This window comes from Pleurodeles waltl, chromosome 4_1 (assembly GCF_031143425.1).
Source record: "Pleurodeles waltl isolate 20211129_DDA chromosome 4_1, aPleWal1.hap1.20221129, whole genome shotgun sequence".
NCBI classification, from domain to species: domain Eukaryota; kingdom Metazoa; phylum Chordata; class Amphibia; order Caudata; family Salamandridae; genus Pleurodeles; species Pleurodeles waltl.
The window spans coordinates 756,987,490-757,059,578 of record NC_090442.1 but is presented as its reverse complement, the minus strand read 5'-3'; positions in this window follow the sequence as shown (position 1 = coordinate 757,059,578).

Sequence of the window (72,089 nt, the reverse complement as noted above, 5' to 3'; positions counted from 1 at the left end):
TAGAGGGGGTGGCGGGAAGGGGGGAGCGATAGAGAAATAGATAGAGAAAGTAGATAGATAGAGAAATAGATAGATAGAGAAATAGATAGATAGAGAGATAGATAGATAGAGAAATAGGTAGATAGAGAGATAGGTAGATAGAGAGATGGGTAGATAGGAGGAGGTGGAGAGTGAGGGAGTTAGATAGGGAGATAGAGAGATAGGTAGATAGGAGGAGTGAGGGAGGTAGATAGCGAACGGGGTAGGTAGGGGTGATAGAGAGGGGGAGGCAAGTGAGGGAGGGGGATGAGGCAGGAGCAGGAGGGCAGGCGCGGGGAGAAGGCGGAGGAGGCAGAGGAGCCGAAGACAGAAGATAGAAGACAGAAGACAGAAGAACAGAAGACCGGAAGAACAGAAGAACAGAAGAACAGAAGACCGGAAGAACAGAGGAACAGGAGAACAGAAGACCGGAAGAACAGAAGAACAGGAGAACAGAAGACCGGAAGAACAGAAGAACAGAAGAACAGGAGTCTAGAAGATCACAGATGAAGATACGAAGAACAGAAGGCAGACGACAGGCAGAAGACCACAGAAGAAGATGAAGAAGAAGAGAGGCGAACAGGAGAGGCAGAGAAGCACCCAGAAGAAGAGAGCAGACGGGGAAAAGAAGAGTACAGAAGAAGATTACAGAGGAGGAGCGAGGAGGAAGAACAGAGAAGAAGAAAAGAAGAAAAGAAGAAAAGAAGAAAAGAAGAAAAGAAGCAGGAGCGAGGGTGAGTAGCGCGGGGCAGGGCGAGGGGCAGGGAGGTGGGGGGTACTTACTGTGAGGTGGGTCTCAGGAACTCAGGAACCTGGAGGAGCTGGAGGAGCTGCAGCGGCAGGGGGAGCGACCTACCCTTGGGTCAAGGGTCGCTACCACTGTCGCGCAGCGGCCGCCATATGAGGTAGGAGGGGGGGAGGGGTCAGCTGGGGTCGAATGGGAGCTGGGGGCGTGCAGGAGGTCGCGGCGGGAAAGCGCGAGGGAGGGGGGGACAGGTAGAGTGAGAAGAGCTGGGGGAGGGGGGTTTAAGGGTGGAGGGGGGTGAGTGTTAGGAGGTTTAGGAGATTAGGGAGAGGGATAGGAGTAGGGTTGTGAAGATAGGGGAGGGGGGGTTGTAGAGGTGGGTGAGGGTGAGAGGATAGGAAGATAGGTAATAGAGGGGGTGGCGGGAAGGGGGGAGAGATAGAGAAATAGGTAGAGAAAGTAGATAGAGAAATAGATAGATAGAGAAATAGATAGAGAGATAGAGAAATAGGTAGATAGAGAGATAGGTAGATAGAGAGATGGGTAGATAGGAGGAGATGGAGAGTGAGGGAGTTAGATAGGGAGATAGAGAGATAAGTAGATAGGAGGAGTGAGGGAGGTAGATAGCGAACGGGGTAGGTAGGGGTGATAGAGAGGGGGAGGCGAGTGAGGGAGGGGGATGAGGCAGGAGCAGGAGGGCAGGCGCGGGGAGAAGAAGCGGAGGAGGCAGAGGAGCCGAAGACAGAAGATAGAAGACAGAAGAACAGAAGACCGGAAGAACAGAAGGACAGAAGAACAGAAGACCGGAAGAACAGAAGAACAGGAGAACAGAAGACCGGAAGAACAGAAGAACAGAAGAACAGGAGTACAGAAGATCACAGATGAAGATACGAAGAACAGAAGGCAGAAGACAGGCAGAAGACCACAGAAGAAGATGAAGAAGAAGAGAGGCGAACAGGAGAGGCAGAGAAGCACCCAGAAGAAGAGAGCAGACGGGGAAAAGAAGAGTACAGAAGAAGATTACAGAGGAGGAGCGAGGAGGAAGAACAGAGAAGAAGAAAAGAAGAAAAGAAGCAGGAGCGAGGGTGAGTAGCGCGGGGCAGGGCGAGGGGCAGGGAGGTGGGGGGTACTTACTGTGAGGTGGGTCTCAGGGACTCAGGAACCTGGAGGAGCTGGAGGAGCTGCAGCGGCAGGGGGAGCGACCTACCCTTGGTGTGTACTTTGGTGTGTACTTTGATTTCCTGTAGCTCTACTAGTGCAAAGCTCAAGTGTAACTGACAAACTACTAACCCTGTAAGCATCGTCACTTTCTATTTAGCCTACATTAGATCTCAGCAAGTGATGAACTGTTTGACCTTCACAAAGGGTATGTAAGATGTGTGCCAGGGTTCTGGCAACATGACTGGCTTGACAAACTACTTTGATCTGCTTTTTAGACGTGCGTCTGCCCATTGTAGTACCAGTAAAATGTTATTCTTTCTACAGAACTGCCGGTGAAAGTCTGTATATCTTTGTCGCACATGTTTGTCCATCACTCTGCCACTTTTACTCGATAGACATCCTTTTCAGCCTGACTAAAATCAAACATAACGGATCGTAATATACTAATGGACTCGGGTATGGTATTCTGAACGTCCATTACTCTTCAACTGAGTTTACAAGTAGCCCTCTGTTGTTATTTTTGAAATATTAGCACTGATTTTGCTAAAGAACGAAATTAAACTGATGAATTCAGTTGATGAATTTGCAGTGTCTGGTATTTACGAATGACCAATTGTGCTAACTACTGCATCACTACTAGGAAGATGGAATTTTGAAATAGTGATTATTAAGAAAGTTTTAAAACAGGCCAGCTCAGCGCATAGTATTTTGCAATTCAGAACTAGGGAATTCTTAAAAATCACTGTTTATGATGTGTTAAATTGCAATTTCGTACATCAATTGCTGACCGGAATCAAATCCAGCTGTTGCACGTTTTAGTCCCTGGTATGTGAAATAACTGTGGGTTGTGAAATATCAGGAGAAAAGCTGCATGTTTTTTCTTGATTCCAGGGACTATTCTGTTCATGTTTACCACCGACTTTGAGCAGGTGGTAAATGTCAACAGGGTTGTGGGTCAGAGAGTACTGTGCAAGGGGACAGGAGGGAGTTTGAGGCAAGAGGAAGCAGTTCCCTCTCTGGGGACAACTTTGTCTTCACCCACGGTGATGCTGGAGGAGTAAGGCACGATGTGGGCTGAGCTTCTGCCACATCCCCTGCCCCTCTTCACCAGCACTATTTGGGTGTGGCCCTCACCCATTATTTCTGTGTTTAATGTTTCCAGATCCACTAACTTCAAGTTCAGAAATACCAGACCTCACAAAGTTGTTCGGAAAGGTATAGCCTTGGGATTTCTACACCAATCAACTTCTAATGTGTCAACATGTCAGCTTCAGAGCAATCAAAATGTTGACTAGTCCATGTTATATACACACACATATATATATATTGTGAGAAGCATAACTGTTCTTGTAAGTATCCTAGATGTGATTTCACTTTTCTGTAAAAGTTTGAGGCACGGGAGGACGCCTCATCTGATTTCGGAATAGAGTATTCATATCTCCATTATTTGTATAATGTCTATCCTGAAATAGTTAAAGGTGATCTGGTGCTGCCAGGCGAAGAGCTATATGTAGTGCAGCAGCTGAATGTCAGGTGCTTCTTCATGGCAGATTATATTATGGTACATACATTTTGATTTTTACCATGTATGGCTTTACAACGCGATGAAATGTACCTGTGAGATATAACTATCTTTGGCATCATGTCCCCCTAAAGTTTTGCCATAAAGTTTTGCTGACACTAGTACTCATAACTGGTGTATTTAATTAATCAGTATATGGAACAAAATGTTTCCAGGGTCTAGGAGATAAGTGCCCCTAGTGAATGTTAACACCTATTATCCCATCCCTATGTGAGCCTTGTGGCCCACAAGTTACAGTGCATGGTATTTGAAAGTGAGACATGTAACAAATTAACATTACCCTGTCCTTGCTGTGAAAAGGCTGTAAAACCTAATTTCACAGTGGCAGGCGTATCTATATTATGTAAAAAGCAAGAGTACATATGAAAATACTAATATTGTATCTCATAAATGAACATAGCTACAAAAATAATGAAACAACCATTTTTTTGTCATGAACTGGTGTCAAAGTAACATAATTTCGTGTAATGTTTTGTACAGTGCTGCCCTGATCACACAGAGGGGAAAAGAGATCCAAAGGGGAAGCCCTGCCGAAGGGAACAATTAAGTCAATGCTCAGTAAGAATAGGCACTCAAGAGGCAATTGGCATTCAGACTAATTTAACTCCCAGGATGGACTTGCAAGACATATATATTTCAACAATATCAATAAAGGGAATGTGAGGTAAAGAACTCAGGAGCTCCACACAATAAGACTGAAGCACAGTATGTTACAGAAACTGACTGCAAATACCCACATATAGGATGTATATACAAAGGTATGTTCTGTGGAGCTCATACTTATTGCGCTGTTATATAGGCAACTTAAAGACAGTGTTAACTGTGTACAAACAAAACACCTCCTAAGTTGTCAGCTAGGTGCCCACAAATCTTGAAAGTCAAACTGGAACATGGAAGGTGGTAATAGCAAGGGTGTAGAAATATAATACTCAGCCACAGCACGAAATACACTAGCAAGGAGGAGTGCTTAACAGGAAAGAAGAGAAAATAGGACACACTTGGCGAAAAACAAGTAATAAACCACACAAGGAAACTGGAAGCTTCAAACTAAAAACTGAAACTGAGGTAAATGGGAGAAAGGCAGGCACTGGGAAAAAGGTAAACACAGAATGAGAGAAAATTCGAGCTGGCAAAGAAATCAAGGAAGCACTGAAGGCAGTCCTAGTTCAAAGAACCAGGAAACAAGGTGTCAGGCAAATAGGAGCACTGCTACAATGACCACTGCTAGGCTGAAGGTAACAAGAGCTTAAAAGCGCTGAATGTACTCAAATGACTCAGATGTAAGTAGGCAAGCATCTGACAGCTACAGATGTGCTGAATTCCTTCACTCATCCTTGCACTGCAAGGGTGGAAATGAAGCAGTCAGCAGGCAATTATAGATAACTGAGTTTGCAGCAAGAGCAGACTGGCTTCTGAAAACCAGACCTCGATCTTGAATGGATGAGAATTTCAGGATAAAGTCCAAAAGGTTGGCCATCTTTATATGCATACAGTGTAAGGCCTGGGAAGCTTATTAGAACACTGGAAGGTCTGACAGGTATGCCCCTTGGTGGCAGGCAAGAGAGTGCAGTTATTGAATCTTGACCATTTTTAATCATTATTAAAAATTCATTTCAATGGTGAAGTTGGATTTAATAAATGTTAACAAACAAAATCTATTAGAATGTTTTTACCTCTCTGAGGTTCCTGCAGCTAATGTACATTGGCTCTAAAGCTTCTCCCAAACACTGATTGGCCCTAAATAGCATGAAAAAGGTGTGTATTGCTTCTCAGGGGCAAACAATAAGCTGACCTAAATGGGCAGAGATGAAACCTCTGACCTCCACAGGTTGGGGGCTGTGGGCATCCTTGTTGATAGTATACTGTCACATTCAGCTTGAGTGTAAAATCCTGCTTGACAGGTCTGCTGGGTTCATACATAAGTCTTGGGTCGCACATGAATGGGAGAGAACAGGATGCCAAGACAGTTCTTGTGTATCTATTGTTTTGGTTGGGAAAGGATCCTGTCATTGTCCTACCAGATGTTGGTCTCTGGGTTTGTTGTGGGTGCAGTACCTGCTCCAATCTGAATTTTACTGTTACATGAGAGGGAACAGTAGCATTACCATAGTATGTCCCCACAAACTCCCATACCTCAAAGCCCAAATTCAGTATGGCTAAAAGTTTTCACCATCCTGTAAATACCGTGTGATACTGTATTGTGGCATTTGTATGGTGTAAGGCAAACAGGAACTACTGAAAAAGTAGGTTGCGTAAACCTGGGAACTTTTACCTCATTGGTTTGACCAGCCAGGAGTTACCCCACCCACTAGATCATGCCATGGATTAATACGGCATCTCCAAACATCTACTTCTGAACACTTTCTGGACTTGTGGAAGATCAGAAGAGGACTGAACTAATGTCAGAGACATGAGAGGAGCTCTGGAGGTTCTGACCTGCTCCCTTGTGAACTTCAAGGGTCAGTTGGTCAAGGTGCAAGAGGCCTTTGCCTGCAAATACCCAGCTGACCAGTTGCAAATAGAACTGGACTGGACTATGCTATTGGCCTCTGCCTGACACCATGGGAGTCACTAAGTGCCTAGACTTAGGTGCTCAGGGGCCTTAGAAGAGTAGTCCTGTTATGAATTGAGACTTAAAAGACTAAGGGCCTCATTATGCGGTTGATGGTCCTGAGACCACCAAACTGGTGGTGGCAGTCTTATCGCCACAGTCCTGGCAGTCCAACTGCCATATTATGATTCTGGCACTTGGAACGCCTGGAGAAGGCCAGCTCTGCCTAGATCAGGGATCCTGATGCGTTGGTGACGGTGAAAGTCATCATCAACCACTGCGGTGCCGAGCTTGGCAGCCTTTTCTTGCCGGGTCCCCTTTGTTTCCAGAGGAAGTCTTGAAGTTGAGCTAAAAGAAAACATGGTTTATTTTCCTGTTCTGAATCGTGTTTCTTTTAATGATGAGATAATGTGAATCTCTCAGTGGTGCATAAAGTAGAGGAAAGCACCTATCCCCAATTTCAATTTTTTAACAAAATGGTACTCCTTGGGTTGCACCAATCCTTCTTGGTAGACTTCATGGACCAGAATGCTGTGTGTTGTGATGTTTCAACATGATTTGCTGGCATGCCTGCATGCTCTGTGTAAACCAGCATGCATGTTTCTCTTCAGTTTTGGCTTTTTGTTTTGGTCATAGCACAAACGACAATCAAGCATGTGCACTATGCACCCCTGTATCTCGGTACTGTAAAGTGCTTGCCAAAAAGGAGACTCAATGGTATAGAGGGATGCACCAAGCATGTCTTCTCTCGAAAGTGGGATTTCTGTCCTCTCACCTGATTTTAAGGTGCTGAGAGTGGTGGTAGCATGGATTGCTAGTAGAATGGCAGACATTTCTCCTGATACCTACAAAGGTGAGTTGCTTTCCAGACTGCTGTGTAAATTATCTGTTCAATTCAGTACAATCAGGACCAAGAGTGCATTCCTATATTCATGAGTGTAGTATTGATTCTCTCTTTCTTTTGTACCAGTGTTTTTGGTAGTCTTGAGAGAGAGCGACCCCACCCTCCTCCTGCTGTTCTTGCTCTTAACTGAAGAATAAATACTGTGGGCCGGATTTAGATGTTGGCGGTTGCACCACTAAGCCACGTCGGATGCAGGCTTAAAAGCAGGTGTGAATGTATCATAATCCTGGTGCCAGCATTCATTTGCCAAAGAATACTGGCACCATAATGAAAGTTGTGTACATGTGTACATGTGCGATATGTGTTGTGTACCAGTGTGCCCCCATCCGTTTCTAATCCATACGTGCTCTGGACATATGTATGTTACTGTGATTAAAACAAGTTACTGTGACATGTATATACTTCCAGTTGTCCCGACTTCCCATGCACTGCCCACCCAAAGTACATTGACAATGCAGCATCCCTACCTTTGAGTCTGTCGACGGGGGAGGAGGTATAAGGGAGACGTCGGGTTTTCTCCTTGGTTTGGTCCCAGCAGTTATGGCAGTTGTTGTCCAGTCATATTCAGTCAAAGATGGAAGGGGTGGAGAAAAGGTGAGTTTTCACTCCCTTTCACCTCCAATCCGCCAACTAACAAGTGGAGGTCAATCCGCACTTTTTCCTTGGCAGTCAGAGACATCTAAATCTGCATGGCAGTAAGGCTGGCTATGGTCCAGCCAGCATCCCCTTTTACCTTTCCCACCATCAATGTTGGATGTATGTCTTGGCAGAGATTGCGTCTTTCATCTGTGGGACCGCCAACATTTAAATACGGCAGCCGGACCGTTACTGCAAACATCTAAATCAGCTGGAGCCAATATACCAAATGATGGAAATCTCTTAAGCACTGGCGTTGTCCCTTGAAATTGTCTGCCTAGAGAAGAAATCAAGCTGTAGGGCTGTGAATGGGTAGTGGAGTGCTGGTGGTGCCACCTCAGCAGGAAACTACTCAGAGGAGTGCAGGTTTGACATGTAGGTGTGTGTGCAAGTGTGGAAGAACTGTGCCAATGAGTTTGTACCCCTCTTGGTAATGCACAAAAAAAGAACAGAGGTCTATAGTGGTAGGACCGCTCTCAGCATGATTGTCTGAGCTGCCAACATCATTGTGTCCACCATGGCTAGGGTGCTTAATCATGTACCTGCGAACATTGTTATGCCCCCGGTGTGGCTGTGCCTTTTCAACATGCAACTGCCCATGGTGCTGACAGTTTGATGGGCCTGATTCAATGTTTAAATAGCTTAATCTTTAAAAAGCTTTGTCATCAAAGTAGAGAGTGATGTACATTCTGACCTGCAAACTTGACCAATTGTTCAGAATAATGACTCCATTACTGGATTTTGCAAAGGCACCAAGCCTGGATATGAGGCCTGTGACCACCAGCAGAATCACCGGTGGAATCACAACTGCATGTGTTGCACACAGATAAAGCTGTAACTGCTCCCTTAGTTGAGCAAGGTGGACAAGAGAAGTGGAAAGAAGAACTTTCTGAGAACTTACCAGAGATAACCAGATGGTCACTAACCTAAGAGGAAAACAGCGTAAGTGCCTACATACTCATGTGAATCTTAAACCTCATATTCCCTATGCCTGCACTGTAGACTCCAGAGCCTGTATAGCATTTATTGTAGTGAGACCGTTATAGTGTAGCAGTTTTTTCCATGTTGTGTCTGTAACCATTAGGATCCTGCATAATACTGAGGTATTATAAGAACAAAGTAGTTATATTTTATTAAGATGATGTAATGCCTGAGCATTGTAATAGTTGGTAAACTTTTGAATGCATTGTTGATTTCAAACTCCTTAACACCACTCCACCTCTATGAGTAAGCTTTGAATTGCCTGCCCATGTCTACCAATTAGAGTAAAGCACTAACTGGGTATACTCACCTGCCAGGCCGCCCCCACCGGGAGCCCTTCAAAGGCCAGTGACTGCATGACTCCGTCATTTCCACAAGAGGGATGCAATTCTGCAACTGGACTGGCCAGGATGCTGTAACAACTGCTTGTTGAGAACACTAAATCCATGATATTTCCAGATTTTACAGCAGCGCTAGAGCAACAATGCACCATGATCATTGAAGCCAAAAAGAGAATGAAAGAAATTGTGGTCAAGCATGCCGTATTGTTCCCAGCTAAATGGAAAATAATAATCCACAAGAAATCATTGTTCTTTACGGAGCCATATGAGGTTTGCAATTGGATTGACTTTTCAAATGGGAAAGGTATGCCAGGCAGAAGGAGAGAGGGACAAAAAAGAAGCATGAGGCCTTCAAGAATACAATCCAATTGAAAGTGAGACCAAACCGTTATAACAATGCCCACACTACTAAGCAGAACTCAAGACTTACCAGACGGGAAAGAATTTGGGGCACATCATCATCAAACTCCTACACTGATTTATCATAGAAATCAGAGAATGATGCCAACACACATGAAGTGATACTGCACACTGCTGATAACTTGACTTAAGTGCATAGTGCCATTAGAAACACTTATGCCATGGACTAGGATTTCTGATCAGCATCTTAGCAGACACAGAAACAACAGGACAATGGTACAACTGGGGCCTCTGGTGAAGGGCTTGGGATGCAAGACTGGGCCACTGGCACCTGACAACCTGTCCTCACTCTAGAGCTTGCATAGAAGTAGAGAGACTTAAAGGGCTAGAGCCCAAAGACTTTTTGAGTTTGTACAGGGGGCGCTTGCTTAATGATCTGGTGATATGGAAATGTGGTTCTGTATATGATACCTCTTCATCAAGGTGACCCGAGCCATCCTACTGCGCCTATCAGACCAAATAAGTGAGGTGAGTATAGTATCCAGTTGTCTGAGCACTCTATTCACTCTATTCATAGTATGACTTTGTTCTCAGTTTCCAGCTCCAAACCACCTCTTGGACTAGGCCTTGACTGCTTGACATAGAGTCTCTGACCTGAGGGAGTCAAGCACTAAAATTGAGTACTTGGTCATTCTATTTGGTGCACACTGGTAATCCGGCCATAGGGTACCGGTGGTAAATACCAGTACCAGTAACAGTTACTGCTCAGTAACATATAACTACTGAGGATCTTCAAGGAAAGGCCTCATGTTCCTAATGGTGTCTTCCAAGAAGACTACAGAGATTAGTGCATTGCTGGCTTGGCTGGGAAATAGCCTGATTCATAGGGTGTTTCTTCAAATTGTATTTATAATATCGTTTTGTAAAAAAAAGAAAAAAAAAAAAAGGATAAAAAAAAGCCTCCAATGATGAAAGCCATGATAATATAGCATTACAGACAAATAAGTAATTATGAAGAAATTTCAGACAAAATCACTGTAGTAATGTAAAAACAGTGAAGTGCTAATTTTCTCAGATGTCTTCAGGCAAAAGAACTGGTTTGGGGTGGTTTCAATTTTCATTTGCCTCTCTACCCTGTTATGCAGATGCAGCATTTGTATGGGGGTGATGCTCCCACTGCCGGGTAGTCTCCAGCCCGGAGCACCCACAACAGAGGCACAAGAAGCTGTGAACTACCTGCACCGGGCTATTAACAGCCACAAAATGAGAAAAGAGACAACTGAGTGGTTTTGCCTTCACTCCACCATCCTCCAAGTGGAAGTGCTAGAGGAAGACTGGTCAGGAGCCCCACGCAGCAATTGGCACTAATTCAATTTCTATACAAACCTTGCCCTCACTTTACTGTCTAGGTATCCTCCTTCTCGTTCCTGCATCTCTACACTTCCACTGCCTGGGAAAATATCATCACCCCATGTTAGGTACAGGAATAGGTCAGCGTCTTTTTAAAATTGAATCCACAGGGTTCCATCACTCTACTTCACGTATATGTACAATGCATGTACCACACTGGCAACACACACAAACACCCACTACATATTCTTAGATGTGATTAGGTGACAAAACATGGTATATATCTAAATGCACATTGGGGAGATACTCTCAGCCAAAGCCAAATACCACATTTTTGTGAGTGAGTGAAAAAAAACATAATTACAGAATAGTGAAGGAAGATCTTTAAATGAGAGTTTTCCTTATTTTTTGTGTTAGCTCTCCTTGCGCAGCCTACAGGTTCTGTATCAAGATTGGGATACTCCAGACTATGCCTAAAAAGGCTGTCCTAGGTTTGGTACACAAAAGGCTAGGGCTCTTCCTGTTTAAATGATGTGTACACACAAGATCACAGGTTTAAGCTGATTGGCCCGAATATGGGGCATTATGTATAATTTTGTTTCTTTCTACAGCTTACATCCTCTGATTGCTTACTATCTCAAAATTTCTTCTTCGATAATGCTCCTGATGCCCTGCATGATACAGTTACCTTGACAGTGACCCACTTCTTGCCTTCCACCTTCTGCATGCTTCTCTTTCTGAGTATAGCCTCCTCTCAGTCTTATGCCTGTCTGCCTTAAGCCTTCTTATTGTAGTCATAGACCACAACCTCTCCTTTTTAAAACCGTATCCCTTTAATATTACATTGCCTAATCTCTGTCATCCTATCTAGCTCACCAGCCATTCACCTGAAACCACGTAGTCTCCAATTATCAAACCTAATTTATATCAATATTATCTATCACAAAGTAACTGGAATAAATGCATTCAGTTTTGTGGAGAGACATGACTAATCACACTAACCACTGTATTAACCACTAACCTTGGATTCTAGAGTAACCTGCTATAACAATAAAGCCTTTCAAAGCCTTGTCAAGGGTAATAAGTGCTATGTAAAAAGAATTACAGTCTACAATTAAACGGAGGGTGAATAGCCCACTTTGGATGGAAAATCCATCTCTAGACAAGAGCTGAACACTTCCTTTAATGACTTCGTAGCGGCTGTTCTTTAATACTGAAGACAATTGCTTTCTAGGTCATCTTGCATCTTCTCTAGTTTCAATTTTTATCTTCTGCTGAAAGGAGAAGAGTGGGTCCCATCTGGAGATCCAAACCTCTTCATACTGTGTCATGGATCAGAGGAGCAGAGCTAGGGGACTGCTTCCTCATCAGAACACTTTTAGGGGCAGATTTAAGAAAAGTGGTGCTGCACCTAGTACAGTGCCACTTTCCTTGCACCCTTTAGCGCCCCCCTACTGCCACCATGTGTGCACCGTATTTAAAATACGGTGCACCATGGTGCAGGGTAGGGGCAATAGCGTAATTTTTTTTTACTCTATTGATGTACTCTGCAGGAGTAACACCAAAATGTTGACGCTATTCCTGAAGAGAACATAGGGGCCCATTATAAATAAGGGAAGCCCCTGAGCTCTGAGCAGGTGTTAAAAGTGCCGAAAAAATGGCGCAAGGAAATTCTTAGATTTCCTTGCGCCATTTTTCGGTCCCCTTAACAGGGTTACACCGCCTTGCATATATTATGCCTGGCACAGGCATAATGTGGTGCAAGGCTTTACAAAGTGGCATAATCCATGCATTGTGTCACTTTGTAAATACGGCATGGGGAAAATGCCACTTTAGCGCCATAAATGATTCTATGGCAGCACTATGGTGGCACTTGGGGCTCTTCAATCTGCCTCTTAGCACTTTTGTTTTTTCAGTAATTGATTGCTCTATGAACTACTTAGGATACTACTGAGCAATTTTTTATCAAAATCATCTGCTTGGTCTAGGCTGCTATTGCTTCGTGGGCCTGTGCCTTTGTGCAAGCATGGTTATCTAAAAAATATATGCACAGGTTCTAAGCCCAGGCAAATTCAGCACTGAAACAAAATTGATAAGGGAAAATACAGGGGTAAGGTAGACTAGATGGCATCAAAGGCCAGCATATCACATCAAATATCAAAGAAGAAAAAATGCATCAAATGATTTGGGGCTGTATTCCAAGATGTGGGGAAATACTGGGAGGTCATTCTGCCTGGGTAAAAACTGATACTGCTGGGTGCTGTCTTTCCAAGGGCGATACCACCTCCCTATTGCGAGTTGTGCAAATCAGAATGTGAGTTAAAGCCTTAAAACCAAATGGTTTTCCTCATCAGAGCTGCAACAAATCAGAATCTTGTACTTTTCCCCACCATAAATTCCACCAGGATTAACCGAGACAAATATGTGCTGTTAGAAACTGATGTACCAGTAAGAAATTTGCACAAGGGTTTAAATGCACGATCAGGTGCAAAACCCTGCTGGTTCCCTCCTCAGCCTACAATATCAGCTCAGTTAAAATGCTGCTTGAAATGCTGCTTGCAAAGGCCCAAATATGAGACTTTGACAAAAGAAATCAATACTTAGCTTCCTCAGGAGTTTTCTCATCTAAATAACTAACGAGCACAATATGTAAAATTTGCCCAAGAACAAACCATGAGTAAATGCTGTTGAGAGATTTAAATGAATTGGCGTCAAGTTTAGGGTCACTTTTTTTTCCTTATCTCAACGTTCAAGATATAAAAAATATACATAGAAAGAAAACTTCCTGTCATTCACCAATTTTTTTTCCCCGCATGTGAATGTGCTTCTACACCTATCTCCCATCCGCCATGCAGCACAAACCAACAGTGCCCATTTAACGGCCATTGGGCCCTCCTTATGGATATTAATAGTTCAAAATTTCACAGGAGGCGTAATGGGCAGTGCACGCCTTTTGACTCCAGTAACATTACGGGTTTAACCTTTTGAACCATTCTGAATCCCTTCAAAATCCTCCTATGTGCTGTCAATGACTTTCGAAAATGACAAGTGGTAGACACTACAGAATGTAAACAGGGCTCCATCATTCCTGATTGTTTAACACCTGAGATCAGACCTTGTAAGGGCAATACAAGGGGTGCCAAAGGGTAATTGTGGGGTAGCAACTACGACCGCTGATGACCCGTAAATTACATTTGCTCCCCTGTGGTGGAATCAAACTGATGAAGACAGAACCATAGGAATGAAATTAATTGTGTGGCGATTACACGTCCTGTGACCTTTTGTGTTCAAATATCTAACTGGTGTTTTCCTCACAACAACCAATACATTAAGACGGAGTAGTGTGCTTCCTTCCCTGGGTTGTCTGAGTGCTTTAACTATTAATTAACTACCTCCCGGCGGTCATTTACACTTTCTTAAAGGTCCAGATGTCCCTTAGTAGGTACGTGAGTAATGGAGACAGCCATGTTGAAAAGGTACCGACCTAAACATGTCACTACACTTCTCCGAATGCCTTCACTTCAACCTTCCATAGCACGTAGCACATAGCACGTTTAACCAGTCACATCTCTTCAATTCCCTCCCAATGTGCCTTGAAGAAAAAAATAATTTTAAAATTCCAGCCCTCAATAAGAGAAGCCTCTGTAAGAAACGGGAAAACAAGAAAACAGAATGAGAAGTTTCTGGATATTGTTGCACTCATTCGTTTAATTAGGAGTTTTATAGTTCAGTGGTCATATAGTACTTGCACCTACTACAGAGTACTGGAATATACAGGATGAGTCCAATGAGGCTCATGTTGAGGCGAAGTAGAATCCAACCGAATGGCAGAAAAGTATCAAATGAATGCTTGCTTGATTAGTTCAGCCTCTAGACGTTTTTTTGAAGAGGAATTAATTTGGTTTCTCTATCTTGCTGGGGTTCAAGGCACTGCAGAGTTTGGGTCCCTCGGCGCCCAGTGACCTAGGGTGCAGGCTCATCAGACCAAGCTTTCTAGCAATAGCTTGCAAATAACACGAGGCCAGGCTTTGAAGAGACCTTGTATCTTTGTTCCAGTAGGACTTGTGAGTGGTGCCAAGGATTTTGAAATTAGTCCTTGATTTTGACTGCAGACTTTGCAATCTGTCATTTGGCGGCTTTTTTGGTACACCTGAACAGACAGCACTGCATCTCTCTAGATGACTCATTACAGGGCTCTTGTCACGTCCAAAAAGTGCCTGCTGTGCACTAATGGCATATCCCTAATGAGCATGAACATTTGATAGTTAAAGCGCGTGTCCTACTTCTCCCACCACTCCATCGCTCACTTTAGTGCAGTGGTCTTCAAACGTTTTAATGCCACGCCCCCCCAGTTGAAAAATAAAAATCTTTGGGCCCCCCCTCAGAATTTTTCACTATTATTTTAGAAAGATGGCAATGTTTATATATGTCTAAACCTATTTAAACATTGCAGTGAAGTACTGTTACCTTTTTAAACCTGCAATAACGTGCTTCTGCTTAAAACAAAGGCATGTTATCTATATAATATTTCTTTTGGCCAGCGTTTGGCGCCCCCCCTGGGAACACTTGAGGCACCCCTAGGGGGGCCCGCCCCCCCGTTTGAAGACCTCTGCTTTAGTGCAACAGCTGATGTCAAAATATGAGCATTGTTCTAGGTAATCACGTGCAACTCAAAAAACTTCACACGCAGGTCACCGTGTAATCTAATATTTGCTGCACCTGAGCACTCTCCTGAGGCATTACCCTCTACCCATCCACGAATGCCCCGGTTAATGACATAATATCGTGGTAAACAATATTGTTGCCAAAAAAAGTGTTTACCGTAGTATCGCGATCCTACACTTATAATGGTAACTACAAACCATATTTGAAGAAAAAAAGTTAAAACTAAAATCCGTCTAAAAATAGACACAAATATTGTTTTTTAATATAAATAGAGTTTAAAGTATTAATTGTTAAATATTTTAATATAAAAATGTAACATAACATTTTTTTTTTAAACTTTAAGAGATTATAAAAAAATGAAGAACATAAAAAAGAACAAAAATGGTCATGGTTAAAAGTATTGCAGATATGGTAAATGACTAAGAGGTAACGAAAGGCACATTGAACAGTGTTTTCTGGATGGGAGAACCAGAATAATGCATGATAGATAAAAGACATTACATAAGCCAACAGGGTGAGAAGGGTAAAGTTCCATGACCCACAGTTATATATTGATATCAGTAATGGGACAACCCAGCAAACCATGGCCCACATTTATACTTTTTAACGCAAGCCTGTGCCAGCACAGCTTTGCGTAAAAAAGTTTTACGCTGGCTACCGCCATTCCACTGCGCCAGATGGGCGTCATATTTAAGGAATGACGGTAGCCAGCGCTGCGGCCTGGTTAGCGTCAAAATAAATGACTCTAACCGGGCAGCGGAGGCGTAGGGAAGACTAGGGGTTGTTCATTAAAAAATGGTGCAAGCAGGTTAGAGTAAAAAAAAAAGACTCTAACCTGACTAGTGTCATTTTTTGACGCACAACCCCCATGAAAATGACTCCTGTCTTAGCAAAGACCGGAGTCATGCCCCCTGCCCAATGGCCATGCCCAGGGGACTTCTGTCCCCTGGGCATGGCCATTGGGCACAGTGGCATGTACGGGGGCCCAAGTTAGGCCCCCCTATGCAAACTAAAAAAAATAAATTACTTACCTCTACTTACCGTGGATGGGTCCCCCCATCCATGGGTGTCCTCCAGGGGTGGGCGAGGGTGGCAGGGGGTGTCTATGGCGGCAGGGAAGGGCACCTGTGGACTGCTTCCATGGGCGGAGACCATGGAAATGAGCCCACACGTCCCTTAACGCCTGCCCTGACTCAGGCGTTAGAAAATGGCGCAAATCGTCTGGGCGCCATTTTTTAAGGCCCACCTCCTCCTGTGCATCAAAATGAAGTGGGAGGATAAATAAGGCGCACATGCCTTAGAGTCATTATTTGCACAGGAAAGCCTACCTTGCGTGTCATTAGCGCAAGGTAGGTTTTCACATACAAAAAATGACTCAAACTCTATAACTTTGGCACTGGATGGGTAGTGCCAAAGTATAAATATGGAGTTAAGTTTGTGCCGAATTTGCATTAAAAAAAATGAGCGTATTAATAAGAGAGTAAACGGACTAGAAAAATAAGTGATCAAGACCCCGAGAGGTCGAATCTCATTTTGTTTTGTTTGCCTGGAATAAATTGTATTTTTAAACAACTAGAACCAGAGTGGCCCATTTGTTCAACCGCTATACGGTGAACTGGTGTTGCGATTGTAAGGCTGCGGTGTCTGCCTACGAGCCCCGACCACGAGGCATCCGCTTCCTGTCAAAACATATTTAGGTATATATATCAATATATATATATATATATATATACATATATATATATATATATATATTTATATCTATATATCCACAGCAAAAGGTCTAGAAGCGGAGCACTCAAACTGCTGGTGCAGGCGTTAGGGTATAGACCATTACCCCCAATAGATCTGAGAGAGCGTAGCTTATATAATCTATATTAACATGAAATGTTTATGAAATAGTGTGCAATAATGCTGCATAGAAACTGTATCAGTAGGTTTTGCTAGAACGTGTATCTGAAACGTTACCACGGGGAGTGGCCGCCAATGTATACCTGGACTGATGAAAATGACTAATGTTTATGAATTATTGTAGTTGAATAGTTTTATTCTAATTATTAATGAGTATGTTATTAAAGTTCTGCTAATAAACCTTGTAGGCCTTAAGTTAGCATGAGCCGAAGCTTAGCTGCCTGGCTCTCAAATTAAATGTATTTTTCCTAACGTGCAGTGTGCTGACTCGCAAAAGGACATGACCTCTTGTTTTCTTCAAACTAGAAGCTGAATGTAACCATAGTAGATTCGTTCTCATGAAATTCATATTGCTCGTAGAAAAGTATCAGCTAAAATGCAACAGTGTAGATTAATGTAATGTACAAGGTCGCCCAAACTGGTACAGACAATGGAGCTACTGACCAAAAGATGTGCAAAGAATTACAGAAGAATGAAATCATACCAGACGTACTATCTCTGAAGACGTCAATCATATGGACCAATAAACTGCCTGTGAACTAATGTGGGTTGAAAAATGTAATGACATAATCTGTTTCTAATTGGCTAAAGATAGTGGGGTGCAACATTTGTCCAATCAAGTTTTAGGGGAATGGACAACGAAAAAGGGATAAAAACCTATGACACGCGGAGCCATAGAGATTGGTTAGGGAAATGCTATTGAGTTGTTCCAGAAACTTTGTCACTCTGTTTGATGACTTTTTGGTTATACTTAAACCATCCTCTTCCTTAAATCGCCCATTTTACACTTTACCTCCTTATGAGGGAAGTGCCCCTTTGTCCTTCCTGCCTGAGCTGAATTCCTGACTGATGGAGAATCAACTGATGTCCTGAAGACGAAAACCAAACTTGAGTGCTGACCCAAACCTTAGAGGGTAACTATGACAATGAAATTGTGATTTGTCTGTTTGCTTTTCCTTTCTAGGTACCAGCTGCTTACTTTTGACAGAGACCATAGCTAGATGTTTTCCAAACTAGTGTTCTAAATAGTTTTGCCTGAAGACCAACATGCCAATGCTAATTAGAGGTTAGTTCAGAGGGATTCACTAACACTGACGCAAATAGACAAACGACTGAATCAATGCAGTGTTGACGATACTCTGCTAAAGATAGTTTATGTTCACGCCGTGCTATGTTCTGATGTTAATGATTCTTGCTTTGATGAAGTCTTATCAGAGTTGCCATATCGTGACTATGCTATTGTGTTTCTTGGTTTTGAGATTAATAAATCTGCTTCTAGAATTGTAATCAATAGGGAATAAAATCTCATAAAATTCTACTAAACTGGCGTGGTTATTCATGACTGAAAGGTCATGGTGTTGTCAACAGTTGATTAATGTCTTTGACTAAAGTGAAATGCATTGTTGTGATAAATATTGATGACATTATTGACGTATTGATTGACATATTGATTAGCTATCTCGTCCTAAGGTGTCTCTCAACTGGGTCAAAAGATTCATTGGCCTAAAACGAGTCCTGATGTGTAATAAATTATCATAAAAGGACGCGTTAACAGATCCAAAACCAAAAAAGACGTCGCACTCCCAGAGGTTTCTCTGTTAGCTTTCATTTTTTACGACATACCACTTGAGAAAGACGAGAGTCAAAATGCATTGTGGGGTCTGTTTTCATGCTCGTTGTAATAAATGAAAGCTAACAGAGAAACCTCCGGGAGTGCGACATCTTTTCTGGTTTTGGATATATATATACACAAGCACATGTTTGTGTATATAAATATATACATATATATTTATATAGTGATGGTCACCACTAGGTAGTTATAGTTAGGACCATGTTTCCATAGAAAAAGCTTTTTTTGAGTTGCCTATATCTTTGACGCCTTTTGATGAATCTTCACAATATATATTTTTTTTAAAGTGTTGCAATGATTCTTGTCGCACACAGAAAGTTTGGGGGTCATCGTTCAAGCGGGGGCTGAGAAAAAGGTTGCGTGAAAAAAGTTTCATTTCCCATGTTATTTCCCATTGAACCTTGAGACACGTCTACAGCCCGAAGCACTGGACAGAATTACACCAAATTTGGCAAAAAGCTAGTTGTCGGCACGCAGATCACACTTTCACTTATTTGGTGTAAATCTGTTAAGCAGTTTTTGAGAAATTTAAGTAAATCCAAATTTGTATATCTCTTTTGCGAATGTGCATACAAAAAGAAGCTCTGTGATTGGCTGTCTGCAAACTGACTAGAAAGTTACGGCCGCCATTTTATTTCACAGGACACGGAGCCCAGGAGTGATAATCCTAATTGTAAGTGGCACAAGGGGTGGGGTGAAGATCCCCTGAACCCAGGAGTGTGAGATAGGCGTGTTTTAGGGGCAGATTATGGGTTGTGGAAAATGTGAAAAATGTGAAAACCACAGACTCATTCATAAACTAATTCATTTAGTCATAATGCACTCTGAGACTCATGCACCCACTCACACACACACTCATGAACTCATGCACCCACTCAGACCCAGTCATAGATTCACACACCTATGTTGAGACCACTCAGACACTCACGCACCCACTCACAGATCCACTAAGAGAGACAGGCCCTCTGGCCAACCTGCGCTGCACCCGGCCAAAGGCCTTACTTGGCGTTGGGTGGTTGTAAGGGCTTGGCTGGAAGACCAAAGTCTGTGCGTGGTGTGGGTTGGCATAACGTATAGTAATTAAAATTACTTTTCATTAAAAAACCATAGAAATACACTGAAAAAAACAAAGGTTACAGGGCCGTTATATTTAAGTTCTGTATTTACTCGTACAAAACCAGGGACATTCAGCAGTTATAGTTAGAGTTCTTTGAAGTAACTATAACGCACACCCTAAGGGAACTGCAACTCGCACCTTCACCATGCACAGTTTTCTTAACAATAATTTTACTGCAGATGTTGCAGTGTTAATATCAAAGATGCCATACAAGATCTCATCAATGATATAACATGTGGAGTAGTGAGCTGTGCATAGCGAAGGCGCGAGTTATAGTTACCTTAGGGTGCAAATTATAGTTTCTTGAAAGAACACTAACTATAACTGATGAATTTCTATGGTTTTGTACGAGTAAATTCGGAACCTAACTAGAATATCCATGTAACCTTTGTTTTTTTCAGTGAAAAACAAATATATATATATATATATATTTATTCTTATATATATATAATTCATTAAACTAAAAACCCAAAGGTTACAGGGACATTATGGTTAGTTTCAGATTTTATACACACAAAATCATAGAAATTCAGCTGTTATAGTTAGAGTCATTTCAAGTAACTACACCTCACGCCATAAGGTAACTATAAATTGCACCCTCGCCATGCAAAGTTTTCCCCTCAATATTATTATTTCAAATGTTACAGTGAAATTATCAATTATGTCATAGAAGATGTCATGAGTGATGTTATATCTGGGGTAATTAGTATGTGTAAAATCTGAACTAAACTATAATGTCTATGTGACCTGGATTTTCTTTAGTTGAATTTCTCAGATTTGTTACATTTCATTTCCTAACTATGACGTCCCTGTAATCTTTGTTTTTTTCAGTGAATTTCTAGGATTTTTTAAATGTAAGTATCATGCCTATCGCAGTAGACAGTGGGAGGTGGTTGAACACAGGGCCTGGCATTGTACTGCCCCCACTCAAGCTTGCTGCTCCTGCACCACTCCTCCTTGCCATCCATTGTCGAAGGCTAGGCCCCTGCTCCCTCATTATAGCCCTGTGTGGTCGTTGTTCTGCCATTGCCCTTCCCACCTGCACCGAACAGTTAACTTGCTGCCACATCCACCTTCTTTCTACCCTTTATTTTCTAAATCAATGCACCAGCCGCCTCCCTCCTGACCTGCATTGCCTGGTGTGCTGCTACTGCCCCCTCCCTCCTGCCCTTCATGGACTGTTAAACTGCAACTTTCCCTCCTGTCTGTCCAGTATGGTCAGCTTGTTGTTTTTGCCTATTTACTCTCTGCTCTCTGTTGTCCATGTGCATGGCCCTGTTTCATTCACATTGCTTTCCATGATCCGTTGTGCTGCACTGCCGTCCTGCACGCCCTGTGGGTGTATTGTGCTGCTGCAACCCCTGACACTTGCCCTGTAAAGTCGGTGTGGTGCCACTGCCCATCTCCCTCCTGCCCTTTGTTATCTGACTCTGTGGTCGTCCTGTCCTCTGTGATCCACTGTACCATACATGCCAACACTTTGAAGTTAGTAAGAGTGAGATTTTGAAAAGAAAAACCTGAGTAATTGATTTTCCCCATTGACGTACATTGAAAAAGAGGAACGTTTAGGGAGGAGGCAGAAAAATAAGGCCCTTTTGCATTTAAAAGCTTCAGTAGTCTCCTTCCTGAATTGGATCTGCTGGTTGTACTGACACTGCCTCTTCCTTCTTCCCTCAGTGTTCTGTTATATTGCCATAGCCTCTCTTGTCTGTCCTGCATGGTTGGTTTGTTGCCCCTGCCCCCTTTCCCTCTGCCCTCCATGGTCCATTGTGCTGCAAGTGTCCCTTGCGTCTGCCCAGATTGGTCAACTTGTTGCATCTGCATACTCCTCCTTGCCATCAATTGTCCAAGTCTGTATCCGACCTCTACCTCCCCACAGTATTCTAATAAACAACTAGATTGCTATGATTCTATATTTATTACAAAAGTGTGGCATGCCTGATGTCATCTTGATGTAACCAAAACTGAAATACCTAAAGCATTTTTCTTTAGAAATTGTAAAAATGAGAGGGTCTTATTTCCCTAGAAATCATGGTTAGTGCTCTAAGAAACTAAAATGAGGACATATTGTCTGAGTTCTCAAATTGTGACAAAACACTTTTAAAATATTTGCTATCGTTATGTTTTTTTTATCCAGTTGATCACTTGATTACATGTTTCACTTAGGGGAGAGGATGTGGCATTACAGCCAAAGCTGCAGACATTGAGACTGGGGATCCAGGTTTGAGTTTCAGCATTAGCTTGACATCCTGTGTTTCTAGGCAAAACAGCTGCTGCACAACAGAGAATAGAAGGCAGAGGGTAGTGGAGGCAAAATGGATCAGGAAGGACAGGCGGGAGATGCTAGGGGCATGGAACTCAGACAGGCAGGCTTGAGGTGGTAGTGACAGGCGGCAGCAATATGACCATGCTAGGCAGGTCGAAGGGGCTGTGGCAGCTCAATAGTACATTCAGAGTAGGTAGGAGGAGCAGTGGTAAATCGATGGAACATGGTGGGCAAAAAAGAGGAAGCAGGGGCATGAACACAGACATCAGAGGACAAGGGAAGAAGGGTAGGGGCAGCAAGCTAAGCACAGAGGCTAATCAGGAGGGCAATGATAGGGGATGGAATTGGGCAACAAAGGGCAGAAGTAGTGGTCAGGGACATCAAGCTAAATGAAGGGCAGTAGCAGCACATCAGACTACGTAGGGCAGGAGGGAGGGGGCTGGTGCCTGCACTCAGTCAACAAAGGGTAGGGAGGAGGTGTATGGGGCAGGCAAGAAGGGCAATGGAAGAAAGACCAACATGCAGTAATCTAATGAGGGAGCAGAGGCATGAACTTGGACAATGGATGATAAGGTGGAGAAGGGGCTGGAGCAGCAAGCTTGGGTGGGGTCAGCACAATGCCAGGCCAAGCCCTGGGTCCAACACTCCCCAACTGTACATTGTGATGGGCATCTTACTAAAAGTTTTTAAAAAACAGAGAAATTCACTGAAAAAAACAAAGGTTACAGGGACGTCATAGCTAGGAAATAGAATTTTAAAAAACTCAGAAATGCTCTTAAAACCCAATGTTACAGGGATGTTATAGTTAGGATCAGATTTTACACGAACAAATCCATAGAAATTCAGCTCTTATAGTTAGCGTTATTTGAATTAACCATAATTCAACGTAACTATAGCTTGCGCCTTTGCCATGCACTGCTAATTATATCACTCATGACATCTTCTGTGACATCACTGAAAATATCACTGTAGCATTTGCAGTAAAATTATTGCTGAGCAAACTGTGCATGACAGGGGGGAGAGTTATAGTTATCTTAGGGCACGAGTTATAGTTACTTGAAGTAACTGATTTTGTGCATGTAAAATCTGAACCTAATTATAACGTCCCTGAAACCTTTGTTTTTTTAGTGAATATATAGATATATAAAAATATATAAATATTTCTGTAAAGCCCCAGGGAGGTGGCGGTTCTCATGGCTGCATGGGAGGGCTGCATGTTCCCCCATGCTCAATATGATAAAAGCCCCAGGAAGGTGGCCGGGGGGGGTCAGACACACCCATTAAATTAGCAATGCCCCATGGTTTGGCCCACCCGAGGGCTTCAGAATAAAGAAGCATGGAAGTCTGTACTTTGTTTTTTTCAATTTTTGCCAGATATGTGGATCTGCTGTGAATCACAGTGAAAATTAAAAAAAATGGTTTGCAGCTCTGGGGGTTCCTCTGGGACACCAGCACCAGAGCTAAGGGGACAGGGTAGCTCTACCCTGGCCCCTTGTTTTATTTTTTACTTTTTTAGTGGGACTCAGCTGAAGCTCAAGATGGCTGCCAACAGTTCCTGATTTGAAGTGTTGGCAGCCAATCAGAGCTGGTCATTTCCTTGCACAAGCTCATCTTTTTTTCATCAAGTTGTTGCAGCTACTGAACAGATTTACATCAAATAAGAAAAGGCCCGCTTTCTGGACCAAAAGCTACTGTTCTACCAAATTTGGTGTAGTTCTGTCCAGTAGGTTGAGCTGTAGTTGTGTTCAAAATCCCTACAGAAATTAACATGGGAAATGCACTTTTTTTGCCCCCCTATTTCTCAGCCCCACTTGACAGATTGCCATAAAATAAGACCCTTGGACACACTTTTTTAAAACATTTCATAAAGACTCATCATGAGGCAAGTCAAAAAATGCCACCTCCCCAGGGTTTGAAACTAAGATGAGTGTGGGGGTGTGCATATACGCAGCCCCAGAGAGTATCTCGGTAAGTGTGTGAGTGTCTGCATGAGTCTCTGAGTGTCTGAGTGGGCCTCTGAGTGAGTGTGTGAATATATTTTTTGTTGATAATATTCACAAATTCTTGCAATCTTACACAAGAGCTGCGCTGAGCCTCACAACAAATTTGTGAATATCCATGTTGAAAATAAAACTTGTTTTTCCATGTTTTCAATGCATAAGCTGTCACAAAAACATCTCTATATTCCACCCATGGGTCAGGGTACCTCCAAACTGACCCCTAATGCTACTTTAGAAATGATTTTCCAGATACCCATTTCAGCCCAATGGACCATTTCCTGGTGACCAAAATGGGGGCTGCATCTTTCAGTTTAAGTTGTGGCCAGCCAATAAGGGCCTTGCTGCGGCTCAAGGGTTTGTGAACATGCTGTGAGAAGGGTTGTGTCTCCTGATATACAAATTTGGTTTTCCTTTAATATCTCAAAAACCTCTGAACAGATTTACATCAAATAAGAAAAGGCCCGCTTTCTGGACCAAAAGCTACCTTTCAACCAAATTTGGTGTAATTCTTTCCAGTAGGTTGAGCTGTAGTTGTGTTCAAAATCTCTACAGAAATTAACACGGGAAATGCACTTTTTTTGCTCCCCTATTTCTCAGCCCCACTTGACAGATCGCAATAAAATAAGACCCTTGGACACACTTTTTTTAAACATTTCATAAAGACTCATCATGAGGCAAGTCAAAAAATGCCACCTCCCCATGGTTTGAAACTAAAATGAGTGTGGGGGTATGTGCATATACGCAGCCCCGAGAGTATCTCAGTGAGTGTCTGCATGAGTCTCTGAGTGTCTGAGTGGGCCTCTGAGCGAGTGTGTGAATAATTTTTTTTGTTGCTAAAATTCACAAATTCTTGAAATCTTACACAAGGGCTGCGCTGAGCCTCACAACAAATTTGTGAATATCCATGTTGAAAATAAAACTTGTTTTTCCATGTTTTCAATGCATAAGCTGTCACACAAACACCTCTATATTCCACCCATGGGTCAGGGTACCTCCAAACGGACCCCTAATGCTACTTTAGAAATTATTTTCCAGATACCCATTTCAGCCCAATGGACCATGTCCTGGTGTCCAAAATGGGGGCTGCAACTTTCAGTTCAAGTTGTGGCCAGCCAATAAGGGCCTTGCTGCGGCTCAAGGTTTTGTGAACATGCTGTGAGTATATTTGCGAAGGGTTGTGTCTCCTGATATGCAAATTTGGTTTTCCATTTATATCTCAAAAAACACTGAACAGATTTACATCAAATAAGAAAAGGCCCGCTTTCTGGACCAAAGCTACTGTTCTACCAAATTTGGTGTAATTCTGTCCAGTAGGTTGAGCTGTAGTTGTGTTCAAAATCCCCACGGTATAACATCGGAAATGCACTTCTTTTGCCCCCCTATTTCTCAGCCCCACTTGACAGATCGCGATAAAATAAGACCCTTGGACACACTTTTTTTTAAACATTTCATAATGACTCATCATGAGGCAAGTCAAAAAATGCCACCTTCCCAGGGTTTGAAACTAAAATGAGTGTGGGGGTGTGTGCACCTCCGCAGCCCCAGAAACCACCACCTCCCTAGGGCTTTTGGTATAATGAATGCGGGGGCATACCCCCCCTTGGGGTCAAATTTAAATAAACAGTGGGTGCAATTCCGACCTCCAGCCCTGGGGTCCACCACTGACCCCGCGCCATTTGAATCATTGGAGGGGGCCGCACAACCCCCCTCGAGAAACCAAAAAATGGCCCAGGAGACCACCATCCGGTACATAGCTGTGTGCTCTCACGTGGCGAGAGCTGTGACAGCTCCCTCCAAGTTAGAGCAAACATTCGGCTTCCTGCAAGTGGGATATGTCAAACAGCTCCTGCTTGCAGAAAGTGGAGTTTTCATCTGTTTCCCTGCATGCAAGTATGCATGCAGGGAAACAGATGAAAACATTGCTTCCACAAGCAGGGAGCTGCTAGTTAAAGCAGCTCCTTGTTTTTGAGAGCAATGCTAGCTCCTGCAGGATGCGGGGAGACGACTAGGACCATGGGGGCCTTGAGGCTCCTCCCACTGTCCTGTTCCTCTCTCTCTCTCTTCCATCCCATAGTGGGATGGAAAAGAGCGAGAGAAAGATTGGTATTGCAATGGTCACTCCATACAATGACTTCAAAGTGTCAAACTAGCAAGATGTTTGGCACAAACACTATAGTGAAGTTTTGGTGGACAGCAGACAAGGACCAAGGTCACAAGGCGATCTCACTCTTTTTCATTGACAAAAAACATTTTTCTTTTCAATTTGTCTGGAAATATCTACTTCTAATACCATTCATCAAAGCCTAAAAAAACTCTATCTCTGTCTCAATTTCCCTCTGTTAAATCTTTCTCTAAATCACTCCCTCTCTCCCTCTCTCTCTCTCTTTCTCAATGTTTCACATTCTCTCTCTCTCTCTCTCTCAGGGTTAGGTGTTGATAGGGACTGGCTGGACTGGCTTCAGGGCCTTGCCACAGGCCAGGCCCTGCAACCAACCTCCACTGCACATGATCGAAGGTCGTGCGAGGCACAGGGTTGGTTGGTTATAGGGGTTGACTGCAGGCCTGATAGGTAACCCCTGCTGTGCCCGCTGTACCCAGGGCAAATGTGAATTAGCCCCCGGGAGGTGGTGGTCTGAAACAGACCTCCTTCATTATTTTAGCTGGCAGCCCTCATGGTTCAGGGGTATTTGGTGGGATTATTGTCAGTAGGAAGAGCTGGGCTTGGAAATGTGGTGAGGCAATCATTGTTGGCATAAAATTTAAATTGAAATTCATGAATAAAGAACTTGGTGGAAGTGGTCTGAAAATGGGAATAAGAACTTTAGCAGAAGAAGCACTATGTGTGACAACAAAGGAAAATACGAACTGCACCATTTGGAGTTGCAAGGAAAAGGAGGAGTTGTGCTGTTTGTTGCATACTGAATCACGTTTGTCACCATAAACCATGACCTCCACATGTGTTACCCACTGAATCACAAGTCCCATAAGTGCACACAGACTCACACCACCTGAGGAAGACTGAAAAGTTGAAACATGTTGTGGTGATATGTAGTTTGCAAAGTGGTAAAATGTTATTGATAATTAAATTAAATTCACCAAGAAAAGCCCCTGGGACTGCAGCTTTTTTTCTCTTGGTGAAAAATATATATATATTCTTGATCCTTGATTACCATGTTGTGGTATGGATCTTAAGGCACTCAAACATAACAGACATAAGGACAGAACAGATATTTTAATATGAGCATAGATCAGAAACAAGCTATTGAACAGATTGCCCAAGACATTGAGGTGATGGACTGATGGCAGCAGAAATTAAATATGATTTCGATATCCAGCGTGAGATATATGAAAAGGTTTTTTGATAATGACATTTAAATATAAGGAGTACTGAGCTGTTTTGACATGTGGATATTGAGAGATAATTAAATGATGCATAACTGAAGCTACTTTAATATACTTTTAAAACACTTATATTTTGCCGTTTTGCATAAGGAACAACAACTCCCAGAATGCAATGCTGTAGATGGAGGATAGAAATTGCCTAATTGAGGCTAGGAATGCATTCACCATGAATCACCATGAACAAGACAATCTGTTGAAATGTGTTAGTGATGGTGTTTGTTTTTGATGTGAATGCAATTTGTCACTAAAAGCTTGAAATCTCAGTTCCTTTGTGAGTGCAGCTTCTTTCTTGTTTTTGTTAATACTAATGGGGTTGGTCAATTCCCATACGTCTGGATGAGCAGCTGAGTGTCCTACAGTGTGTGTATATCGAAGTATTGTGGATATATATATATATTTATTTATTTTTTTTCACTGAAAAAACAAAGGTTTCATACAGGTATGTTATAGTTAGGAAATAGAATTACAAATAAACATAGAAATTAACTTAATAACCCAAAGGCCACATGGACGTTATTGTTAGTCTAACATTTTAAGCGTACAAAACCAAAGAAGGTCACCTGTTATATTTAGCATTATCTCAAGTAACTATGACTCTTGCCCTAAGGTAACTATAACTCACTCCACCGCCATGCACAGTTGTTTGGTATTTTTTTTTACTGCAAATATTACATTGATGTTATCAATGATGTTATCAAAGATGTCATGGGGGTAATTAGCAGTGCATGGTGAGGGAATTAATTATAGATACCTTAGTGCCTGTGGTCAGGCCCTGTGGGCAACCCATATAACCACCCACACCTGTACTGTGCATTACTTTTGGCCATTCGCAGCACGGGTTGGCTGTAGGGGCCAGGCTATGCGGCCAACACGCCTAACCACCCAACCACATGCTGCACACAGCCTTTAGTCATGCACAGCAGTAGTTGGCAGCAGTTCTGCATGTCCCCCTCTCCTGGCCGATTTCAGCCCCAGGGACCACATACCTGAGGGCCTGACCTTTTTGGGGGGTGGAGTCCACACGGCCCAATTCCCCAGGCTGATCTTGGTCCTTTTTGGGTAGGGGGACTGTGTGGCCCCCTTACCCAGGGCCAATCTCACCACAGAGACCGCATTCCCTGGACGCCTGGTCATGTGACCTGAGTGCCCCCAGGGCATTCAGTCACAATGGTGAATAATGTGGAAGGAGCCTGAAGGCCCCCCCTGGGTCCCAGCCAGTTACCCATATCCTGTGGGAGCCGGCATTGCTGTCCTCTCCGTGAGAACAATGTTTCATTTCTGGAAAAAGAGGAAACCTCTGCTCGCAGTAAGGGAGAGCTGTTTGACAGGTTGAGGTTCTCGGGCTGTGGGGAGCCAGACAATCCCCCATATTTGACTTAAAGATGAGCCCCGGGGAGGTGGCGGTCTCCAGGGGTATGGGGGGGCAGGAGGCCCCCCACATTTGTTTAAAGCTGTACCACATGGAGGTGGCAGACCACAGGGCTGTGAGGGGGCCAAGCAGCCCTCTCGCATTTGATTTAAACATGTGCTTCGAGGAGGTGGCGGCCCCAGGGGCTGTGGGGGCACCAGGTAGCTCCCCTCATAACAATAGAACTTGTGCCCCAGGGAGGTGGTGGCACCCGGGGCTGTGGGGAGACCAGGTGGCACCCCCACATTGTTTACAACCTGCCCCAGTGAGGTGGTGGTCACTGGGGCTACAAGAGGGCTGGGTGGCTCCCCCACATTCAAAATTTGAATGCCCCCAGGACCTGGTCCACCCAGGGGCTGAGGTTAAACAAGCACGGAATCCTGTGCTTCATTTATTTATTTTGTAACTTTCTGCGGATCCGCCACGTCGTCTGCCTAAAAAAACAAAAATCTTTTTTGCACTGGTGTATCCATCTGAGACGCCAGTACCAGAACTAAGAGGTCACGGTGACAGCGTCCCCAGGACCATCATTGACTTCCTGAGAGGGACCATACCCCCCCATCAATGAATAGCCCTGGGAGGTGGTGGCCCCTAGGGCCCGGGGGTCTGTAACAGACCCACAAATTTTTTAAAAAAATTGTCACAGGGGGGTGGTGGTCCCCAGGGCTGTGGGGCGGCCACCCAGCCCCCATTCACCTGAATTCTATTTGAAGTTCTGCCCCATGGAGGTGGCAGTACAGGGTGGCACAACAACCCCCCCACATTCGATTTAAAGATGTGACGCAGGGATTTGGCGGTCCCTGGGGCTTCAGGGGCCCACGCGGCCTCCTTCATTTGATTTAAAGATGTACCCTCGGGAGATGGCAGTCACCAGGGCCACGGAGGGACTGGGTGCCCCCTCACATTGCTTTTCACATTGAGCTCAGGAATTGGTGATCCCTGGGGCTGCGGGGGGGCTGTGTGGCACACCTGCTTTTTTCAGAAGCTGCACAAGGGGGCGGTTGTCCCAGAGACTGCAGTGCAGCTGGACAGTCCTCTGCAGTCAACATGTTAATGCCCCCTGGACCTGGGCTTCTCACGGGCTGCAGTTAAATGACCACGGGAGGTCCTGCTGAATTTGTTTTTTAAATGCCTTTGTGCTCTGGGAGAGTCCCTCTGGGACCCCATCACCAGAGCTAAGGGATCAGGATGACTCTACCCTGACCCTTTTCATATTTTTTTCAGGGACTCATCTGAAGCCGAGTCCCATGGTGGCAGCCAACACTTCTTTGCTAAAGTGTTGGCAGCCAATCTGATCTCAGCATGAGATCAGAAGAGTTCGTGGAGCCATCGCATCCCTATGTACACAAATTAGTTTTTTCTTTAATTACTAAAAAACTACGAATTTACACCAAATAACAAAAAGGGTGCATTCTGAACCAAGAGCTACCTTTGTGCCAAATTTGATGTAATTCCATCCAGTGGTTATATTATTACCTACTGGCAGGAGCCAGTAGGTTAGGTAATTATGATCTGGACCATGATTCCATAGAAAAAGTGTTTTTGGATTTGCCTATATCTTTGGCACCTTTTGGCAAATCTTCACAAAATTCTCCCAAAAACGTATGCCAGTGATTCTTGTTGCACATAGAAAGTTTTTGGGTGATCCATCAAGCGGGAGCTGAGAAAAACTTTGGGGGGTCAAAAAACATTAATTTCTCATGTTAATTCCCAAGGGAATTTTGAACACTCGGGCAAGATGGTGCTTGCGTAGTGGACGACTGCTGGCCCTGCCCCCTGACGCAGCACGAACAAACGCCTCGCAGCAGGGGAAGTGAGGATACGAAGCTGTGCAACCGCTGATCGCGCTGAGGGCTGAAGTTGCTTTGCCCCCTTATCTCGGGCTTGCTCGGATAGCTTGAAATGCGGGACAGACACCGGGGGACCCGAGAAATTGAATGCGATCTCAGTGAAGAGGAAACAAGCATGACACGAACCACGACTGGCCCAGGACCAGAAAACAGGATGCTACTGGAGAAAAAATTCATCAGGTACTCTGTGGAAGCAGCGCAAGGGAGAGATTGCGGCTCTACAATTGCTGCATAGAGGGTGAGATATTAATGTGGACTGGGCTGTGCAATAATTATCTGCCTGAGAGGGCAAGGATTGTCCCCTTAGGCAACGTTGTGTAAACATTGACTGGGAACATTGTGGAATACTCTTGTTTGCATTAGAGGAGACGTAGAGTACTGGCACAAGGGAATAAAAAGGTTTGGTAAGCTAATTGGAGCCTGGTCCTGGAAGTTGGAAATGGCACCTAAAAATATATGAAATATTGGAGACAAAATGGAGGGGGCTCGCCAGACACTCACAGCTAAGGAGGAGAGTGAGGGAGGCTCGGCAGGCAAGCGCTCTGCTATCGAGGTGACTAAATTGAATAGTAAAGTTGGCGGTGGGACTGTTAAAGACGTGTCTGGAATGAGTAAGGCGACTCAGCCTGAACCCAAGGTAAAGGGTAGAACACAGCCTGATATTACAAACTTTCTGGCTGTCGGAGGGCAAGAAAGCGGTAACTCAAACCCAATACTCCCTATTAAGGGTAAGCCAATGTGTTTAAGGGAGGACCCAGAGGTAATAGTTCACAGAGAGGAGCTCCCACAAGCTAATAGTGAGACCCCCAAGAGCAATCAGGACCCCGATATGCCATATGTTTGTGAGGGGAGTAAACCAGAGGAGACTGGGTGCTCGAGGGGACAGATTGAACAGCCCGAAGTAGTCACCAGGATGCCCATTAAAGTAAGCATGCAAATGCAAATGGAGTGTAACAAAAAGGATTCTCAAGATATTCATGCTGATAGTATTGTCATGCCCCGAGTGCATCATATTAGGAAACGAAAAGAATTAAATCTAGCAGGCAGAAAAGCTGCGATAAGCGTGGAAGAGGGGACTAAAAAAGCTGAAAGGGGCCAGAAAAAAAAATCAAATCATCTAAAGATGGTGAAGAAACATTTTACTCATTAACTGAAGATTCAGAAGCCATTAATAGTGGCTATAACCAGAGCGAGGAGGAAGAGAGCATGTCGTTTATCAACGGTAGGGGACCCCACAGTAAAATTGCAGCAGCAACACCGTTGGCGTATAAAGTAAAGAATGGGGTCAATAGATGGAACAAACTTCCCAGGACGGAATGGCGTTACTCTCAAATGGGACTATTCAGGAAATAGATTATTGTGCCCGGAAAATGACATTAAGGGTGTCCTACACTCAAACGCTGACAGAGGAGAAAACAGCTTTAGTGTGCCTATCAGTAAGACTGCCAGAAGAGATGCAGAAATGTTACGATTTATATATGGCACAATAAGGGAATTACAAACGGAAACACAGACAGAGAGTCAAAGAGCCCAAATGGCCAATAAGCAACTGCAGGTTACTGTGCAAAAAGTAGCAAAAACTTGTGGGGAAATAGAAGAAAAGTTAAACACAATGAAGAACAGAACAACTGCGGTAGAGGCAGAGGTTGAGGTTCTGGAAGAGCAGGTGAAAACTCAAGGAGGACAATTAACTGATATCATGTGGAAAATGGAGGACTTTGAAAATCAGCAGAGAAGAAATAACTTGTGCTTTTTGGGCATGGAAGAAGGGTTTGAGGGTAACGACCTCAGAATATTTATGATTAAGCTCCTGAGCAATGCTTTTCAAGAGCTCACAAAATAGGACTGGGAGTTTGAAATTCAAAGGGCTCATAAATTCTCATTGGCCAGGCGTGGGGGACAGGATACCTCGGAATTTAAACATCCTAGAGCTATGCTGGTTTTCTTTGGTAATTATTTGTTAAGAGAAGCTATCTTTGAAAAGGCCCGCACGGATGACCCCCGTTGTGTTGACAATGTCACCTTTTTTACCCGACCAAATTACTGCCATGTTACAGTGGAGCGAAGATGGAGGTTGCGACAATTAATCAAGCATTATTGGGACATAGGAGGTGAGGCCTAACTGCTGGCCCTAGCACAGTTGAAGACAGTGATCAAAGGAAAAAATTTGAATTTTTACATCTGAGATTCAGGCAAAGGAATATTTGATGGAACTGAAACTACAGAATTCACAGAAAATGAAATAGAGAGAAAGAACTTTTATTTGCTACAAGGTGGGGGATAAGTAAATAAACATACATGGTGGAAGCATGGCGGACTGGGGGGGGGTGGATTTGCAGTCGACACTGAGGGACACCATCATTCAGACCAGTGGTGGTCTGATTGCCCTTCTGGATGGGAGGGGAGGGTTGCTGTGGGAAGTTGGGAGAAAAGGGAGAGGGGAAGTGTGGGATAGGAAGATGGGGAGGGGGGAATGGAAAGGGATGGGTGGGGGAGGCAGGGGAAGCTAAAAGGAAAAGAGGATTGAAAGATTATGGTTGAATAACTGAAAGGAGGAGAGGGGAGTGTAAAGTTTGAAATATGGAAGAATAAGAGATCAAGAATGTGGGATTATGACACTTGGTATATAAAGGTGATAGTCAGAAAAGGTAAAATGGATATAATTGCTGAAAACTGTATGTACTTAAGGGTAGCAGAAGAGAAACAAGGGGAAAATGGGTAGGTTATGAATTGCATCTATAAATATCTGTGGGTTAATTAGGCCCCGGAAAAAGAAAAAGATTGCTGAAGATTTAAAAATGTTACGGGCAGACATGTACTGCTTGCAAGAGACACACATAAAGGGGGTCATTCTGACCCTGGCGGTCGGTGATAAAGCGGCGGCCAACCCGCCAACAGGCCGGCGGTCAAAAAAATGCAATTCTGACCCTGGCGGGAACCGCCAACACAGCCCGCCGCATTAACACTCCGACCGCCACGGCGGAACAAACAAACAGCGCGGCGGTCACCGCCAACAGCCAGGCGGCAGACAATGTACCGCCCACCCTATCACGACCCACCAATCCGCCACCTTTTCCGGGGCGGGAGCACCGCCGATAAAAACACGGCGGAAACAGACATTTCCAATGGAAAACGCTCACCTCGAGACACTCCACGCGGAATCCGGACAGCATGGAACCCGAATTGAACATCATACCTGCTCTCGTCTACCTGCTCATCTACCACGAGTACGAACTCCGGCGCAGACGTCAACGGTGAGTACTGCACCTACGACACACGGGAGGGGGGAGGAAGAAAGGTTACGGGCATACACATATGCGACCCCCCCACCCCCCCAATATGTACACACCAATGCAGAGCAGGAAGTCACAGTGACACCACACAAAGACCCTTTAAAAATACAATGACACAACCAAATTTGGAATAAATTTTCATGTACAAAAAAAGCACCTGGAAATAATTGAGCAACCGTGAAAAATATTTACAAAAACCAAAAAGATATACACATCAGTGTATCACTGAAGTAACAAGTCCTGCACATCCTACGAATCTAACATGTACGTGGGCCAAGGTTCTGCGAAACAAGGGCAAAGCCCACACACGAGACCTGAGTCCTTTGGAGAGAACACTGCAGGGGCATCCGATGTCAAAACTACAGGCACCTCAGGGGGAAGGGAAGGGGGGGCCACAACAGCCACATGAGTCCACGACGCCAGATCCACGAGGAGCCACCATGCCCACTGTACCATCCTGGGGAGTGCAAAGCCACAGTCTCTCAAGTCTCTGCAGTGAGTGGGTTGCCCACTGGACCATCCTGGGGATTGCAAAGCCACAGTCTCTCAATGTCTCTACAGTGGGTGGGTTGCCCACTGTACCATCCTGGGGAGTGCAAAGCCACAGTCTCTCAAGTCTCTGCAGTGGTTGGGTTGCCTACTGGACCATCCTGGGGAGTGCAAAGCCACAGTCTCTCAATGTCTCTACAGTGGGTGGGTTGCCCACTGTGCCATCCTGGGGAGTGCAAAGCCACAGTCTCTCAAGTCTCTGCAGTGGGTGGGTTGCCCACTGGACCATCCTGGGGAGTGCAAAGCCACAGTCTCTCAATGTCTCTACAGTGGGTGGGTTGCCCACTGTACCATCCTGGGGAGTGCAAAGCCACAGTCTCTCAGGTGGATTACAGAGTCCACTGGCCAAGGAGGAGGCATGGTGGGCACAGTGAACCATAAACAGTGCCTGAGACGGCGGGACCCAGCGCAGCGGTGCATGACATGGCGATGTCCAGCGGAGCGGTGCTTGACAGGAAGGGTCCAGCGGAGCGGTGCTTGACAGGAAGGGCCCAGCAGAGCGGTGCTTGACAGGAAGGGCCCAGCGGAGCGGTGCTTGAGACGGCGGGGCCCAGCGGAGCGGTGCTTGACAGGAAGGGCCCAGCGGAGCGGTGCTTGAGACGGCGGGGCCCATCGGAGCGGTGCTTGAGACGGCGGGGCCCAGCGGAGCGGTGCTTGACAGGAAGGGCCCAGCGGTGCTTGACAGGAAGGGTCCAGCGGAGCGGTGCTTGACAGGAAGGGCCCAGCGGAGCGGTGCTTGAGACGGCGGGGCCCAGCGGAGCGGTGCTTGAGACGGCGGGGCCCAGCGGAGCGGTGCTTGAGACGGCGGGGCCCAGCGGAGCGGTGCTTGACAGGAAGGGCCCAACGGAGCGGTGCTTGAAACGGCGGGGCCCAGCGGAGCGGTGCTTGAGACGGCGGGGCCCAGCGGAGCGGTGCTTGACAGGAAGGGCCCAGCGGAGCGGTGCTTGAGACGGCGGGGCCCAGCGGAGCGGTGCTTGACAGGAAGGGCCCAGCGGAGCGGTGCTTGAGACGGCGGGGCCCAGCGGAGCGGTGCTTGAGACGGCGGGGCCCAGCGGAGCGGTGCTTGAGACGGCGGGGCCCAGCAGAGCGGTGCTTGACAGGAAGGGCCGAGCGGAGCGGTGCTTGAGACGGCGGGGCCCAGCGGAGCGGTGCTTGAGACGGCGGGGCCCAGCGGAGCGGTGCTTGAGACGGCGGGGCCCAGCGGAGCGGTGCTTGACAGGAAGGGCCCAGCGGTGCTTGACAGGAAGGGTCCAGCGGAGCGGTGCTTGACAGGAAGGGCCCAGCGGAGCGGTGCTTGACAGGAAGGGCCCAGCGGAGCGGTGCTTGAGACGGCGGGGCCCAGCGGAGCGGTGCTTGAGACGGCGGGGCCCAGCGGAGCGGTGCTTGAGACGGCGGGGCCTAGCGGAGCGGTGCTTGACAGGAAGGGCCCAGCGGAGCGGTGCTTGAGACGGTGGGGCCCAGCGGAGCGGTGCTTGAGACGGCGGGCCCTGTTCAGCGGTACCTGTCTTCACGGCGGGGCCCTCTTCAGCGGTGCTCTTCTGCACGGCGGGGCCCTCTTCAGCGGTGCTCTTCTGCACGGCGGGGCCCTCTTCAGCGGTGCTCTTCTGCACGGCGGGGCCCTGTTCAGCGGTACCTGTCTTCACGGCGGGGCCCTGTTCAGCGGTACCTGGCTTCACGGCGGGGCCCTGTTCAGCGGTGCTCTTCTGCACGGCAGGGCCCTCTTCAGCGGTGCTCTTCTGCACGGCGGGGCCCTGTTCAGCGGTACCTGTCTTCACGGCGGGGCCCTCTTCAGCGGTACCTGTCTTCACGGCGGGGCCCTCTTCAGCGGTACCTGTCTTCACGGCGGGGCCCTCTTCAGCGGTACCTGTCTTCACGGCGGGGCCCTCTTCAGCGGTGCTCTTCTGCACGGCGGGGCCCTCTTCAGCGGTGCTCTTCTGCACGGCGGGGCCCTGTTCAGCGGTACCTGTCTTCACGGCGGGGCCCTGTTCAGCGGTACCTGTCTTCACGGCGGGGCCCTGTTCAGCGGTGCTCTTCTGCACGGCGGGGCCCTGTTCAGCGGTACCTGTCTTCACGGCGGGGCCCTCTTCAGCGGTACCTGTCTTCATGGCGGGGCCCTCTTCAGCGGTACCTGTCTTCACGGCGGGGCCCTCTTCAGCGGTACCTGTCTTCACGGCGGGGCCCTGTTCAGCGGTACCTGTCTTCACGGCGGGGCCCTGTTCAGCGGTACCTGTCTTCACGGCGGGGCCCTCTTCAGCGGTACCTGTCTTCAAGGCGGGGCCCTGTTCAGCGGTACCTGTCTTCACGGCGGGGCCCTCTTCAGCGGTACCTGTCTTCACGGCGGGGCCCTCTTCAGCGGTACCTGTCTTCACGGCGGGGCCCTCTTCAGCGGTACCTGTCTTCACGGCGGGGCCCTGTTCAGCGGTACCTGTCTTCACGGCGGGGCCCTGTTCAGCGGTACCTGTCTTCACGGCGGGGCCCTCTTCAGCGGTGCTCTTGCAGTATGTCAAGGGAGTCATACCTGGCCTGGACACCCTGCTCAGTCGCCCTCCGACCGTGCTGTGTCAGGCCCCTTCGGGGAGTGAGTCCTGGGCCCTTTGGTGTCGTCCCTTGCAGCCGGGATGGGGCTTGTGGGGCCCTCCTGCTCCGCGCTCCTGGTGGTTGTCCTCTCCGCCCTGCTGTCCTTCCGCTCCTTAGATGGGGCTCTCGGGCCCTTGCCTCCCCTGGCTGCTGTGGCCGGTGAAGTGGCCGGAGTCACCTCCTTGGGGGCAGCCGTCTCTGTCCGCTCACGGCGGCCCTTCAATTTCCGGGTCCTCTTGCCTGGGGGGGGGGCTGGCTGTCCCCTTGCTGCTCACCGAAGTGTTACTGCCGCCAAAGGGTGGACTCCACATGCCATGCACCACTTGCACTGTAGTAGTTGGGCTGGTGGTGGCTGAGGTGCCCTTGGGACTTTTCCCAGTTGGAGGGGGTGGGTCGGGGGAGGGAAAGAGGTCAAAACTGGAGAGGTAATTTTTCTTGGGACCAAGGTAAGGGGTAGGAGTAGTGGTGAGAGAAGTGGAGGAAGAGGATGTAGTTGTATGAGAGCCAGGTGTGAGGTCCTTGGGTGCAGGTGACTGGGACGTAGGCTGTGGCGAGGTGGTTGGCTGTTGTTTGGGTGTCTGCCTGCGTTTATGTGTCTTGGAAGAGGGGGTGACAGACACAGTGGGAGAGGACACAGGGGACGTGTAAATGCCAGTGGGGGTGGTGACTGCAGGTGTGCGGACTGTAGTGGAGGGTTTGCTGGTGGTGGAAGAACTGGCTGATGTTGGGGTGCATGCAGGTGTGAGTGTAGACGTCACAGGGAGGGAGGAGGGAGACGAGGACGTCGGGGACACAGAGGTGGTAGTGACTGTTGATATGTCTGCATCTGTGTGTTGCTTGGGTGAATGCTTGTGTTTTCTGTGGTGCTTATGTTTGGATGAGCTGGCCTTGGGTGTTGAGGTGTGTGCAGGCTGGTCTGATGGTGTGGATGGGATAGGTTGAGGTACAGGAGACAGAGAAAGGGTGGAGGCAGATAGAAGAGGGAGACTGGAGACAGGGACAATGGCTGCCGTCAGTGCTGAGGCCAGAGCAGTGAACGCTCGTTGATGGGCAGCCTGACCCGAATGAATGCCCTCCAGGTAGGCATTCCTCCGATGCACCTCTCTTTCCACCCCCTGGATGGCATTCAGAAGAGTAGTCTGCCCAACAATGACCGTCCTCACCAGGTCAATGAGCTCCGCACTGAGGGCAGCAGGGGTATCAGAGGCAGGGGCTGAGGTGCCTGGGGCGAAGGAGACGCGCGCCTTCCTGGCCGAGCGGCCACGGAGCGAAGACTGAGGGGCTGCTGGGAGGGCGGTGCTGGTGCGCTGGGTGGCGGCTGTACCTGTTGTTGTGGGGGGCACAGATGGTGCCGCCCCCGCTAGGGAGCTCCCAAACGAGGACGTGTCCGTGTCGCTGGTGTCTCCACCGGCCCCCGTTGTGGTGCTCCCCTCGCCCTCCGGATCACTGGTGCCCTCGGTGTCTGTGTCAGTGCCCACCGGGGCCTGGTGACCTGCAGCTCCCTCCTGCTCCGACGCCAAATCTCCTCCGCCTGATGATGCTAAAACACAAGAAGACAAAGATTTAGGGTGGGGGGAGAAATTAAACAAAGTTGAGTGCATGCCTTAGCAATACCCTTTGCGGAGAGGACAGACACAGGTGCCTCGTGCACTAAGTCGCGAACTTGGGGTACACTACTCAGTACTTCTGACTAGGCAAACAGGTCTAGGGACAACACACGCGCACATGGGTGATGCTGGAGCATGGGTAGCTGCACTTGGCACCCTACAGAGGTGGGGGGTGGGGGCACAGGGCCATGCCTAAGGGAGCGGACTACACTACAGAGAGCGCCCGGGCCTAATGTCACCCACAGCCCTCCTCCCCCCCCCAGACGCCTCCAATGCGCATACAGATGGGAGAATGTGCGGATACTCACCCCCTTGTGTCTGCTGTGCTGTCCTCAAGCGCCCATCCAAATTAGGGTAGGCCACCGCCAGGATCCGGGACATCAGGGGGGTCATGGTGCGACTGGCACCCCTCCTAGGTCGGGAGGCCATCCCCAGCAGTGTTTCTGCGGTCTTCCTCGTTCCGCGGCGGATGTCCTCCCACCTCTTGCGGCAGTGGGTGCCCCGTCTGTTGTGGACCCCCAAGTTCCGGACTTCCTCAGCGATGGCACGCCAAATATCGATTTTCTGGTGGGCGCTCACCTGTTTGACATGTACAGGGTGGGAAAGAGAAACCGTCACATATCTGCATGTTTGGAGTACATGCCCCCCCCTCCCCAACCTTGTCATGGTTCCCATTCTCTCATCTGTCGTGCGTTGCACTCCCCATTCCCTCCACACCCCACCAACTTACATCCCCCCCCCTCCACACAGGCATAACCCATTCAATGTGCACTGAGTGTACTCACCTGTTGGTCTGGAGGACCGTAGAGTTGCGCATACCGGGGGAGGACCCCGTCCACGAGCTTCTCCAACTCTTCTGAACTGAAGGCGGGGGCCCTTTCACCAGTAGCAGCAGCCATTGTCACTTCCAGACCGAGTTCACAGCAGCACTTGCAGTATAGGTCCTCTCCTGTGGATGATCAGGTTTCGAATGATTGAGCTGATAGAAAATGGTGGTCACGCCCGCAGCGGTGCATACCACGGCGGTGCGTCCCGCGACCGCCGGCGCACATCGTCATTGGCTCCTGAAACCCATAGGCTTCAATGTTAACCAATGCGTCTTCGCACAGCGGTCTTCGACCGCCTACCGCCACGGTGTGCCCCGCCAGCGCAGTGACCTCACATCCCATTGTCCCACTTCACAGGTCAGGCATCGGCCATTTCAAGGGCCCACATGGCTTAATTTCTAATGCGTCACACAGGCCTAGGCCTTGCAATGGCACACATACAAACATATCAAACCATAAATTTACCTGTACTGTGCAAGCTGTGTTGTACGTACCTGTGAGTGGATTGACTCTGTACTCCATATTCTCCTTCCTAGGCACCGTCCGCTGGGACTAGCGATGAGAAGGAGGAATCCTCGCGTGTACCGGCCGCTGGTGGACCTGTCGACAATGGAAGAACGCCATATAATACTACGATACCGACTTGACCGTGCCTCCATCCATGAACTGTGTGCCCAGCTGGAGCCAGCCCTGATGTCCCCCATCCGCCAACCCACAGGAATTCCCCCTCTGGTGCAGGTTCTGTCAGTCCTCCATTTCTTTGCAACTGGCTCATTCCAGACAACAGTGGCCATGTCATCTGGGATGTCTCAGCCTATGTTTTCCAAGATCTTATCCAGAGTGTTGTCTGCCCTGATGAAACTCATGCGGAGCTACATCATTTTCCCAGAGGAGGGTGATTTGCCTACAGTGAAAGCTGATTTCTATGCCCTTGGACACATCCCCAACATCATTGGTGCAATTGATGGGACCCATGTGGCTTTAGTCCCCCCAAATGACGATGAACAGGTGTACAGGAACAGGAAGAATTACCATTCAATGAATATCCAGGTGGTCTGTTTGGCTGACCAGTACATCTCCCATGTAAATGCCAAGTTCCCAGGGTCAGTGCATGACGCGTATGTTATGCGAAATAGCAGCATTCCCTATGTGATGGAACAGCTACAGAGACAGCGTGTGTGGCTAATAGGTGACTCTGGTTACCCCAACCTGCCGTGGCTATTGACCCCAGTGAGGAATCCCAGGACCAGGGCAGAGGAACGGTACAATGAGGCCCATGGGCGTACTAGGAGGGTGATTGAGCGAACCTTTGGGCTCCTGAAGGCCAGGTTTAAGTGCCTGCATATGACAGGTGGATCCCTAATGTACTCACCAAAGAAGGTGTGCCATATCATCGTGGCGTGCTGTATGCTCCACAACCTGGCTTTGCGACGCCAGGTGCCTTTCCTGCAGGAGGATGGTCCAGATGGTGGTGTTGTAGAAGCCGTGGAGCCTGTGGAGAGTGAAGAGGAGGAAGACTCTGAGGACGACACAGACAATAGGGACAGAGTGATACAACAGTATTTCCAGTAACACCCAGGTAAGAATCACCCACGCCATTTCACAATTGCTTATAGCCTCCTGCATCTGGACTTTCTGTAGTTACCCACAGATGTTTTTCCTTAATTTTTGCCTTTCCCTTCCCTTCTCAGTGCTGTCTGACTCAGTACCTGACTTCTGCTTGGTTCGCACATGAAACACAGCGTATTGACATTGGTATGTTGTCATGACTAATTGACAGAACAGAAATTGAACAGTAATATGTAATACATTTGTTAATAATACAGCATGACTCAAAACAGATTTGTGTGCAAAATGTGATTTATTTACAGTGATAGATATCGGTACATGTGATTCTAAGGGTGATGGGTGGGGGTGGAGGAATATCCATGGCAGAGTCCAGTTCTCAGTCTCACAGGTGCATTGTTCTTTTGCCTGTGGAAGGATGGAGCATAGGCAGTTCATGGTTGGACAGGGAGGCAATGTGGGACAGTGGGAAGACTTGAGGGGGTATGTCCTGCTGGCGGGGGTCTTGACATCCTACTCTGTCTTTTTTTTTGGTCTCAGGCTCCTCTTACGGGGTGGTTGTTCTTCAGCAGGAGGTGGGGTTCTGGGGTGCTGTCGAGGTGTTGGGACTTCCTGTCCACTAGCGCCGGCGGACGTGGTAGGCTGTTCCTGGTCCGGCCTAGTGACAGGGGCCCTGTGTGGTGCACCATGGTCCCGCAACGCGTCCTCTATCCTGTGGAGGGCCAGGACGATGGTCCCCATTGCGGTCCCGATGATTCTCAGCTCCTCTCTGAACCCCATGTAGCGTTCTTCCTGCTGTGCCTGGATCTCAGTGAACCTGGCCAGTACCGTCGCCATCGTTTCTTGGGAGTGGTGGTATGCCCCCATGATGGTGGTGAGGGCCTCTTGGAGAGTGGGTTCCCTGGGCCTCTCCTCCCCCCCCTGTCGCACAGCAGCCCTCCGAGCGGCCTGGTTTCCCCCGGCCTCTGTCCCCTGGACGGTGTACCCGCTACCACTGCCCCAGGTCCCTGTTGTTGTTGGGGTGTTGGGTTAGCCTGGGTGCCCTGTAGTGGCGGACACACCGCTGATTGAGCTGTCCTAGAGACAGAGGCATGGGCCCGCTGGGTGGGAGCTGTGCTGGTGTTGGCAGAGGGGGTCGGGTCTGGTGTGGCCTGTGGCTGCCTGAGGGGAACCGACTGCCCAGAGGTCCCCGATGGTCCGGGCTGGTCATCAGGTTCACTGTCGACAGAGCTGCTATCCTCAGTGTGGGCCTGTTCCGGTGGTGGGATGGACACTTCTGGACCCTCCTGGCTGGTGTGTTGTCGTTCGGGTCCTGCATGGGGTAAGAGAGTTTGGTTATTGTTTCTGTGTGTGCAATAGCGTGCGTGTTATGGGTGCCCTTGTCCCCCAGTGCAGGCATTCCCTTGAGGGAGGTGTTGTGAGGGTAGTTAGGGGGGGGGGGGTTAGTGCAGTGGTCATGCTTAGGTGATGGGTGCCCATGATTTGTGTTGGCATGCAGGAGTTGGTGTTGGGATGGGTGGGTTGTGCTGGTGAGACATTGTCAGGGAGACTGTGTGCTGGGGGGTTGGGGGTGAGGGTGGGGGTGTGGGTTGGCATGCTGGTGGGGTGGGGGGGATATAGTAGTTGAGATTGGACTTACCAGAGTCCATTCCTCCGGCTACTCCTGCGAGGCCCTGAGGATGCAGGATGTTCAAGACGTCTTGCTCCCACGATGTGAATTCGGGAGGGGTGGGTGGGGGTCCGCCGCCAGTCTTCTGGACCGCGATGTTGTGCCTGGAGACCATCGATCGGACCTTCCCCCGTAGGTCGTTCCATCTTTTGCGTATGTCCTCCTTATTCCTGGGATGCTGTCCCACCGCGTTGACCCTGTCCACGATCCGCTGCCATAGCTCCGCCTTCCTAGCTATACTGGTGTGCTGCACCTGCGAGCCGAAGAGCTGGGGTTCCACTCTTAGGATTTCCTCCACCATGACCCGGAGTTCTTGGTCCGAAAAGCGTGGGTGCCTTTGGGGTGCCATGGGGTGGTGTGGGTGTGGTGTGGGGTGGTGTATGTGATGATAAGTATGTTGGTGAGTGGTGCTTTGTGCTACTATGTGGTGTGTGTGATGGTGTAGTGTGCCTCAGTGTGTCTTGCTTTGGATTGTCTGCTGTGTCTCTCTCTCCTTCTCTCAGTAATTATGGTCGCAGGGGTTTGTGGGTGATGTGGGTGTGTGTTTTATAGTTGGTTGATTGTGTGGGAGTGGTGTGTGTATGTGTATCAGGTGTGTGTATTTCAAATTGTCCAATGTGGCTGTGTTTTGGTGATGTGTGTGTATTCTGACCGCGGCGGTGTGTACCGCCAATGGAATACTGCGTTTGAATGACCGCCGTGTGGATTCGTGGGTCGTAATGGCATGGGCGTATTTCTGTTGGCGTGACGGTGGAGGTTTGGTCATCTCCAGTTTATCGCTGCCCGCTGATGTGGCGGCCTGCAGTGGAGGACGGAATTTTGGAGGTTTGGCCGTTGTGGGTCAGAATGACCGTGGCGGTTAACTGCGGCCGCGGCGGTGTTATGGCGGTCTTCTGACCGGCGGTAAGGGCCTTTTACCGCCGAGGTCAGAATGACCCCCAAAGTACTGTAATAGATCTATTTTGAACTCCCCAGGAATGAAGTTAGTAGTCTGTACTGAACAGAATGCTAGGACTAAGGGGGTAGCGATATTAGGCGGAAGCAGTAAAATTAAGTTTACAAAACGGAATGCAGATAAAAATGGCAGATGGGTGGTAGATGAGGGACATCATAGCGAAGGCTGTTTCACTCGTTGTTCCATATATAGTGCTGTGGTGGATTATCCCGCAATGTTAGATTTTATATTGGTGGAATTTGCCGAGTGGCCCACTTACATATTATGTGGAGACTTGAACTTTAATGGCTTCTGGGATGGATTAATAGATCTGATGGGTACTACTGCCAATAGATACTATGGACGTAAACCACAAGTATATAAAGCTCTCTGCAACCTGAAATAAGAGTTAGGGTTGGTGGATGCCTGGCTAAAACCTTGTGAACCAAACCCCGAATACACATATTATTCAGCACCTCATGTGAAATTGGCCCGATTAGACTATTTCCTTATCTCTCATGGAGTTCTAGTAGGGGCAGGGATGGAAATATACCCACGGTTTGTGTCAGATTTTAACCCGCTAATACTAGAAGTAAATATGAAAGGTTTTATAGATAATAAGAGAGGGTGGACCTTCGAGAGAGGGCTTCTTAATGATCCAGAATATTATCACCCTATGAATATATGGATGAAGGAGTTTCTTGAAATTAATAGGGGGGCTGCTCTGGTGGAGATTGTGTTGAATACTTTAAAGGCAGGTATTCGAGGGGAAACTCTGAGCTACAGCCTTAGAAGACAAAAGTATTCCCAGACCTTTGTCAAAGAGGCACATTTCAAGCTCAAAGAGGCAGAAAGTCATTTAATTCAGGTTATTGAGGGGTAGAGATACGTAAACCGCCTTAGAGAAGATCGCTATAACAAAAGCAGCAATTAATACAGTGAAAAGACGGGCTGCTTGTTGGTGGTGCGGGCACGCCATAAGGCGTCCGCTTGGGTTATTAGAGAAATTAAAGACCGACAGGGATGGATTGCCTCAGACCCAGAAGGTATCAGGGAGGTTTTCCGTAATTATTACGCCAAACTATATAAGCCTGCTCCTCCCATAGATGATCAAGCAAAGTATGGGTTTTTAAGCTCAACAGGGGCAGATAAGCTTTCAAGAGAGGAACAGGAAGCACTTGGGGGAAGAAATCTGGATGGAGGAACTAGGGGAGGCAATCCAGGTACTTCCTACTGGAAAAGCTGTATGGACAGATGCAATCCCCTTAGAATTGTATAAATGTTTTAAGACTTTATTGCTGCCAGTAGTGTTAGAATTGCTAATCCAGGTGCAAAAAGGCAGTGGATCCCCCCTTCTTGGTCTACTGCTAATATAGCAGCAGTTTAGAAAAAAGGTAAAGTGCTGCATAATCCAAGCTCATACAGGCCAATTACATTAATAAACAGTGATGTCATGATTTACTCAAAAATATTTGCAATGCGGCTGTCTTCTGTTATTGGGAAATTAGTTATATTAGACCAACATGGGTTTATTCCCAGTAGAGACACCACTGACCATATTAGAAGAGTTATCACATTGTTTGAGGCAACTGGCATAGCAGACGGACCTATGGCAGTGGTATTACTGGACGCGGAGTAGGCCTTCAACAGGGTCCACTGGGATTATTTATGGCAAATTCTGGGGCTGTACGGCTTGGGGGAAAATTGCTTGCTGGCAATAAAAGCTACATATACACATCCTATTGCACAGATACAGCTAATGTGTGGCCAGTCTGATAGTATACAAATAGGACGAGGTACCAGACAGGGGTGTCCATGATCCCCATTGCTGTTTGCAATATATATTGATTTGTTGCTTAGACAGTTAGAGAATAATTCTGCCATCCTACCAGTTCAAAGGTATGGATGGGATACCAAGGTACTGGCATATGCAGATGATGTCTCTGTTATAACAGCTAATCTGGATGAAGCTCTAAGAGAAATAAAGAGGGAGACAAATACGTTTGGAGGGTTTTCCGGGTATTTATTAAATAGAGAAAAAACTCGGTAGTTGGTGAATAAGTATACGATTACTCAAGACTTTCGTAAGGTGGATCAGGCAGTATATTTAGGTATAGATATTACCCTCATGGTGGAGAAGATTGTTGGGTTGAACCTAATGCCGGTTCTAGGGAAAGCAGAGCAATATTTTAGTAGATGGAACAACTTGCATATGTCCATAATGAGGTGATGCAATATGATTAAAATTATGTTTTTGCCCAAGGTACTTTATCTTTTTTGAGCAATTCCCTTGGTTTTCGAAAAATCATGGTTCACAGCAATAGAGCGGTTAGTAACCAGATTTATCTGGGCATATAGCAAGAGTAGAAGAGCTAGTAAATTGAGGACTGCCTAAGTTGGCGGACACTGAGAGCGGGAGCTCCAACCCTGCCCGCCTAAAATCCTGACAATATCAGGCTATTGGGGGCCCCCGTGTTACGTTGGGGGCCCGCTAGTCAGGGGAGACCTGGGAGACATAGGCCCTCATTCTGACCCTGGCGGTCGGTGATAAAGCGGCGGCCAAGCCGCCAACAGGCCGGCGGTCTAAAATATGCAATTCTGACCCTGGCGGGAACCGCCAACACAGCCCGCCAACTTAACACTCCGCCCGCCACAGCGGTACAAACAAACAGCGCGGCGGTTCCCGCCAACAGCCAGGCGGCAGACAATGTACCGCCCACCCTATTACGACCCACCAATCTGCCACCTTTTCCGGGGCGGGAGCACCGCCGATAAGAACACGGCGGAAACAGACTACGAACGGGAAAACGCTCACCTCTACGCACTCCACGCGAGATTCCGGCAGTATGGAACCAGAGTTGCAGGTCATCCCCGCACTCCTATTCCTGCTCATATACCAGGAGCACGCCCGGCGGCGCGGAAGACATCGGTGAGTACTGCACCTACGACACAGGGGAGGGAAAAGATTACCGGCACACACCCACCCACCCACACCCACTACAACACACACATCAATGCATTCCCACAGATCACTGTCACAACCCACAAACCACCCCCCTCCGAAATAATGCAAAGACCAAAAGAAGAGATCATAAACGGGCAGATATATTGAAATATGTACACCAGTAATCCCAATAAATAAATAAACTATGTACAAAATATATACAGCTACTAAATGTAGTCCAACCACTGTCCGTGGATCACAGGCGTCCTGTGCAAAGGGGCAAGGCCCAGTCCCACGACAAGAACTCCACGGAGAGAACACTGCAGGGGCATCAGAAAGAAAATAGGACAGGCACCTCAGGGGGAAGGGAAGGGGGGGCACCTCAGCCACTTGAGTACACGACGCCAGATCCACGAGGGGACTCCATGACCACTGGGCCATCCTGGGGAGAGCAAAGCCACAGTCCAAACAGTCCATACAGTGGGTGGCCTGCCCACTGGGCCATCCTGGGGAGAGCAAAGCCACAGTCCATACAGTCCATACAGTGGGTGGCCTGCCCACTGGGCCATCCTGGGGAGAGCAAAGCCACAGTCCATACAGTCCATACAGTGGGTGGCCTGCCCACTGGGCCATCCTGGGGAGAGCAAAGCCACAGTCCAAACAGTCCATACAGTGGGTGGCCTGCCCACTGGGCCATCCTGGGGAGAGCAAAGCCACAGTCCAAACAGTCCATACAGTGGGTGGCCTGCCCACTGGGCCATCCTGGGGAGAGCAAAGCCACAGTCCAAACAGTCCATACAGTGGGTGGCCTGCCCACTGGGCCATCCTGGGGAGAGCAAAGCCACAGTCCATACAGTCCATACAGTGGGTGGCCTGCCCACTGGGCCATCCTGGGGAGAGCAAAGCCACAGTCCAAACAGTCCATACAGTGGGTGGCCTGCCCACTGGGCCATCCTGGGGAGAGCCAAGCCACAGTCCATACAGTCCATACAGTGGGTGGCCTGCCCACTGGGCCATCCTGGGGAGAGCAAAGCCACAGTCCATACAGTCCATAACAGACCCCACTGCCACTGGAGGAGGCAAGTTGGCCAGAGGACATCCTGCAGCCCTGCCCGAGATAGATCCTGCCCTGCCACGTCTGCCAAAGGGCCAGCGGTTCTTGCCTTGAAGGGCCCAGTTCAGCGGTTCCTGAGACGGCGGGGCCCAGTTCAGCGGTCCTTGCCCTGAAGGGCCCAGTTAAGCGGTTCTTGAGACGGCGGGGCCCAGCGGAGCGGTTCTTGAGACGGCGGGGCCCAGCGGAGCGGTGCTTGAGACGGCGGGGCCCAGTTCAGCGGTCCTTGCCCTGAAGGGCCCAGTTAAGCGGTTCTTGAGACGGCGGGGCCCAGCGGAGCGGTGCGTGAGACGGCGGGGCCCAGCGGAGCGGTGCTTGAGACGGCGGGGCCCAGTTCAGCGGTTCTTGAGACGGCGGGGCCCAGCGGAGCGGTGCGTGAGACGGCGGGGCCCAGCGGAGCGGTGCTTGAGACGGCGGGGCCCAGTTCAGCGGTGCTTGAGACGGCGGGCCCAGTTCAGCGGTCCTTGCCCTGAAGGGCCCAGTTAAGCGGTTCTTGAGACGGCGGGGCCCAGCGGAGCGGTGCGTGAGACGGCGGGGCCCAGCGGAGCGGTGCTTGAGACGGCGGGGCCCAGTTCAGCGGTTCTTGAGACGGCGGGGCCCAGTTCAGCGGTTCTTGAGACGGCGGGGCCCAGTTCAGCGGTCCTTGCCCTGAAGGGCCCAGTTCAGCGGTTCTTGAGACGGCGGGGCCCAGTTCAGCGCTCCTTGCCTTGAAGGGCCCAGTTCAGCGGTTCTTGAGACGGCGGGGCCCAGTTCAGCGCTCCTTGCCTTGAAGGGCCCAGTTCAGCGGTTCTTGAGACGGCGGGGCCCAGTTCAGCGGTCCTTGCCTTGAAGGGCCCAGTTCAGCGGTTCTTGAGACGGCGGACGGTCTATGGCCAACTGCTAATTGCCTGGTGGTGCCCTCCTGGGCAGCGGGGATGGTGCTCCTTCACTGCCCACCTGGGCTGTGGGTGGTGGGGCCCTCCTGGCCAGCTGGGCTGGGTCCTCCCTGGGCAGCGGCTATGGGGGTGGTGGGCTCTCCCGGGGCAGCTGTGCCGGTTCCTCCCGGGGCAGCGGCTATGGGGGTTGTGGGCTCCTCCTGGGCAGCAGGCCTGCTGCCTGACCTCTCCGACTTGCTGCCCTTGCCCTCCTTAGTCGTGGGCCTGTGGCCCTTTCCTCCCTTTGGAGCTGTGGCTGGTGACTGTCTCTGGGTGGTGTCCGGGGGGGATGTAGAAGGCGGGCTCCTGCGGCGCCCCTTCCGCCTTCTGTTCCTCTTCCCAGGGGGTGGGCTGGCTGTCCCCTTGCTGCTGGGCGAAGATCCAGACATGCGGGCTGGCGGGCTCCAATACCCCTGCACCCTTGTCAAGGGGGCTGCAGGGCTGGTGGTGGCTGAGGTGCTCTTCTTACCCCGACGAGAAGGAGGGGGGGCTCAGGGTCAGGAAAGAAGTTAGTAGTGGCGAGGAAGAGCTTCTTGGGACAATGGAGAGTGGTAGGTACAGTGGGAATGGGAGTGGAGGGAGAGGATGTGGTTGTAGGTGAGTCACGTTTGCTGTCTTTGGGTGCAGGTGCAGGAGGGATAGGCTGTCGTGAGGTGGATGGCTGTTGGGTGGGTGGGTGGCTGCGTTTGTGTGGTGTGGAAGAGGGGGTGACAGACACAGTGGGAGAGGACACAGGGGACGTGTAAATGGCAGTGGGGGTGGTGACTGCACGTGTGCGGACTGGAGTGGAGGGTGTGCTGGTGATGGAAACACTGGCTGATGGTGAGGTGAATGGAGGTGTGAGTGTAGACGTCACAGGGAGGGAGGAGGGAGACGAGGAGGTGGGGGTCACAGAGGTGGTAGTGACTGTTGGCATGTCTGCATCGGAATGTTGCGTGTGTGAATGTCTGCGTGATCTGTGGTGCTTATGTTTGGATGAGCTTCTCTTGGGTGTTGAGGTGTGTGCAGGCTGGTCTGATGGTGTGGGTGGGACAGGCAGAGGAACAGGAGACTGGGAGGAGGGAGTTAGTAGAGGCAGGCAGGAGACAGGGACAATGGCTGCCGTCAGTGCTGAGGCCAGAGCCTGGAACGATCGCTGATGGGCAGCCTGACCCGAATGAATGCCCTCCAGGTACGCATTGCTGCGATGAACCTCCCTCTCCACCCCCTGGATGGCATTCAAAAGGGTAGTCTGCCCAACAATGAGCGTTCGGAGGAGGTCAATGACCTCCTCACTGAGGGCAGCGGGGGTAACAGGGGCAGGGCCTGAGGTGCCTGGGGCGAAGGAGATGCCCGGCTTCCTGGCAGAGCGGGCACGGGGCGAACGCGGAGGGGCTGCTGGGAGGGCGGAGATGGTGCGCTGGGTGGCGGCTGTACCTGTAATGGCGGGGGGCACGGATGGTGCCACCCCCGTAAGGGAGCCCCCTTCCGAGGACGTGTCCGTGTCGCTGCAGGGTCCAGTCGTCCCCGTCGTGGAGCTCCCCTCGCCCTCCGTCTCACTGGTCCAGTCTGACTCTGTGGCATGGCCCTCCTGGGCCATGTGAGATGCAGCTCCCTCCTGCCCCGATGCCACTTCTCCTCCGCCTGATGATGCTGATGCACACAAGCACAGAAAGACAAACAAAAAGGGGGGGGGAGAGAGAAATAAAGGGATATTGAGTACATGGATCTCCGGTTCAGTTAGCGGACATGACAGACACAGATGCCCCCTGCACTAAGTTGCGCACTTGGGGTCCGCTACGCATTCCGTGGAACATGCCCTACACGCCTAGAGTTGACAACTGCACCCATGGATGACACGGCCCAGAGATGGCTGTACTGACAAACTACTGAGGGTGGTGGCTGGGGACACAGGGGCTTACGGGGGTGCCCAGCCTACAGATATCGCCCTGGCCTAGGGGGACCCCCAGCCCTCCTCCCCCAACCAGACACCTCCACTGCGCGACAACAGAGTAGATAATGCTTGTACTCACCCCCTTGTGTCTGCTGTGCTGCCCTCACGCGCCCATCCAATTCAGGGTAGGCCACCGCCAGGATCCGGAACATCAGGGGGCTCAGTTGACGGCAGGCACCCCGCCTACGTTGGGAGGCCATCCCCAGCAGAGACTCGGCGGTCTTCTTGGTCCCGCGGCGGATGTCCTCCCACCTCTTGCGGCAGTGGGTGCCCCGTCGATGGTGGACCCCCAGGGTCTGGACTTCCTTGGCGATGGCACGCCAAATCCCGATCTTCTCATGGGCGCGGACCTATGTGACACGTACAGGGAGGGAGAAATACCACGTTCAAGTTTGTCAGCATTTTCCTTTCCAGTGGCCCAACGCCCCCCATCCCCGCCAGGCCCCCCGCCATGACCCCCGCCAGGCCCAACATGCCCCCCATCCCCGCCAGGCCCCCCGCCAGGCCCAACATGCCCCCATCCCCGCCAGGCCCCCCGCCAGGACCCCCGCCAGGCCCAACATGCCCCCCATCCCCGCCAGGCCCCCCGCCAGGCCCAACATGCCACCCATCCCCGCCAGGCCCCCCGCCAGGCCCAACATGCCCCCCATCCCCGCCAGGCCCCCCGCCAGGCCCCCCGCCAGGCCCAACATGCCCCCCATCCCCGCCAGGCCCCCCGCCAGGCCCAACATGCCCCCCATCCCCGCCAGGCCCCCCGCCAGGCCCAACATGCCCCCCATCCCCGCCAGGCCCCCCGCCAGGCCCAACATGCCCCCCATCCCTGCCAGGCCCCCCGCCAGGCCCCCCGCCAGGCCCAACATGCCCCCCATCCCCGCCAGGCCCCCCGCCAGGACCCCCGCCAGGCCCAACATGCCCCCCATCCCCGCCAGGCCCCCCGCCAGGCCCAACATGCCCCCCATCCCCGCCAGGCCCCCCGCCAGGCCCCCCGCCAGGCCCAACATGCCCCCCATCCCCGCCAGGCCCCCGCCATGCCCCCCGCCAGGCCCAACATGCCCCCCATCCCCGCCATGCCCCCCGCCAGGCCCAACATGCCCCCCATCCCCGCCATGCCCCCCGCCAGGCCCCCAAGCCAGCCAGTGGCCCCAAATCCATATTGAATTAAACTCACTTGTTGGTCTGGAGGACCGTAGAGTAGCGCATACTGGGGGAGGACCCCATCCACAAGTTTCTCCAACTCCTCTCCAGTGAAGGCAGGGGCCCTTTCCCCAGGTGCAGCAGCCATTGTCCCTTCCAGACCGAGGTCACAGCAACACTTGCAGTATAGGTCCTCTCCTGTGAAAGTTCAAGTCGCAAGTGGATAAGTAGATAGAAAATGGCGGTCACGTCCGCGGCGGTGCGTACCGCGGCGGTGCGTCCCGCCACCGCCGGCGCCCTTCGCCATTGGCTCCTGAAACCCATAGGCTTCAATGTTAACCAATGCGGCTTGGCGCCGCGGTCTTGGCCCGCCGCCCGCCGCGGTGTGCCACGCCAGCGCATTGACCTCACATCCCATTGTCACACTTCACAGGTCAGGCAGCCGCCATTTCCAGGGCCCACATGGCTCAATTTCAACTGCGTCACACAGGCCTAGGCCTTGCTTAGCCACTCAGACACGCCATTCACTGCATAGAGAATCGTTTACTGTGCTAGCTGTGAGTACGTACCTGTGGGTTGCTTGACTGTGTGCTCCATGTTGTCCTTCCTAGGCACCGTCCGCTGGGTTGGGCGAGGAGACGGATGAATCCTCCCGTGTACCGACCGCTGGTGGACCTGTCGACAATGGAAGAACGCCACATTATCCTGACCTACCGTCTTAACCGTGCCACTATCCATGAACTGTGTGCCCAGCTGGAGCCCGACCTGATGTCCCCCATCCGCCAACCCACAGGGATTCCCCCTCTGGTGCAGGTCATGTCAGTACTCCATTTCTTGGCAAGTGGGTCATTTCAGACAACCGTGGGAATTGCTTCTGGGATGTCTCAGCCCATGTTTTCGAAGGTGTTATCCAGAGTGTTGTCTGCCCTGATGAAATCCGTGAGGAGCTACATCATTTTCCCTGAGGTGGGCGAATTGGCTACAGTGAAGGGTGATTTCTACGCCCTTGGACATATTCCCAACGTAATTGGTGCCATTGATGGGACCCATGTGGCTTTGGTTCCCCCAAGAGACAGGGAGCAGGTGTACAGGAACAGAAAAAATTACCATTCAATGAACATCCAGGTGGTGTGTTTGGCTGACCAGTACATCTCGCATGTAAATGCCAAATTCCCTGGGTCAGTGCATGACGCCTACATCCTCAGGAATAGCAGCATCCCTTACGTGATGGAACAGCTACAGAGACACCGTGTATGGCTAGTGGGGGACTCTGGGTACCCCAACCTGTCGTGGCTACTGACCCCAGTAAGGAATCCCCGGACCAGGGCAGAGGAACGGTACAATGAGGCCCATGGGCGTACTAGGAGGGTGATCGAACGCACCTTTGGCCTCCTAAAGGCCAGGTTTCGGTGCCTGCATATGACAGGTGGATCCCTAATGTACTCACCTAAGAAGGTGTGTCACATCATCGTGGCCTGCTGCATGCTTCACAACCTGGCTTTGCGCCGCCAGGTGCCTTTCCTGCAGGAGGATGGTCGAGACGGTGGTGTTGTGGCAGCGGTGGAACCTGAGGAGAGTGACGAGGAGGAAGACGACGGGGCTGAAACAGACAACAGGGACAGAATCATTGAACAGTACTTCCAATAGGACACAGGTAACATTTCAAAGATAATTTAGTAAATGTTAACTACTCTCCAGCATCTCTGCTGCCTGTCTATTTGCCCCAGTGTATGATGACTGAGTTTTGGCTTTTCCCTCCCTATTTCAGATCTGGGGTCCCCACTACGAGTCCTGTGCTTCGTTTCCCCATGGACTACAGCTTTGTGGCAGCTGTTTGTTGCCTTCACCATGTACAAGGACATATTTGCACTGTCATGTCAATTACAATCTATTGAAATCACAGCCAGACTCCAGATATTTTGGTGCAAAATAGGTGTTTATTTAAGTGCTCAAAATGGGATGGGTGGTTTCAAGTGGGTGGGGGCTATGGTGAAGGAATGTCCATGGCAGAGTCCAGAGTAACAGTCACACAGGTGCATTGTCCAGAGGCCTGTGGAGAGATGGAGCATGGGCAGTTCAAGGATGGACAGGGTGACAATGTGGGACAATGGGATGACATCAGGTGGTATCCATTGCTGGCGGGGGTCTTGACATCCTACTCTGTCTTCTTGCGAGATCTCAGGGCCCTCTTGCGGGGTGGTTCTTCTCCTGCAGGAGGTGGGGGTCTGGTGGGCTGCTGCTGTGCGGGGGCCTCCTGTCCACTAGCGCCGGCGGAGGTGGTTGGCTGTTCTTGGTCCAGGCTAGTGGCAGGGGCCCTTGGGTGTTGTTCAGTGTCCGCCCTGTTGTTGACGAGGTCCTGCAGCAGCCCTACCATGGTAACCAGGGTGGTGTTGATGGCTCTGATGTCCTCCCTGTACCCCCGATAGTGTTCCTCCTGCAGTACCTGGATCTCCTGGAACCGGGCCAGTACCGTCGCCATCGTCTCCTGGGAGCGGTTGTAGGCTCCCATGATGGTGGTGAGGACCTCGTGGAGAGTGGGTTCCCTGGGCCTCTCCTCCCCCCCCTGTCGCACAGCTGCCCTCCGAGTTCCCCTGTTTCCCTGGGCCTCTGCCCCCTGGCCGGTGTGCCCACTACCACTGCCCCCAGGTCCCTGTTGTTGTTGGGGTGGTGGGTTATCCTGGGTGCCCTGTAGTGGTAGACACACCGCAGATTGACGCGCCCTGGAGACAGAGGCATGGGCCCGCTGGGTGGGAGCTGTGCTGGTGTTCCCAGAGGGGTTTGGGTCTGTAGTGGCCTGGGCCTGTGTGAGGGGAACCGACTGTCCAGAGGTCCCCGATGGTCCGGGCTGGTCATCGGTGTCCAGGTCGACAGAGCTGCTGTCATCGCTGACGGCCTCTTGGGTGGGGGGTGTGGATAATTCTGGCCCCTCCGCCGCGGTGTGTTGACGGTCGGGTCCTGCAGGGGTATAGAGGTATGGTTATAGTTTCAATGTGTGGCATATGGGTGTATCTGTGGGTTCTCGTGTCCCCAAGTGCTGGCATTCGTGTGTGGGGGCTTTGGTGAGGGTGGCTTGTGGGGGGGATGTGTATATGCATTGGGCATGCTTTGGTGATGGGTGTCCATGCTTAGTGGACGCATGCAGGCCTAGGTTTTGGGATGTGTGGGTTGTGATGGGGAGACATTGGCGGGGAATAGGTGTGCTGGGGGTGGGGGTGAGGATGGTGGTGGGGGTGAGGATGGTGGTGGGGGTGAGGATGGTGGTGGGGGTGAGGGTGGGGGTGAGGATGGGGGTGGGGGTGAGGGTGGGGTTCGAGGATGGGGGTGAGGGTTGGGGTCTGATTTGGCATGCAGTTGGGGGGGAAGCAGTATTGAAGCTTCAACTTACCAGTATCCATTCCTCCGCCGACTCCTGCGAGGCCGTCAGGATGCGGGATGTTCAAGACTTCCTCCTCCCATGATGTGAATTGTGGGGGTTGAGGTGGGGGTCCTCCGCCAGTCTTCTGCACGGCGATGTTGTGCCTGGATACCATGGAACGCACCTTCCCCCGTAGGTCGTTCCATCGCTTCCTGATGTCTTCCCGATTTCTGGGGTGCTGTCCCACTGCGTTCACCCTGTCGACAATCCTCTGCCATAGCTCCGTCCTCCGGGCAATGCTGGTGTATTGTATCTGTGTGCCGAACAGCTGGGGCTCTACCCGAACGATTTCCTCCACCATGACCCTGAGTTCTTCGTCTGTGAGGCGGGGTTGTCTTTGGGGTGCCATGGGGTGGTGTGTATGATGTGTGGGGTGGAGTATGTGTATTTAAGTGAGTTGAGTGTGGTGGTGTGTGTTGTTTTGTGTGTGGATAGTGTGTGGGTGATGGTGTTGAGTGGCTGTGGCTGTTATTTTTTGGATGCTGGTGTCTCGCTCTTGCCTTCTTTACAAATTTTTTAGCGTAGGGGTTTGTGGGTGATGTGGGTGGGTGTTTTATATCGTATTGTGTGTGTGGGAGTGGTGTGTGTATGTGTATCAGGTGTGTGGGATTCAAATCGTCCAATGTGGCTGAGTTTTGTTCGTTTGTGTGTATTCTGACCGCGGCGGTGTGTCCCGCCAATGGAATACCGCGTTTGAATGACCGCCGCGTGGATTCGTGGGTCGTAATGGCATGGGCGTATTTCTGTTGGCGTGACGGTGGAGGTTTTGTCACCTCCACCTTTCCGCCGACCGCTGGTCTGGCGGTCTGTTGTGGCGGTCGGATTTTCGGAGGTTTGCCTTCTGCGGGTCAGAATGACCGTGGCGGGTTTCCGCGACCGCGGCGGGATTACGGAGGATTTCTGACCGGCGGTAGGCGCCTTTTACCGCCGAGGTCAGAATGACCCCCATAGTCTCTGAAAGAGCCAGATGCTGGCGTGAGCTGCGCGAGTTGGACGGGCACCCTGGCCGGCCTACTGCGTGGGCCACGGAGTTGGGGAGCAGCTGCCGGCTCGGAGACACGGGCTATGTGTACGCGCTCTACCATACATGGTGAGCACCCGGGAGCTGAAGCGAGGCAGTGGGGAGCGGTGCGCCGCCCCCAGCTGTGTTTTGAGAGGCGCTGATGGTGGTGCCTGGCCGGCCCTTGGAGGGCCCCAGAGGCACCGGGCACCACTGCTGACACCTCAGGCCGTGCGGGTGCGTCGGAGCACTGGTGCAGCCCCAATGAGAGATGCACTGTGCTGCCCTATGCGCGGCTGAGGAGGCACTGGGAGTGAGGCCCTGCTCGGATCCCAATATAACAGCACTGGCGGTGCTGCAACAGAAGGTGGCCCCTCACGGTAGTGGAAGTGAGGAGTGCGGGGTGCCTGAAATGAGGTGAGGAGACAGTGAGGTGGTCGAGGGGGACCCCTGGACTCTGCGACCCCCTGCACAGTGAGACGTTGGTGGTGGAAGGCCACCCGAGGAGTGTGGACAGCGGGGTGTCCCTTGCCCCACCCTCCCCTACAGATGTTGGAAGGTCTGATCTGAGGGTGCCTGGCGTGGGGCCCAGGGCTGGGGCTGCCCCCATAACATCCCCCGCATGGCAAGCGGCCTTGTTCAGGTGGAGATGGGAGATGCCAGCGCGGAAATGGCTGTGATGGCACAGGCCTGACCCTCATGTGAAGCATTGAGTGGGGATCTATTTCGCTGTGAATGAGGGTCTCCGAATGGAAGATCGCTGGTGCTTTACGCTGCGAGGCTCATCCACATTACTGGACACTGGACGGAGGTAAATCCCGGCTGCTCCCAGAGCCTAACTAACTATGGGAAAAGTCAGGCACAAAATACAGGGAATGCCTCAGGCGGAGCAAGGGCATGTCCCCCAGTTGGCTAGTGGTGACCCTGAGGAGAGTGCAGCCCCCACCACGATGCAGGATACCCTGAATAAGATCCTTGGGGCGATTGATAATACTAAGCTAACTCTGAGTCAGCAAATTGGAAAGGTCTCCACTGAACTAAGTCACTTACGTACAGATCATCATAAGCTAGGAGACAGAGTGGAAGCTACTGAAACATCTCTGGAGGAGCTGAAGCCTGCACTCCGGGCCCTCCGGTCTTAGGTCACCTGCCTATCTGAGTGGGTTCAGGTATTGGAAGACGTGCAGAAGACGTGGAGGGCCGCAGTCGGCGCAATAATATACAAATTGTTGGAATGCCAGAAGGCGTTGAGGGCACAGATGCAGTGGCCTACCTGGAAACCTGGCTGCGCACCATTATGAATGAATGCCCCCTCACACTCTTCTTTGCCCTGGAGAGAGCGCACCAATTCCCAACTGGTAGGCCAGAGCTGGGAAGACCGATAATAGCAAAGCTTCTATATTACCGAGACCGCGACCTGCTGTTGCAGATGGCCCGAGAGATAGGCCCCTTCCAGGTGGAAGGTGGCCGTGCCACTTTTTTCCCAGACTTTACATTGGCGGTCCAAGCTCGACGTGCCACCTTCCTGGAGGTGAAACGCTCCCCTCAGGAGGAGGGGCTCTGTTATTCTTTGCTGTTCCCATCTAAATTGAAGATTATACTAGATGGTACCACACACTTCTTCCAGGAACCTGATGAAGCATGGACATGGCTGTAGTCCTACTGAGCGGGCACTGCAGGCCTCAAACAAGTGGAGCGCAAACAACCTCGATGTCGTGGCAAGAGAAGACACTCCAAAGACTCCCTAGGTGACCGCAAGGTGACAAAACCCACAAGACAACAGGCGCACCAGGGGAAGAAAGCTGCGCTGCATGCGGCGGCCTCTCTGACGGAGGCGAGAAGCTCTGAAGATGGCCAGAGATCGGAGCCTGAGTCCTTGAATGGAGGGGACTCCACAGATGTAGAATCAGTGCCTAGTGGGGCGGAGGGTCTCCCCCACGTGACGCCTCAGATGTCAGATAACATTGTTTGAGTCCAGGGGGCCTACATACTCTCAGCCCTGTTGCTCCTTTACGGCGGGCCGGCGGGGCACTGGTGGACCATTTTTGTGCTCCGTGTCCACCCCCAGATCACCCGGATGATCCAGTCAGATGATGACATCACTTGTTCATATACTGGTTATTATGGTTTTGGCGGGCAGCAGTTGCTTGTCTGCTGTTGGGATGGGGAGCTGGGGATTGTTAGTATTGCCTGTTTTAGCCTGTGGTCCCTTAGACATATGTGATGTGCTACTCCAATGGTCATTAGGGAGCTGCGTGAGAGGGAGGTATGGACTCACTGAGGGACCTCTTGGAGGATATGGCTGCAACACGTCTTTTCTCTAAAATACTGTCCTGGAATGTCAGGGGTACAGGTTCGATTGCGAAACGACACAAGATACTTTCCTATATAAAGCACAGGGGGGTACAGATTGCCATGTTGCAGGAATCTCACCTCACCTAGGTGGAAGCGGATCATCTTTGTTGACGTTGGCGGGCCAGTTGTTTGCAACCACATACTCGGCCTATGCAAGAGGGGTGGCAGTGTGGGTGAGAGCAGGAGTCCCCTTTGAGCCCATTAATAATGACACAGATAAGGAGGGTCAATATATTAGTGGATCGGTGACTATATGGCAGGCTGCTGGTCCTAGGCAGTATATATGCCCTGAATCAGGACCAACTTCAGTTTCTACACACATTGGCCCTCATTACAACCCTGGCGGTCAAAGACCGCCAGGGCTGTTTTGGAGATTGTACCGCCAACAGGCTGGTGGTACAAACTCGGCCATTACGACTGCAGAGGAAGCGCCGCAGTCACACCGCAACCGCCGGATTTAATCCTCCATCAGCGCTGCCCAGGGGATTACGAGTCCCCCTCCCGCCAGCCTTTTCATGGCGGTATGAACCCCCATGAAAAGGCCGGCGGAAAGGGGAGTCGTGGGGCCCCTGGCATGGGCAGTTCAGAGGCCCCCTGCCACGGCCCCATGGAGCTTTTCACTGTCTGCATAGCAAACAGTGAAAAGCACGACGGGTGCAACTGCACCCGTCGCACTGCCGCAACACCGCCGGCTCCTGTGTTGCGGCCGAGATCCCCGCTGGGCCGGCAGGCGGAAACCAGGTTTCCGCCCGCCGGCCCAGCAGGGATCTCCAAATAGACACTGCGGGAGTGCGCGCATTGGCGGGCGCGCAGCAGTTTCAACTTGGCGGGTGGCCCAGTTGGCACGTTTCGCTAATGTTCCATTTCTACTTGGGGGAGACTTCAATGGGGTACTGGATCCTGATCTGGACCGCTCTACTGCCCCGCTGAGGGGGGCGGCCGCTGTCAGAGTGGACAAGGACATGTCGACCTGGATCTCACATTTGTATCTGGTAGATATCTGGCACCTTCAGAACCCTCTACTACTCATTCTATTCCCACCTCTACCATGTACACACTAGAATAGATAGAATGCTCTGCTCAACCTCTCTTAGCGCATCGGCTACGCATTCTGAATTCTTGAGCCGGATTGTATCTGATCATAGTCCGCTATTGATCCATCTAACCACGATGGAGGCTCGCCAACCTGTCCCGATGTGGCGCTTACACTCAGCAGCGTTGGAAGATGATGTATTCCGCACAGCACTACTAAATAGGTTGTCGGAATATTTGACACTGATCCCGGGCTCGGCGTCCAATAGGGGCATTGAATGGGGGCCCTAAAGGTAGTGGTGCAGGGCCATTGCCTTGGGCAGACGGTGGGCATCCGACAGGACCTTGAACAGGGCATTTCATACTTAGAGGATAACTAACATAGAAGTGACAACGACCTAGATGGTTCACCAGAAGCACAGGCGAAACTGCTGGAGCTTAGGGAGAAACACTCATCAGTGCTAGAACGCCTCAGATGCCATGACTACAGGACCTATCTGGCCAAAGTGCATGACGAGGAAGGGAAAGCTGGGAGGCTACTGGCATGGCTGATTCGCCCGGAGATTTGGGGGGACGCTGATCACCCGCCTCTTGACCAGGGAGGGATGTATTATTTACACACCTACTCAGATTAATGCTGAGTTCATGGCTTACTATAAATCCTTGTATAACTCAGCTACCGTAAAGGAGAGCTTTTTGTCTGCACTGCCTCAGACTGTTCTGACTGACGACGATAGGGAGGGGCTGGGTGTACAGGTCTCCGTAGGGGAGAATAAGGCAGCCATTAAAGTGCTAGCGGCGGGCAAGACTCTGGGTGCTGACGGCTTGTCCTCGGAGTTCTATAAACTGGGCTGCATGTCCTGGCCCCTAGATTGGTAGAGATGTATGCTGAAGCCTATGAGACCAAACAATTGCCGGCCCAGACCAGAGAAGCCATAGTGATCCCATTACCCAACACTAAGCAGGTTGACAGAAGGGTTACTGACTTCAGGCCTCTGTCCATGCTCAACACTGACTTCAAGATCCTTAGTAAAGCCCTTGCATCAAGACTGCTGCCCCACATGAATGCCCTGATACAAGGGCACCAGAGTGGGTTGATTCTCACTCGCAGTACCTCCAATAACCTCCGTAGGTTATATTCCCTGCTCTATGATGATGCTCATCCCCCTCATCCGGCAGAAATGATTGTGTTGGTGGATTTTTAAAAAGCCTTCAACACAGTGCGCTTGGAATTTTTGGATGCCACTATGTTGCGGCTGGGCTTGGGCGGGGCCTGGGGTGACTGGGTTAAGCTGCTTTACTCACAACCTATGGCCCAAGTCAAGATGGGACAAATGATTTCCTGTAGCTATGATATATATAGAGGAACCCGCCAGGGATGCCCTCTATCCCCCCTGCTATTCGCCATTGCCATAGAACCCTTGGCGGCGAGACTTCAAGATAAGGCCCAAGAATGGGGCATATGTCGATGTGGAAGTTTCCATATAGTCTCCCTGTATGCAGATGATCTACTTATCTACCTCCACAATGGGCTAGAAACTTTACCTCAGGTGTTCCAGCTGTTAGATGAGTTTGGGGCCTGTTCTGGTCTCTGACTAAATAAACAAAAGACTTATGTCTTCCTGGAGGTCCATGGAACGAGCCGACCATCTTCTTGTCTGGAGGAAGTATCTTGGGCGCCACATACCTTCTGTTATCTGGGCATTCGGATCTACCAAGAGATGCAGGACCTCAGGGGGGGTAACTTGGGCCAGGCGATTAGGGCAATCCGGACCAGTGTCACTTTCTGGTGCTCCCTGCGCTTGCCGACTATGGCCCGCGTATCTCTTATTAAGATAGTTGTGCTGCCCAGACTGCTATATTACTTTGTTAATTTGCCTATCAACCTTCCGCCCTTTTGGTTTCGACCACTGGACATGCTGATTAGGGAACTGATTTGGGATGGTGGACAACAACGAGTGGCACTGACCACTCTGAGACTGCTCCAGGATGCCGGGGGGCTCAGAGTCCCCGACTTTGAGTTTTATTTCCTAGCAGCCCAGTTACAATGGCGTGCGTGGTGGCTCAGCGGGGTGGGGCTATCGGAGCTGGCAGCAGACAGTGGAGATCCCTGAAACACTGGACTGGTGGTTGGGCTGCTTTTGCCTACAGCACGTAGCATTAAGAGGGGAGTGTTGCTGACGACGGCTCTTCCCAACTGGCGGAGAGTTCTTAGACGAACACACGGAAGTACCTTACATGCCAGCTATGCCTCTAGTGGGAATGCCACATAGCAACCCCCTCTCTTGGTTTACAAAATGACAACTACACTGCTGGACAGCCACAGACCTGCACACGCTGGGTGCACTGTACATTCAGTGCTCGCTGATCCCGTTTGATGATCTTACAGAGCAGACTGGTCTGCCTCGCGGGCAGTTCCTGACGTATGAGGCAATAATAGGATCTATCTGGGCCCTCTGGAAAGGTATAGAGGGTGAACCTCCCACACACAAGGTCTTACAGACTATGCTGTCCATTGGGGGGGGGCTCACATTTGGTCTCCTGGCTTTACAGGTCACTACTGGCAATGGTACATAATCTGCTGGATGGTCTACAGGCTAGGTGTAGAAGGATCTAGGTAGACAACTCACTGATGGAGAATAAGACAGGATTCTTGAGTACGCCCCCTTCGTCTCCCGAAACACCCGACTAAAATATATACAATATAACTACACACATAGGACTTAACCCCACGGCAATTGACACTCATATACGGGGGCTGGGTTAGGTTGCCCACAGTGCTGATTGTTGGATGTAGGATTTGGACACATGACATGGGGATGTCCACAGCTGCAAGAATCTTGGAGGAGGGTCATCCATAAAACCAACCATACACTGCATAGACGACTAGACACTACAATGGAAACCTGCCTCCTGGGGTTATTCACTCGGCCACGCCACAAAAAAGTGGGCAACAGATTTGTCGATTTGGCTCTGGTGTTGGATAAGCGTCGAGTATCAATGGCATGGAAACAAGCTGAGGATCCCAGCCTACAGACTTGGACACAAGATGTCACAAGGTGGGGTAGAGCGGAGGAGAGATCTTTGAAGAGGGAAGAAGGCAAAGGGATGAGGCATAGGCCACTGGCCCGACTGTGGTCAGAGGTGATGGATAGCTGTGAAAACAGTGCTGCGGGACTGGACTCTGATCATGAGAGTGATACCGGGAGCACTACAATGAGAGAGGATGTAAGGCATGTACCCTTGTATTATCTCCAGGACCCCAAGGGGAATGACACATGGGTGGGTGGCTCCCCCCCCTTCACACTGCCCATGTACAGACTCCGGGACAGTGCTCAAACGAGAACTTGCATGTCTATTGTCGGCACGCAGCTTGCTTGTACAAATATGAGGACCACAGCAGATTATTTGTTTGTTTCTATTAGCTTTGTTATATTATTGGCTTAATTTCTGATTGACTATCTTAATAAGCATTGCAGATATCGAATTGGATTGGTAATCCCTAGAGAGAATGAATACGCACTGCTGAAGGCATTAGACAGTGGCCTGAAGGGTCGTGAACACTGCCACTCCCACTCCTCCATAGCCCTAGATTACTGTTAAAAACCACTGAACAACTGAGTACTACTGGCATACTAACGAAGGGGTAAGAACTTTAGCGACAAAACAGAACTACTATGCTATGCTGTAAGTTCACTTTGCCGGTGAAGCCTACATGTGTCACTAGTATGACTGTCAAGAAGTATGCCATACAACGTATTAGGCATTATGTTATACCTGCTTGAACTTCATTTGAAATGGCAATAAAATAAAAGTTTTTTTCTAAAAGAGCGCGTAAATTGATGTCTCTACCTAGAGAGAAGGAGGGATGGTCTGTCCCAAATTTCAAATTGTATCAAATGGCAGCGGCTTTTCAATATATGTGACCATTGATTATGGGCAATTATGATATGAAAGGAGTAGAATATCAACCAAATATTTACAAGCTATTAATTGGATCAGTAGTTAGCGGAGGATTGCTGGTATTAGTGTAACCTAGCTACTATAAGAAAGTTTGATTTAAGATACTAGAAGCTGCTTTCAAATGCTGTCATTCTTGGCTGAAAAAAGCAGGATTAGGAAGGTTTAATTGCTATACGACAATAGGCAATAATTCCGCTCTTCCAGAGTTTTTTAAAGATCGTTGTTTTGCTAAATACGCTCGGCAGGGGGTTCAAAGGCTAGGAGACTTTTATGAGGGCGTTAGGGTCAGATCATTTGAGGATCTCCAAGGAAGGTATGGATTGGGGCAAAGGGAGTTTTTTTAATATTTACAAATAAGAGATTTTTTAAGTAAAAAAACTGGAGAGTTTGAGGGGTTTGCAAAGAACCCATTTTTGGAGAAGGTAACAGAGGGGGTCTGACTGTCAATACGTTTTCTATACTCAATGTTCTTATCAGAGAAACCCAACGATCTTGAGAAATTTAGTAGGATGTGGGAAAGCAAATTCAATGGGGGAGGTATTACGTTTTATGAATCCCTTGAATTTGGATACATCATGTTAATGTCTTCAGCACTGCAAGTACAGCATTTTAAGACTATATATGATTTATATTATACCCCATCTACAATAGCTAAATGGGGAAGACTCGAGAGGACCCACTGTCCGAGAGGCCAAGAATTGGGGGCTGATATCATACATATGTTTGCTACATGTGTTAAATTGGAGCCGTTGATAGGAGAGACTAATTGGGGTTGTAGGACATCATGTGGTGCTAACACCGGATACTATGGTTTTAGGTGTAGCGGAGAGAGGGGCAGTATCACAAAAAGCATTTATCTTTATGTCAATGGCTGTATATCGATTATGGGTTGCATCTGCATGGTTAGATCCACAGCCCCCTTCATATCAGCAGTGGTTGGGACGACTTTTATTTATATATCATTTGGAGACTGCACTATATCAACATAAGGGGAAGCAGGCTAGACGCAAGGGGCAGACAATATGGGGGCTTTTTGAGGTCTGGGTTCGATCTAGGTTGTGGCTTGGGGGAAGGGAGAAAGGGGAATATGGCGTCAGGCACTTTAATATGGAATGTATTGTACTGTCGGTTTTTGATCTCACTTCTCCTCTTTATTTATGTGCAATGAATTGTCTTCCTTTCCTAGTATAGATATATTTAAAAAAAGGAATGTTGAACACCACTACAGCTCAAACCGCTGGACAGACTTACACCAAATTTAACAGAAAGGTAGGTTTTGGTATGCAGAATATGCTTTTGGACATTTGGTGTTTGGTGTAAATCCGTTCAGTAGTTTCTGAGATATTAAAGGGAAAATAAATTTGTATCTCTAGAGCTGCGGATCTGTTGCAAAGTTTTTATGGTGATCGCGGCATATTCACACATGCACCCGAGGCTGGGAATGCTGTGATTGGCTGGCTCCAACTGACCAGAAAGTTCTGGCCATTATTAAAGGTAACTGGACACAGTCCATGGGGCATAAAAATAAACTTAAAAGTGGCATAAGGGGTCAGGGTGGCGGTACCCTGCCCACCTGTGATGCTCAGTCCAGGCCCCCTAGTGAAACGCTGCAATAAGTTCACAAATATAGGGAATAAAAAACCCATTCACAGTCATTCATACACTAATTCATTCATTCATAGTTGCACTCAGGAACTCATGCACCCATTCACAGACCCACTCAGACCCTCATGTACTCACTCACAGACACACTCAAACACTCATGCACTCACTCACAGACCCACTCAGACACTCATGCACCCACTCACACCCTCATGCACTCACTCACACACCTACTCAGACATTAATGCACCCACTCATAGACCCACTCAGATGTTCACACACCCACTCACAGACCCATTCAGGTTTTCATGCATCTACTCACAGACCCACTGAGACACTCAAGTACCCACTCAAAGATCCACAGAGACACTCATACACCCACTCACCAAACCACTCAGACACTCATGCACCCACTGACAGACCCACTCAGACCCTCACGCACCCACTCACAAACCCACTCACAAACCCATTCAGACCCTCATTAATCCTCTCACAGACTCCCTGAGACACTCACATACCCACTGAGGGAGCTAGTCAGACACTCATGCACCCATTCTCAGACCCACTAAGTGACTCATGCACCTGCTCACAGATCAAATCAGACACTTATACACCCATTCACAGACCCACTCAGACCCTCATGCTCTCATTCACGGACTCACTCAGACTCTCACTCACCCACTCACAGGCCCCAAATTGTATTCATACACCCACTCACAGAACCATTCAGATCTTCACACACCCACTCACAGATGCACTCAGATGCTCATGCACCCACTCACAGGCCCACTCAAACACTGACAGAGTCATTGACAGAGCCACTCAGACTCTCACACACCCACTAACAGACCCACAGAGACACTCTCTCAAACACCCACTTAGACCCTCCCACACCCACTCACAGACCCACTCAGATGTTGACAAATGCACTCACAGACCTGATTAGACCCTGATGCACCCAGTCACAGATCTATTCAGACTACCTCCTAATCACAGACCCAGAATGTCAATCATAAACCCACTCACAGAACCCGCTCAGATCTTCACACACCCTCTCACAGACACACTCAGACACTGATACACCCACTCAAATAGCCCCTGAGACCCTCATGCACCTCCTCACAGACCCACTCAGACACTGATGCACCCACTCACAGACCCACTCAGACCCTCATGCATCCACTCACAGACCCACTTATACACTGACACACCCACTCACGTAGCCACTGAGACACTACTCACAACCTCACAAGCCCATTTAGAACCTCATGCACTTACACACAGCAAGTCAGACTCATTCACACACTGACAGACCCACTGACAGACTCAAGCACCCATTCACAGACCTACTCAGAGACTTATGCACCCATTCACATTCCCACAAAACATCTCATACACTCATTGGCAGACCCGTACACCTACTCATACACCCACTTAAGAACCACAAGCACTCAGAAACCCATTCTGAAACCATACAGAATATAGTTACAAGATACAATTTAAATTCACTCAAAAAATCAAAAGTCAAAGGGGCGTTATAATTAGGAAAGGTTACAGGGACATTGTATTTAGAGGGGCGTTATAGTTAGGAAGGGTTACAGGGACATTTTAGTGAGACTCACATTGTAGTCACACAGCACCAGTGAAACTCAGCATTTATAGTTACCTGAGCTAAATATATCTTGCGCCCCCTTAATGCACTGCTTATGATGCCACATATTACATCACATATTACATCACTCGTAACATGGACATTGGCATCACTGATGACATCTCAGATGACATCACTGATTACACCACTGATTACATCATCTGCACAACCACTCACAAACCCACTCACACCCCCATACAGGCTAACATACATACACTCACACACAAGTACTCACACACCCATTCACACACCCATAAAAGTACTAACACACACCCACTAACACTCACACAGCCACTGACTCACCACTTACTGACCCATACGGCACTCACTCTTCAATACAGACACCAATTCAGCTACTCACACAACCACTTTAGACTCATACAGCCACTCACACACCCACTCATACACCTATAGAACCACTCACATACCCACTTAGAGACCCACAGAGCCCCTGACATACCCACTGACTCATCTATACAACCATGCATACACCCACACACTCAGCCATACAGTCACTGACACAGACGCTAACTCAAAAATACAGCCACTCACAAGCTCACCCATGCAGCCACTCATACAGTGTGAGAAAGGGACACTTATGACATGGTAGCCCTCCACTTTTTGCCTTGAAAATGATGTGGTTGTAAACTGTAAGTGTTCTGGGTCCCTACTAAACAGGTTCCCAGAGCCAGATATCTTTCCCCAAAACTATCCTATGTATTGTCGCTTCAGCCACCCTTGAAAGTCCCCAGTAAATGGTACCCCCGGTACCTGTGACATGGATACTGAAGGGGGCCACCCAGAGCTGTAGCACCAATTGTGCCACTCTGAGAGTCCCCGCACCATCCTCATGCAGACTGCCATTGCAAGTGCATGACAAGGTATATTTAAAAGTTGCAAACTCAACATGTTACTCACCAAAAGTGCCCTGTCCACTAACACTGTGTGCACTTTAGGTAAATCAGCCCTCTGGCAGGCCTTACAGCCCAAAGGCAGAGTGCATTATAATGCATGTGAGGGCATATGTTTGCATGAACACCGTGGTGGTCATTACGAGTCTGGTGGTCCATGGACCGCCACGGTGGAGGTGTCGGTCGTACCACCACAGCCCTGGTGGAGTGGACCACCATATCATGAGCACAGAGATAGAGCCAACAGAACACAGCCAAGTCACCGCCCAAACCACCACTGCGGAGGAACCTCCGCAGCAGGGGACAGTAGGCATATCCAGTCCGGCAGTGAAGCAGTTTCCCACGACCCTATTACGAGGCTGCACATCGCCTGGATTTCCGGGGTGGTTGCACCACCATGAAAAGCATGGCAGAAACGAATCACTCAAAGGGGGAACACTTACCTTCAGGAGCAAACGCACATCTGCAGGCGCCATGGCACGTGAATTGCAAGTTTTCCCAATGCTCCTGCTGGCTATTGAACTCCAGGACTAGCGACGGTGACGAAGGCACTAACCGTAAGTACAGTCACCTAGCACACACTGGAAGGAAGGACATGAGTACACATATACAACACACACACAAGACACGGCATGCCACGCCTACACACACACATGCAAACAAGCACCCGTACCAACACACACACACACACATACACACTCTCGCATATACCAAATCGCATATTTTTCACACACACATGTGGAAGGAAAGCCAGGACATGGTTGTTACCATCTACACCAACGGTGCAGTGCTGCATATATATATGGGAGTGGAGGTAGAGGGAGTGGCCTTGTGCCCAGTTTGCTTCATCCTGCCAAGGAAAGTTATAGTGGATGCATATCTCCACTGGTTCTGGCCTTGTGCCCAATCTGCTTCATTCTGCCAAGGAAAGTGATAGTGGATGCATATTTCCACTGGTTCTGGAGGGGGGTCATGTGCCCAGTCTGCCTCATTCTGCCAAGGAAAGTGATAGTGGATGCATATCTCCACTGGTTCTGGAGGGGGCCTTGTGCCCAGTCTGCCTCATTCTGCCAAGGAAAGTGATAGTGGATGGATACCTCCACTGGTTCTGGAGGGGGCCTCGTGCCCAGTCTGCTTCATCCTGCCAGGGAAAGTGATAGTGGATGCATATCTCCACTGGTTCTGGACGGGGCTTTGTGCCCAGTGTGCCTCATCCTGCTAAGGAAAGTGATAGTGGATGCATATCGCCACTGGTTCGGGAGGGGGCCTTGTGCCCCGTGATGCTGCACCTTGGGTGTGGCAGTTCCCATTCCCTCACCTGGGTATCTGAGCCACGAGATGTGCAGGGAACAGGTAGCATGATACTCCATGGAGGCAGAGCCACACTCCGTCCTGCGGCGACTTAGGCTGCAAACTGCTGGTAGTGCCGGTGCTGGTGCTTCAAGTGGTGGGTGGAGGGTCCAGGCCGCCTCCTGCATCCCCCGATGGCTTCCCACTGGGATTCTGCTGATGACAGATGTAGTAGCACTGGCTGGGCATGTGGCGGTGCTGATGGCGGTGCAGGTGGCAGTGTTTGCGGCAGTGTCTTTGGCAGAGATACTGCCAGTGCAGGCTGTGGTGCTGGTAGTAGTGGAGGGAGACACCAGGCCGTCTCCTGCAGCCTCGGACTGCTGCCCACTGGGGATGATGCTGCTGACTGTTGTTGTGGCAGCGGCGGTGCAGGTGGCGGTGCATGTGGCGGGGCAGATGGCAGTGCAGGTGGCGGTGCCTGCTGCGGTGCCTTCCGCAGCACAGGTTGCTGGGCTGTCAGTACTTATGGTGGGTACCAGTCCCTCACCTGGAGGGTCCGAGGCCTGAAGTGCCTTGCCCTGGGTTTTCTTGCCCTTCCCCAACTTGCAGATGCTGCCAGGGACCTTGGCACTGGCAGATGCAGTTTTGGAGGAGGCCTTGCTTTTTGGCCGTGCTGCTTGCTGGCACCCTTTTCACCTTGGCAGGTGGAGAAATGGGTTGGTCCTTTGAAGTGGTCGCTGGTATACTGGCAGCCCTGACGGGTGCCCCCTTTGATCCCCTGAGTCTTTCAGGTACCACCGCGGACTCTGACTTGGTGGCTGAGGTGCTGGCCTGGGATCTTGACACCCTGGCCCGAGGGGAAGGAATGGGATGGGGGGAAAGGGCTCAAAGTTTGCAAGGAAACGTTTTTTAGACACACTGGGATGGGAAGATGGAGAGGGTTTAGGAGTGGAGGAAGTGGGACAAATGCCACACGTGTACCATCAATGGCACCAATGATGTTGGAGATTTGTCCCAGAGCATAAAAGTCAGCTTTCACTGTGGCCAAATCCTCCACCTGGGGGAACATGATGTAGCTGCGCATGTGTTTCAGCAGGGCTGACAACACTCTGGTCAACACGTTGGAGAACATTGGCTGCGACATCTCTGATGCCATGGCCACTGTTGTTTGAAAGGAACCACCCCATTACACGTTACTCTACGGTTCTCCAGACAAACAGGTGAGTACACTGTGAGCATGATGTGTGGGCCATGAATGTATGGAGTGCTGTGTGTAAGCCACATTTGTGGTGGGCAGCTGTGTAGAAGGCTGGCCTGGCTTATAGTGGGCACCTGATGGTACTTACACCTTTTGCCAGGTCCAGTTACCCCTTATAAGTAGATTAGTAATGTTCTAGCAGTTTAGGCTGATGGAGGTAGCTATAGCAGAGTAGTTTAGGCTGAACTAGGAGACATGCAATACTCCTACTATGCCACTTATATCATATAGCACTATATCATAAGAATCACAATACTCAAAGTTACTAAAAATAAAGGTACTTTATTTTAGTGACAATGTGCCAAAAATATGTCAGAGGATATACTTCCTTAGGAGGTAAGTAAAATACACAAAATATACACACAAACCAAAATCAGGTAAGTAAACAGTTAGAAAAGTAGTGAAAACACTGTAGAATACAATAGGATGCAATAGGCCTAGGGGCAACACAACCCATCTACTAAGAAAGTGGAATGCGAACCACTTAGGGACCCCAGGCCTAGTGTAGTGTGTAGAGGGTCCCTGGGAGTGTAAGAAAACACTAAAGGTGTCCAAGATACCCCACCCCAAGACCCTGAAAAGTAGGAGTAAAGTTACCCTACTTCCCCACAAACACACTAAAGTCGTGATAGGAGATTCTGCAAAGACAACAACTGACTGCAAAGAACTGAAGACGGATTCCTGAGGACCTGTAAAGGAAGGGGACCAAGTCCAAGAGTCACGAAAGTGTCCAGGGGGGGCAGGAGCCCACTAAACCCTGGATGAAGTTGCAAAAGGGCTGCCTATGGGAGGAAGAAGCTGAAGATTCTGAAACATCAGAAGATGCCAGGAACTTCTCCTTTGCACAGAAGATGTCCCATGGCGTGCTGGAGGACGCAGAGTTGTTTCCACGCAGAAAGACTGCAAACAAGCCTTGCTAGCTGCAAAGGTTGCAGTTGGAGAAAATGGGTGCTGCCCGGGCCCAGGAAGGACCAGAAGGTCACCCCTTGGAGGAGGAGACAGAGGGGGCACTCAGCAGCACAGAGAGCCCATGCAGAATCAGGCAGCACCCGCAGAAGCACCTGAACAGGCATTCAAGAAATCTGAGCACAGCAGTCATCTCAACACTACAAAAGAGTGTCCCACGAAGCTAGTAGTCAACTCAGCAAGTTGAGCAATGCAGGACGGAGTGCTGGGGACCTGGGCTACGCTGTGCACAAAGGATTCCTTGAAAAAGCGCACAGGAGCACTAGCAGCTGCAGATCACGCAGTACACTCGATTACTGTCTGGCGTGGGGATGCAAGGAATTACCTCCACCACATTTGGAGAGGAAGACCACTGGACTGTCAGGGTCACTTGGATCCAGCTCCTGTGTTCCAGGGACCACGCTCGTCAAGATGAGAGGGGACCCGGAGGACCGGTGATGCAGAAGATTGGTGCCTACGTTAGCAGGGAGAGGATTCCATCGACCCATAGGAGATTTCTTCTTGGCTTCCAGTGCAGGGTGAAGGCAGACAGCCCTCAGAACATGCACCACCAGGAAACAGTTGAGAAAGCCGTCAGGATTAGGCGCTACAATGTTGCTGGTAGTCATCTTGCTACTTTTTTGCGGTTTTGCAGGCGTCCTGAAGGAGTCAGCGTCCGATCCTTGGCAGACGTCGGAGAAAGAGATGCAGAGGAACTCTGGGGAGCTCTT